General features: G+C 45.2%; 2 long non-coding RNA genes across 3 annotated transcripts; one reads left to right on the forward strand and one right to left on the reverse strand.

Moving 5' to 3' along the window:
- Positions 1-48676: 48676 nt before the first annotated feature.
- On the reverse strand, positions 48677-49208 carry LOC107983713 (uncharacterized). The gene is made up of 2 exons (XR_001731026.2): positions 49149-49208; positions 48677-49014 (listed from the first exon to the last, which is right to left on the reverse strand). It is a non-coding gene; the product is annotated as an uncharacterized LOC107983713 (long non-coding RNA).
- An 802-nt stretch (positions 49209-50010) lies between these two features.
- LOC134299723 (uncharacterized) lies at positions 50011-54189 on the forward strand. Of its 2 annotated transcripts, XR_010006970.1 has the most exons (3): positions 50011-50098; positions 50906-51796; positions 51931-54189. It is a non-coding gene; the product is annotated as an uncharacterized LOC134299723 (long non-coding RNA). The 2 variants fall into 2 exon arrangements; XR_010006969.1 differs by lacking the exon at positions 50011-50098 and having other exon boundaries at positions 50248-51796.
- Positions 54190-72089: the final 17900 nt, after the last annotated feature.

The raw sequence follows: 72089 nt of genomic DNA on the forward strand, positions 1-72089 counted from the left end.
TCTCTGCCAAAGAGTGCCGGTGCCTCACCAAACCGCAACTCCGAGGATTGCTTAGCATGGAACCGTGACGGTTCGAGTGAGGTCAAACTGCATCACTCCGTTGCCCCAAATGAAGAGAGATCTGCCTGTCCTTTCAGGCCTCCCTAGATGTGCTCTGTCCTCCTCCTCCTCCTCCTCCAAGTGCAAACGCAGTGGGAGGACACTGGACCCGTCATGCGCAGAGCCTCATGCTCCGCAAGCGTCATGTCAAAATGTGACCCAGATTAGACCCGAACAACGGCACTGGATGTGTCGCCAGTCCCTTCCGGTGGATGATGCCTCCCTCTGACCTTCAGCGGAGAACGAGGACAGGGCGCCAGGATGCCATGGGGCAGGAGCCTCCCCGAACCGTCCAGAGGAGGAATATCTCTGGACAAGGGCAGCCCCCTCCTCCCATCTGGGGTGAGCATCACGTCACCCTCCATGTGGCCTCCCTGAGAAGAAGGCACCGGTGAAGGACAAATGCATTCACAAACACAGCAAGACCAAAGGGAAGTCTTTCAAAACCTGGGACTTTGCCTTGCCATGAAAGACGGAAGAGCATTTCGTGGGGAGGGGGCTCGGAAATAGGGGCCGCCTCTCAGGAATCCTTGCCGCCTATGGAAGGTGCATTCCAAGGTAGACACTATTATATCTTGTTTTCCTCTATTTAGAGACCCCGGTGGTGCAGTGGATTAAACTGCTGAGCTGCTGAACTTGCTGACTGAAAGGTTGGCAGTTTGAATCCAGAGAGTGGGGTGAGCTCCTGCTGTTAGCCCCAACTTCTGCCAACCTAGCAGTTCAAAAACATGCAAATGTGAGTAGATCAACAGGTATTGCTCTGGCAGGAAGGCAGCAGCACTCCATGCAGTTATGCCCATGGCCACATGACCTTGGAGGTGTCTATGGACAATGCCGGCTCTTCGGCTTAGAAATGGAGATGAGCACCAACCCCCAGAGTTGGACACGACTAGACTTCATGTCAGGGGAAAACCTTTACCTTTAACCTTCCTCTCTTCAAAGGAGATTCTTCATGAAAAATCAGCCTAGACTCAAACAGGCCACTTGGAGACATCATCATCATCATCATCATCATCATCAACAACAACAACAACAACAACAACAATAATGTTCCCATCACCAGCTGTGTTTTCTTTTCCCCCCAGTCCTGACCTCTCCAGATCTCCCTTTTTCAGGCAGATTAAATGGGAACATTGACATTTCCAAAGTTCTCCACAAGCAGTGATTTGTGCTAGAAAACGCTTGCTGGGCCTTTCCCTCTATTTATTTAACTTTAGAACGAGAGAGCAGAAAAAGTTCCAGTTCCAGCCCATTCTCTCTCCTTGGGTGGAGGGAAACCTGTGTTCCTCTGCCAACACAAAAAACATGGTCCTCGAAAGTCACCCTTTCCTATATAAGTAGCTCCATATCTAATACGGGGTCAGGCTCGTCCTCTTTCCAGTTTCTCTGGATGGTTGTGAGAGCCAAGCCTGGAGAAAGCTTGATGGAAGGGGAACCAGCCAAGGCAGAATTCTACAGAGACCGTAGACTTCCAAAAAAACAAATGAATGAGGGCGAGAGCAAGACCAGCCTTAGAAGTCAGACTGAGCCCGACTGGGGCTACTTTGGCCACACCGTGAGACCCTTTCAGAAGAAAAAGAGGAGACCACATTGCAAAGAGACAGACTCCATCTGGAGAAGCACTTTGAGGAAGCCCGGTTGAGGGTTTTTTTTTTCATGTCAGGAGCGACTTGATGCTTTCTGCATTTGCCAAATTGCTGCCATTAGCTGCCCGTTTCTCATGACAGCCCCAAAAGAGGTCCACCTCCAAACTTGTCCTTCTCTGGAGTAAATCTACACCCGTGGCTCCAGGGCAGCCACACTCCATGGCTCTTTTACTCAATACCCATCCAGCCTGACTCTTGCCAATGTCCCTCCGCACTTGTGCATGAGGAATCATGCACAGAAGGCACTGAGGAAGAATGATGCCTGATCCAAGAAGGTGCAACTACAAGCAGAGTAAACCCACCAAACCGACCACTGAATCATGGGTCAATATGCAAGGAAATTCCCTGCATCCCGTGGCCCTTGCTAAGGGAACTAATAATAGGGCTGAAGCCCATTGTGGGACTCCACTTATACAACCAGGAATCTCGTCTGTCCATTGCAGTAAAATGCAACTGCATGTGCAAGGGAAGTTACATTGGTGCAGGACATGGCACGCATTCTGGCCATTGCATGATACAGGCATCTCAGCCGGAGGACACCAGAGCACAAACAGCCAAAACAAGCCCAATCTGCTGACCAATCTGCAGCCAGGAGCCCAGATTAAATGGGAAAGGGGCATTGCATTCCAGATGTCAATGGCCAAGGAACACCAAGATCAGAGCCAAGCCCCTCACCCATCTGCCTCTATTATGACTGGACCAAGCCTTGCTCTATGGGACATTGTCCAAAGTAATGGCCAGGTCCTGATCCAGCACTACATTTATTCTACAGTGTAGATCAGATATGGATCAAATTCGTCAATCTGGGTGTTTTGGACTTCAATTCCCACAATTCCTAACAATTGTGGAAGTTGAAGTCCAAAACACCAGGAAGGCCAAAGTTGGCCCATGCTTGGACTAAAACAGTGGTTCCCAACCTTTGATCCTCCCGTGGTTTTGGGCTTCAACTCCCAGAAATCCCAGCTGTTGGACGTTGTGGGAGCTGAAGTCCAAGACACCTGGAGGACTGGTCTAAAGCTTTGACTGTCCAAGGCGTTGGCACCTATTCTGTGAAAGGGAAAGCAATGTCCAGCACCTTGGACAGAGCGGCTGCAAAGTCAGGATCATCTTGTTCACTCAAGTGAAAGCCCGTCCTGAGGGAAGGTGAGGCCTGAGCATGAGGGGAAAGGGAGCCCATCCTTGCACGGCCTCCCTCCTTCGCCATGGGAAGCGGGTGGTCTTGGCAAAATGAATGCTAGCAAGGACAAATGTAAGATACTCCACTTGGGCAGAAATAAATGAAATGCAAAGATACAGAAAGGGTGACGCCTGGCTTGACAGTTCATGTGAGAAAGATCTTGGAGTCTTGGTGGAGAACAAGCTGAACCAAAACAATGCCAATGGGATTTTGGGCTGCATCAAAAGGAGTCTAGTGTCTAGATTGAGGGAAGAAGTCCTGGCGCCTTTGTACTCTTCTTTGGTCAGACCTCTTCACCTGGAATCACACTGTGTCCAATTCTGGGCAACACGGTTCAAAAGAGAGATTGGCTCCATGAAGGAAGAGGGAGACTCAAATGATCCAAGGTCTGGAGACCATGAAAGATCCCTCTGAGGAGCTTCTTAAAGAGCTGGGCATGTTTAGCCTCAGAAGAGAAGGTGGAGAGAAGGAGGCATGAGAGCCTGGATAAATATGTGGAGGGTGTCATGAGGAAGAGGGAGACTGGGACTCAATGCAGCCATGGGTTCAGATGGCAGGAGAGGAGATTCCACCTGAACATTAGGAAGAACTTCCTGACCGTAAGAGCTGTTAAACAGTGGAATTCTATCTTCAGTGGATGCTTCTTCCTTTGAAGCTTTTATACAGAGGCTGGATGGCCATCTGTCAGGGATACTTTGATTGTGCCTTTTCTGCATGGCAGAATGGGGTTGGACAAGGTGGCCCATGTGGTCTCTTCCAACTCTATTATTATTCTCTCGATCTATGATTGATGGACCATTCAAGTATTGGAGAGGGAGGATCTTAGCTGGGAAGGGAATCCCATTGTACACTGCCCTGAGACCCCCTGGTGCGGAATCATGGAGTTGGAAGGGCTCCCAAAGGCCATCCAATCCAACCCCCTTCACCATCCAAGCCCCTGTTTAAAAACCTCCAGAGAGGAGACCCCACTGGGCTCCCAGGCAGAAGCATGTCTGTCCCACAGATGGACAACGCTGACTCTCAGAAAGAGCTTTCGAATACATTGAGGTGGAATCCCTTTTGTAGCAGGTTGAACCCATTGCTCCATTGTGTCCTAGGAGAGCAACCGGAAAAAAGAGGTCATTCCATCTTCAATGGGACCTCCTTTCAGATATTCAAGCGTGGTTCTCCCGTCTCCTTCTCTCTGCCTTCTTTTCTCCAAGCTAAACACACAACAACAACAACAACAACAACAACAACAACAACAACAACATGATGTGCCCCCAGATGGTTTTCCCCCAGCCCTGATGTCTCCAGACCCTGTCCTCCTTCCAAGTAGATTGCCTTTCCTTAACTTCTTGTCTCCTCATAGGGCTCGTCTTTCAAACTTTTGACCCTTTGGGTGGACCTTCTCTGGACCCTCTTGTCCATCTCTTCATTCAGTTGTTCTTCCCAGAACTGGGCACAGGGCTATTATTCCAGGTGAGATCTCACCAAAGGAGAAGACGGGGCACCATGACTTCCATTGATCTAGACCAGGCATGGGCCAACTTAGTCCCTCCAGGTGTTTTGGACTGCAACTCCCACCATTCCTCACAGCTTCAGGCCCTTTCCTTTTCCCCCTTGGACCCGACCAAGAACTCATGAAGTCATCCCTATGACACCTGGGCAAACTGTGGCCCTCCTGCCAGGTGTTTTGGACTGCAACTCCCACCATTCCTCACAGCCTCGGCCTCAACCAAGAACTCATGAAGTCATCCCTATGACACCTGGGCAAACTGTGGCCCTCCTGCCAGGTGTTTTGGACTGCAACTCCCACCATTCCTCACAGCCTCGGCCCCAACCAAGAACTCCTGAAGTCATCCCTATGACACCTGGGCAAACTGTGGCCCTCCTGCCAGGTGTTTTGGACTGCAACTCCCACCATTCCTCACAGCCTCGGCCTCAACCAAGAACTCATGAAGTCATCCCTATGACACCTGGGCAAACTGTGGACCTCCTGCCAGGTATTTTGGACTGCAACTCCCACCATTCCTCACAGCCTCAGGTCCTTTCCTTTTCGCTTAAGCGGCTGAGGGGGAAAAGGAAAGGGCCTGAGGCTGTGAGGAATGGTGGGAGTTGCAGTTCAAAACACCTGGAGGGACTAAGTTTGCCCATGCCTGGTATAGCCTGCGACAAGAAGGGTATTTTGCTCAATGATGCACCTGGAAGTAGGCGTTTTGGGGGCTCCTTCTCTTCCTCGGACCCCCGTTTGCCCACTTGAGACCACAACGCTCTCCATGCCACCTAAATCAGGTATTTCGTGGCACAAACCGTGGGAGCATTGTGGTGTGTCATTTCCCACGTCTCCAGCCATGTGCAGCCCCTCGCTTGCCACAGGTCACCGAAGAGGCCAAAGCGGGTGACCGAGTGCTCACTGGCCGGTCCATCCCAGCCGCTGGAGCATGGAAGAGGGACGGGGCCCTGGACACACCGCATCGCACAGCATCACTCATCCACACATGGAAGGAGAAGGGACGGGCCCGCTTTGGGAAGCAAAAGCTCAATGAGATTCTCTGTCAAGAGGGCGTGGATGGTGCTTTGCTGCCTGCCAGAAAGAACAGGGAGGACTGGATGGCCTCCGGGGGTCCCAATTCTAGGACTCTGGGGTGGATTTGGGGTCTGGGGTCTGCCATTTGGGGAAGGGGCTCAAGCCTATCCCAAAGTAGAGAGAACAGGGGGAAGGGGTCTTCCTGCTCTTGGGGTCTGGGCAGAAGAAGGGGCAGAGCGGAAGCCCCCTCCCCAAGGCCACCCCTCCCATACCCCCTCACTCAATGGAGTGAAAAAAATGGGATATATAGGTTATATATATATATATATATATATATATATATATATATATATATATCTCATGATATAGGTATTATCACCATCATCATTCACCCTACATCTATACAATAATAATAGTAGTAGTAGTAGTAGTAATAATATATGAAATATATGAGCCCTGGTGGTGAAGTGTGCTGCTGAATTTGCAGACCGAAAGGTCCCAGGTTCAAATTCCGCGAGCGGAGTGAGCACCCGCTGTTAGCTCCAGCTCCTGCCAACCTAGCAGTTCAAAAACATGCAAATGTGAGTAGATCAATAGGTACCACTCCAGCAGGAAGGTAACAGCGCTCCATGCAGTCATGCCTATGGCCACATGACTTTGGAGGTGTCTACGGACAACGCCGGCTCTTCGGCTTAGAAATGGAGATGAGCACCAACCCCCAGAATCAGACATGACTGGACTTAACGTCAGGGGAAAACCTTTACCTTTTATAGGTATTATATACCTATTATATACCCATGATATAGGTATTATCACCATCATCATTCACCCTACATCTATACAATAATAATAATAATAATAATAATAATAATAATAATACATCTCATATAGACCATCATTTATGAGGATCAGCATTATTACCATCATCACCATCCATCATATGTATGTATGAATGTATGTGTATGTATTATTTATTTATTACAATATTTATATCCTGCCCTTCTCACCCAATAGGGGACTCAGGCCATCTTATATATATATATATATATATATATATATATATATATATATATGTATGTATGTATGTATGTATATGAATTTATGTGTATGTATTATTTATTTATTATTTATTACAATATTTATATCCTGCCCTTCTCACCCAATAGGGGACTCAGGCCATCATATATACATACATACATATATATATATATATATATATATATGATGGATGGTGATAATGATAATGGTGATCCTCACATATGATGACATATATATGAGATGCATATACATCTCATATATATACACACACACAATATATATATATATATCTTGTCATAATTGTCATCATTCAGGGAACTTATGGGGGGGATAATAACTTACCTTTTGGGGGTTCTTCTCTTTCTGCTTCCACTTCGAGGAGAGACCCCCATGCTGCCCCTCCCACAAATGCACGCCCCCCATTCCCTGTCGCGGGGGGTGGGCTTCCTTCTCTCCTTCTCTCCTTCTTTCCTTCCTTCCTTCTTTCTTTCCTTCGGAAGACGGAGGCGCCTCCTCGGCATCGGCGGCATCGGCGGCGGCTGACCTGCATTGACGTCATTGCGTCACTAGGTTTCCCCTGGAAACACGGAGGGGCTAAAAATAGAACACGCGAGACCCCTCCCCCCCCCCAAGTTCAGGAGGGGGAGGGGGAGGGCATCCCGGAGGGGGACGGGGGGCAGCGAGGGACACGTCGAGGGAAGAGAAGGGAAGAGCATCCCGACACGCGCCGGGAATACAAGTAACACGCGTGTCCGTGTTCTGGGCGGGGGGGGGGGGAGGAGAGAGGGGCGCGAAGGGTGAGGGTGGGTCAGTCCTGCGGAGAATATGGGGGGGGGGGTTGCTGTTGGATGTGGGCAAAGTGGGAAGGGCGGGCTGCGGGGCTTGGTGTATTTGAATAGGTTCCTTGCATGGCTTCAGTGCAGGCCTGGGCCAACTTGGGTGTTTTGGACTCCAACTCCCACCATTCCTGCCCTCAGGCCCTTTCCTTTCCCCCCTCAGGCGCTTATGCGGTTGGACTAGATGACATTTGGAGTCCCCCAAAGTAGAATATGGTGGAACATAGACCACCTCCAAAGGCAATGGCCTCTCCATCTTTGGGGGTCTTCAAGCAGAGGCTGAGAGGTCATTGACTGGAAGTGCTTTAGTCCTGTATGGCAGAATCGGGTTGGACTACTTGACCATGGAGTTCTCCAAAGCGGAATATGGATCGCCTCCAAAGGCAATGGCCTCTCCATCTTTGGAGGTCTTCAAACAAACGTCATGGATCGGAAGTGCTTTAGTCCTGTATGGCAAAATGGGGTTGGGCTAGATAGCCTTTGCGGGGGGGCCCTTGCAACACTTGTGGAATGTGGACTGCCCTCAAAGGCAATGGCCTCTCATTGCTGAGGCTAGGTGACCCATGAAACCCCTAGTACAGTAGTCTCACTTATCCAAGACTCGCTTATCCAAGGTTCTGGATTATCCAATGCATTTTTGTAGTCAATGTTTTCAATATATCATATTTTGGTGCTAAATTCATAAATACAGTAATTACATCATAACATTACTATGTATTGAACTACTTTTTCTGTCAAATTTGTTGTATAACTTGATGTTTTGGTGCTTAATTTGTAAAATCATAACCTAATTTGATGTTTACTAGGCTTTTCCTTAATCCCTCCATATTATCCAAGATATTCGCTTATCCAAGGTTCTGCCGGCCCGTTTAGCTTGGATAAGTGAGACTCTACTGTATCTCTATTCCAATCAGACACTAGAGACGAGGAGATTCAATCCACAGCTTTAATTTGCAGAGCAAAGCCATCGGGTGAGCGAAAGAAATGTGCCACACGGCTGAGATGTGTAGTTTGGTTTTATAGTCAGAACTTTTTCAGCATGTGCAGCAGCGTCCAGTCCTTTGTCCTCTCTCCTCAGCGGCTTGTGCCTGCTTGCGTCCCCTCCACCCATTCCTGCTGAGCCCTCCGTCTTGTCTTCAGCGGTTGTGTTTCCAAGGGCTCTTCCTCCCTCTCTCTTTGGCCTCCTCCTTCCTCTCCTTGCAGGCCATAGATTCCTCCTCTGAACCTTTTCACCTACTTGCATCTCCCTCCGTTGCTTTCCTCAGGATCCCACTGTGCTGCTGTTTAGACCCTCAGGCTTCACAGTCAGATTTCTTTTCAACTCCTTCCATTTTCCCCCTCCCTTTTCCCCCCAATTTTTTTAAAACTTCACTTTCATTCTCTGTGGTTCTCAACCTGTGGGTCCCCAGGTGTTTTGTCCTACAACTCCCAGAAACCCCGGCCAGTTTAACAGCTGTTAGGAATCCTGGGAGCTGAAGGCCAAAAACATCTGGAGACACAGGTTGAGAACCTCTGCTCTAGATCCAACAGCATCTTTGGAGGTCTTCAAACAGAGGGTTGTTGTATGTCTTTCCGGCTGTGTGGCCATGTTCCAGAAGTATTTTCTCCTGACGTTTCGCCCACACCTATGGCAGGCATCCTCAGAGGTTGTGAGGCATGGATAAGCTAAGTAAGGAAAGGAAAGAATATATATCTGTGGAGAGTTCAGGGTGTGGCAAGAGTCCTTTGTCACTGGGAAGCCAGCCTTAATGTTTCAGTTAATCACCCTAATTAGCATTGGAAAGGTTTGTCTCTTGCCTGGGGGGCATCCTTTGTTCAGTCATTAGCCATCCTTGGGGCTCCTCTGCCCTCAGAGTGTTGCTTCCCATCTACTGTTTTGATTTTAGAGTTTTTTAATACCGGTAGCCAGATTTTGTTCATTTTCATGGTTTCTTCCTTTCTGTTGAAGTTGTCCACATGCTTGTGGATTTCAATGGCTTCTCTGTGTAGTCTGACATGATATTTGTTGGAGTGGTCAAGCATTTCTGTGTTCTCAAATAATATACTGTGTCCAGGTTGGTTCAAACAGAGGCTGCATGGTCCTGTTTGGGGAGGGCTTGACCAGTGGAATTCTTGCATGGCCGAAAGGGTTGGATCTTGGGATGGAAGTCCATTGAGAAGGAGGAAGGGTCCAGATTCCTTTCTGCTGCTCTGGAGACTGGGACACATTGGAGCAGTACTTTGAAATGGTGGGAAAGGAGAATCCACCTAAAGATTATGGCAGGCCTGCACTATTTGGCAGTAGTAAGGGGCCAGATTAAATGGGCTAAATTAAAACCTCTTTAGCGCCTCGCTCCAGGTTTGTGAGAGGGTGCCTTTCCCTAAGAGCAAGCAGTGAAGTGGTTTTTTGGACTGGCTTTGATGCTTGAATTGAGTATTCCTTATCTGAAGTGCTTGGGACCAGACGTGTTTTGGATTTTGGGGATTTTGGCATACTCGTATTTGTGATACGTAACTTAATAATGTATCTTCGAGATGAGTCCCATGCCTAAATTTATTTGTTTGAGATGGCGTTACACACATTTTGCAGAACATCGATTGAAGGTAAATTTATATGATACTAGCTGTGCCCAGCCACGCGTTGCTGTGGCGAAGTATGGTGGTATGGGAAATAAAGTATTGAGGAATTGGTGGTAGTTAAGATAAAAGGTCCCCTGGGCTGAGTGGGTTGCTAGGAGACCAAGTGAGTGGAGCTTAGCCTTCTAACTGGCAGCAATTGGATAAAAACAATTATTCCTCTCCCTCTAATTAGGACTTTATTTTTCTTTTCTTTTTGTTGTATCAACCTAGAGGCATGGATGAGGGGTTGTGATGTCAATTTTCGAGGTTGTGGGGTGTTTACTTTTGTTGTTTTGTCTGCTGCCGTGATGCCATCACTCTTTTATATATATAGATTTATATTTTGTGTATGAAACAAAGATTGTGTACATTGAACCATTGGGAAGCAAAGGTGTCACTATCTCAACCAGCCACGTGTAAAATATTGGATTTTGGAATGTTTTGTATTTCAGAATTCTTAGCAAAGGATGCTCAGGCTTTACTAAACTCCCAGCCATCTGTCGGGAGGGCTTAGATGGTCTCTTCCTGAATGACGGAAAGGGAATGGCCCTTGGGATTCTCTTCCAAGTCTAGAATTCTCTCATTCTATGCAAGTTTTACACTCGTTTCTTCTATTGTTCCCCTACGCATTCCCTTTGACCTGGGCCCATTTAAGAAGCGGACTTGGGTGGTGCCTTCCTTTATGGCCGGAGGGGGTGAGACTAGATGACCTTTGGGGTCCCTTCCAACTCTAGGCCCCTTACTCCACTGTTCTTCCTTAGTCCCTCCTTCGGCTCCTTTCCAGACAACGGGCTCCTCTCCCGCCTTTTGGGATTCCTTTGCAGACTTCTACTTCCTTTCGCCTTTTCCTTAAGGAGATGACCTGGGTATCGAGACACATGCGCACCTTCCCCAGGTGTTCCCCTCTTGAGGTTTCCCTTTGAATGTACTGACCACGGTTTGTTTGGCTGGACTTCAAGGTGATTTCCCACTTATCTTTTTTTCCTTCTCTTTTTGCATCTTGAGCATATTCTCTTCTGGGAATTTGCAGATGAAATCAAAGCAAAGAAGAAGAAAAAAAGACTGGAAGGACTTCCTTCTTTCCTGGGTGAGTCTTAATGTCAATATTGTTCTTTGCTTCCTTTCATGCGCCCACTCAAGGGCCTTTTCGACTCTTCTTCTAACAGTTGGCTTCGCCGTCAATATTAACTCATTGATGTAAGGAATGCCTGTCAATCTGAGGACCTAAAGCAGGCCTGGGCAAACATCAGCCCTCCAGGTGTTTTGGACTGCAACTCCCACAATTCCTAACAGCTGGTAGGAATGCTGTGGAATCATGGGATTTGTAGTTTTGCCTTAACCTTCTCTGCCAACGAGGGAGAGTCACCAAACTACAAGTCCCAGGATTCCATGGCATTGAGACACTGCAGTTCAAGTTGGGTCAAACTCTATTCCTTTTGCAGTGGAGATGCAGACTATGCACCTCACCAACTACAACTCCCAGGATTCCATACCATCAACCCATGACTGGAATGGACCAAGATATATTCATCCTACAGCGTAGATGACCCTGAGGCAGGGGCTCACACACTTTTAAAGCCCTGGAGCTCTTTTTGAAGGAAACGTTTCTTGTGGAGCCCCAAGAAACTTTTGGATGGACATAGGGGCCATCAAAGCACCCTCAACAGTTGGCCAGAGCCTCTGGTGGATGATGATGAGGAAGATGAGGAAGATGATGATCACCATCAACAACAACAACAACCCCAGGGGCCATCTAGACCAACTCCCTTCTGCCATGCAGGAAAAGCACAATCAAAATACTCCCAACAGATGGCCATCCAGCCTCTGCTCAATGATGATGGTGATGATGGTGGTGATGATGATGATGATGATGATGACGACAATAAGCAAACCCTGAGGCCATCTAGACCAACTCCGTTCTGCCATGCAGAAAAAGTGCAGTCAAAGCACCCCCAACAGATGGCCACCCAGCCTCTGCTTCATAATAATAATAATAATAATAACAACAACAACAACTTTATTTATATTTATCATCATCATCATCATCAATAACCTCAGGGACCAGATCAACTCCATTCTTCCATACAGGAAAATCACAGTCAAAGCACTCCCAACAGAGGGCCATTTAGCCTTTGCTTCTTAATAATAATAATAATAATAATAATAATAATAATAATAATAATAATAATAATAATAATATACTTTATTTATATTTATAATCATCATCATCTTCAACCCCAGGGGCCATCCAGAACACAACCCTTCTGCCATGCAGGAAAAGCACAGTCAAAGCACTCCCAACAAATGGCCATCCAACCTCTGCTCAAAGATGATAGTGATGATAATGATAATAATAATAGCAACAACAATGAGCAAACCCATAGGCCATCCAAACCAACTCCATTTTGCCATGCAGTTAAAGCACAGTCAAAGCACTCCTAAGAGATGGCCATCCAGTCTCTGCTTAATGATGGGGACCCTTGGCTGTGCTTTGTGGGGCCCTAAAGACGGTGTGAGAACTGCTGCCCTCAGATCTCTTGATCCAGAATTCCTACAGTATTTAGTAAGGATCCAGTTTCCGGTGTTGGTTTTCCTCAAATCTTTACAAGCTCTCCCTAGAATAAATGTTTTATAAATGATATATTTTCCCAGCGTGCTTTGATGTTACACATCCCTGATTTGTAATATCCTTTAATATTTGTGGAAACTATATCATTGCAACTTCTACTAAAAGGGGCAATAAGGGATCACCCTAAAAAATTCACACGTAGCATTAATGCAGCCACTTTGGGTCTCTTTTTGAAGAGAAAAAGTGGGATCTAAATATGATGATGATTATTATAATGAGGATACCACCATATTCTTCTCCTTTGATGCCTAAAATGGCATGCAATGACTGTTTGCCTAAATATATGTGGATTCGCTGCTCTGAGTCCCCTGTGAGGTGAGAAGAGCGGGATAGAAATGAAGTAACTAAATAAATAAATGCCATTATTTCACAGAAACTGCTGGGAAAATTTTCAGCGTTTTTTTCTAATTCCTCACATTTCAAAATATCTTTGATCTGTGTTTTGTAAAAAGAAATAAAATGCCTATTTTTGCAACACATGTTATATGCAAACTTCACCTTTTACAGTTCTTTAAAAATATGATTTCATGAATTAGTAATTTGAAACAGAATGGTAACTTCAGCTCTTACCTTTCTGCTTCTTCAAATACAGGGATTTTATACATCTGTGTTTTTTTAGCAATGTATCATTATTAGGGTTGTGTGCAGAATTAGTTTCTCCCGTATTCTTCGTTTCTTTAGTTTCTTTCTAGTTTGGATGGGAGAGCTGAGACACTGGGGGAGGATAATGAGTTCAACAGGAAGACAACGACAACTCACCAGAGGAGGGAATGAGAATATTTGCCAAGAAGCAGGCGTTTGCTTTTAAAGCAATCTAATGAGCAATTTTCTCATAGGAGAAAGACCTTGGATTCCCCTTAAAATGGTTTGCTTTCCTTGCAACAGCCAGAGGTGGTAATATTGCTTATTCAAGAAAGAAGGATCTTTGCACCGTGTTCCTGTGCATTCCTGCAGCCGTGTATCTTGCTTCAAGTTCCAGCCTTGCCTAGGCCTGTGATTCCTGTTGGATATTCCAGTGAGTTCGCTGTTTGGTTTTTATTCCAGCCAAAACCCCTGCCTTGTGTTTCACCATTGACTTCATACCTTGAACTATCTTGGAGTTAATCCTGCACTCTAGTCTAGGAGCGCCAGTGGCAAAGTGTGTTAAAGCACTGAGCTGCTGAACTTGCAGACCGAAAGGTCCCAGGTTCAAATCCCGGGAGCAGAGTGAGCAGCTGCTGTTAGCTCCAGCTCCTGCCAACCTAGCAGTTCGAAAACATGCCAATGTGAGTAGATCAATAGGTACTGCTCCATCGGGAAGGTAACGGCGCTCCATGCAGTCATGCCTATGGCCACATGACCTTGGAGTTGTCAACGGACAACGCTGGCTCTTTGGCTTAGAAATGGAGATGAGCACCAACCCCCAGAATCAGACATGACTGGACTTAACATCAGGGGAAACCTTTATCTTTTTACCTAGTCTTGTTTTCTTGTGGTTATCCTTTGACTCATGCCTTGGAATTAATCCTGTTTGGACTTTTTTGGGACTTTGATATCCAGTTTTGGACTATGCTTTTTGAGTGGCTTTTATAGACTCTTGCTTCATGAATTTTCAATTACCTTGCTCTTATGGATTTAAACCTATTTTATTGACTCTGAACTTTATTTTGCTTTTGCTTGCATATAATCTTTAATAAACAGCTTGCTTGCTTATATTCTGGGGCTCCAGTGTGGTTTTGAGGTGCCTACATAGCCTAGGGGCGCAATAGTCATCGCTCTTCCTTACTTGGAAGTGGGAAGTCTCCTTAAAATGCCTTGGAATGGAAAGGGTTGTGGCTGGCTTCTATGATGTAGCCTGGGAGAGAAAGCGCACACACCAGCAACCAAGTGCCTCCCAGGACTTGTCTCCTTGCCTTGGAAAGAGAGTCCGTGAATGGCATGCAGGCCCAGAATGTGTGCACCTGTCACTGAGCACCTCCTCTAGAGTAAGAAATTTTTTACTCTAGAGGAGGGAGGCACTCAGCTGCAGATTCTGGCAGGCATGTGCGCTTTCTGGGCCTGCGTGCCACACATGCACTCTCTTTCCAAGGGGAGTGTGTGTGTGGCGTGCAGGACAAGAATGCATGCCCCTTCCACCATGTGCCTCCTCTAGAGTAAGGGATTCTTGCTCTAGAGGAAGGAGGCACTCAGCTGTAGACACTGGCAGATGTGTGTGCTTTCTGGGCCTGCATGCCACACATGCACTCTCTTTCCAAGGGGAGTGTGTGTGTGGCGTGCAGGACAAGAATGCATGCCCCTTCCACCATGTGCCTCCTCTAGAGTAAGGGATTCTTGCTCTAGAGGAAGGAGGCACTCAGCTGTAGACACTGGCAGGTGTCTGTGCTTTCTGGGCCTGCATGCCACACATGCACTTCCTTTCCAAGGGGAGTGTGTGTGTGGCATACAGGCCCAGAAAGCGTGTGCGCCTGCCAGTGCCTGCAGCCAAGCGCCTCCTCTAGAGTAGAAAGAAACTGCAGGTAAGAAGAAGCCTCCTTAAAGCGCGTGGGAGGAGGAGCCTGGGAAGCCTCCCCCCACTCCCATAATGGGCCAATAGGAAATGGATCTTTCGGCACCTCAGATCTGCCCTCCCAATTTCAGGAGGCTCCCAAAAAACAGATCACAGCCCGCACCGAAAGCTGGGACACGAAGTGAGTCATGGTTTACTCCAGATGCACAACCCTAATCATTATACCATTTGCAAGTCAGTAATGTTTGCAATACAAGACTTATTTCACTTCGTACGCCCATTGAAACCAATCTCCCCCGCCCTCCCACTGGAAACAATAATCTTAAAATTAAAGACGGGAATATTAAAATGGACGTCCCACCTTAAAGAGACATGAGGAAAATATGACTGCCACCCCACTACCTTCTTAGTTTAAACCCCTTCGATATTCTCCATGGCTATCTCAATGTTTGATTGACCCTTCAGAACCCGCAAACCTTTTCGCGTTTTGTTTCTCCTTTAGACACAGTCCCCATCCTGGCTCTCCTTCCTCCAACCAGACGGCTTCTCCGTTTCTGCCAATTCTAGAACTTTTATAATCCAGTTTTCTTTTGAGGGCAGTTCCTTATTTCCCTCATTTTTGCACATGAAGCAGCCCTGCTGCGGTAACCGTATAATGTCATAATTTGAAATTCATGTTTTTTGTTTGTTCGACACTTTCCATCCTTCCCGTCCGTCCTTCATCTCCTGGCACCTTTTTTACATTTTAGCAAGTTTCAACTCCAGACAGGTTTTCCACATGGCTTTTCCTGGCTCACCAACCTGGAGTCATAGAATCCTAGAATTGGGAGGGATCCCTAAAGGCCATCCAGTCTGACCCTCTTCTGCCACGAAGGGAAGCACAAACCAAGCCCTCTCGACAGGTGGCCATTCAGCCTCTGCTCAAAAACACCCAGAGAAAGCAAGACTCATCTCGACTCCCAGGCAGAGAACGTTCATATCCCACTGTTAAATCGTGCTGACCATCAGGAGGTTTAAGAGGAATCTCTTTTCCTGGCATCTGGCTCCATGGCTCCATGGTGCCCTTGTTTCTGGAGGAGCAGAAGACAGCCCTGTCCTCCACGGGACATCCTTCCAGATGTGGATCATGGCTCCCTTCCCTCCTCCCAGGTTTCTCTCCTCCAAGTCCATGACTGTTCTCTCTCCCTTTGTCTGTGCTAAGCCTCCTACCATACATTGCGCCCTGTTGACATCCATTGTGGCCCAGCTCTATCAGTTGTTGAGGTCCTACAGCAGGCATGGGCAAACTCTGGCCCTCTCTCCAGGTGTTTTGGACTTCAACTCTCACAGTTGAAGTCCCTCTTCCTTGTGGCACCCTTTCACATATTCATCTGTGGCTCTCATGTCTCCTTCTCTCAGACTTCTCTTCCGAGGCCAAACAGTTCTTCAAGATGCTCCTCATAGGACTTATTCATGGTCTCCAGAGCTTTAGTCACCCTCTTCTTCTGGATGCCTTCCAGCTTAAAGTCAATGTCCCTCTTGAACTGCTTTGCCCAGAATGGGACACAGTGTGGCCCCACATAAAAAGGTCTGAGCCAAGCCAAAGAAGAGGTCCATGACTTCCCTCGATCTGGACGCTAGACTCCTTTGGATGCAGCCCAAAATCTCATTGGCTTTTTGAGCTGCTGCGTCCCACTCCTTTTGGATCCGGACCCCGTCCTCCGGGGCATCAGCCCTCCCTCCCAATTTGGACCTGTCTACAGGCTGGCTCTTGCAGCCTTGGCTGTGGACGTTTTCCCTTTCGTATTGGTGGCACACAAAGGCCGTTTTGCAATGGGCGGCACCTCTGTTGCTGGACCCATAGGATCCTTCCTTCAGCCTTTGGGTCCCCTTTCAGCCCCAAAGGGGCTCCTTCAGGACCCCCAAACGGACCCCCAAAGCGATGAGAAGGCTCCCCAATCCTCCTCCTGTTTGCACAATAGCACTTCCATTAGTTCTAAATGCATAGACCAACTTGCATGGTTCCATCGACACATTGTGCAAATGCTATTTTCAATGAATCCTTCTTTCCTAAAGAAAAACTCACCAACTCTCTTGACATGCCATGGAACGCTTTCCTTTTAATATCTTGGCCAGATTCCAGTCTGTGCCTTGCATTTTGGGTTGGAAGCAGAAAGTCGGCTTTCAGTTCATGGCTGTGACAATGAGAGTTGTGATTGCAGTGCTGCCGCGAATGCACTTGAGAGGTGCGGGAGTTGTGCGCTGGCCATTGTGCGACGCTGCCATTCAACTCAAGGCTGTGGAGCACAATCGGTGTGTTAGTACTTTAGGAACCATGGTTTCAGGCTCCTGTGCACAATGGGGAGACATGGCTGAAAAGAAAGCTAAATAGAGATGGAAGGGGCCCCCAAAGGCCATCTAGTCCAACCCCATGCTTCCAGGTGGGAAGGCAAATTTGTAACATAGTACGGTACTAATAGGTATGTATTTGCTTTAATGTTCACATAGGGAAGAATACAAATAAGGTATTATTATTATTATGAATATTAAAGCATATATATATATATATATATATATATATATATATATATATATATATATATATATATATGATTACAGTACTATCAGTACAGTACTTTATATATGTATAATGGGAGTTAGAGTATATGGGGAAACTTCTTATTAGAAAATAATTGCTTAATAGAGGAATGAGGCAATGTTTTAATAATGATGACGATGATTTTTTTTTTCGTGTTAGGAGCGTTTTGAGAAACTACTAGTTGCTTCTGGTGTGAGAGAATTGGCCATCTGCAAGGATGTTGCCCAAGGAATGCCCGGATTTTTTGATGTTTTTACCATCTTTGTGGGAGGCTCCTGTCATGTCCCCACATGGGGAGCTGGAGCTGACAGAGGGAGCTCACCTGTGCTCTCCCCAAATTCAAACCAGCAACCTTCAGATGAGCAATCCAATCTTCAAGTCAGCAGTCCTGCCAGCACAAGGGTTTAACTCATTGCACCACTGGGGGGCTCCCAATGATGATGATGATGATAGTGGTGGTGGTGGTGGTGATGATTAAAAAAAATTAGGAATCATTATATCAGAGCCATGTTATACAAAATTTGGGACCCCAGCAGACTCCAGCAATACATGGAGCGAGAGTTGCCAGATGTCCAAGCTGGGTTCAGAAAAGGCAGAGGATAATGGAGGAAGCCAGGGAGTTTCAGAAAAACATCTACTTCTGCTTTATTGACTACTCTAAAGCCTTCGACTGTGTGGATCATAATAAACTGTGGCCTGTTCTTGGTGGTCTGGGGAGACCAAGTCCCCTTGTCTGTCTCCTGAGAAATCTGTATAAAGACCAAGTGGCCACAGTCAGAACAGACCACGGAACAGGAGACGGGTTCAAGACTGGGAAAGGAGTGCGGACATCAGGGTGGGTCCTCTCACCCTCCCGATTCAACTTGTACGCAGGACACATCATGCGACATGCGGGGCTTGAGGAATCCAAGGCCGGAGTTAAAATTGCTGGAAGAAACATGAACAACCTTATATGCAGATGATCCCACTCTGATGGCCGAAAGCGAGGAGGAGCTGAGGAGCCTTATCACCAAGGGGAAAGAAAGAAGAAAGTGCAAAAGCTGGGTTGCAGTTAAACGTCAAGAAAACCAAGATCATGGCAATCAGACCGATTGACAACTGGCAAATAGAGGGAGAAAACGTGGAGGCAGAGACAGACTTTGTATTTCTAGGTGCGAAGATCACTGCAGATGCAGACTGCAGCCAGGAAATCAGGAGACGTTTCCTTCTTGGGAGGAGAGCCATGGCCAACCTGGACAAAAGAGTGAAGAGCAGAGACATCACACTGGCCACAAAGGTCCGCAGAGTCAAAGCAATGGTCTTCCCCATAGTGACCTATGGATGCGAGAGAGAGCTGGGCCATAAGGAAGGCTGAGCGAAGGAAGAGAGATGTTTTTGAAGGAAAATCCTGAGCGTGCCTTGGACCTTGGCAAGAAGATCCACCCAGTCCATCCTCCAGGAAATAATGCCCAATGGCTGCTCACTGGAGGGAAGGATATTGGAGGCAAAGCTGAAGTATTTTGGCCACATCCTGAGGAGACAGGAAAGCTTGGAGAAGATCACGATGCTGGGGAAAATGGAAGGAAAAAGGAAGAGAGGCCGACCAAGGGCGAGATGGATGGACGGGATCCTTGAAGGGACTGGCTCGACCTTGAAGGAACTGGGGGCAGCCACGGCCGACAGGGAGCTCTGGCATAGACTGGTCCAGGAGGTCATGAAGAGTCGAAAACGACTGAACGAGTGAGACGACGACGATGTTGCTGTTGTGTGCCTTCAAGTTGTTTCTGAAGTTTTCTGCGGCTGAGAGTATGCCAACCAATGGATCTTCATGGCCTGTCAGGGAATTGACGCCGGATCTTTAGGGTCATAATTTAACACTCAAACCACTACACCATATTGGCGAGATGGATGGACGGGATCCTTGAAGGGACTGGCTCGACCTTGAAGGAACTGGGGGCAGCCACGGCCGACAGGGAGCTCTGGCCTGGACTGGTCCATGAGGTCACCAAGAGTCGGAGACGACTATGCGATTGACAGAGAGAGACCCACCCCAGCCCCCCTATTTCCCCCTTCCCCTCCCCCATCCCCCCATCCCAACCCCCATCTAGCCCAGCCTAATTACTAATTTTATTTGTAGTGTGATAGAAAAACATTAATAAAAGTCATTTAAAAATAATTTTCTGTCACCCGCCCCTCCTCACGGCTTTAAATACGTAGATAAAAACAAAGGACCAAGAAAAACATGTATTTAAAACGTCCTACTCTGCAATAAGCAAAAGAATTCAGTGATAATTTTAAACCCAGTTTGGGAGAAGAGGAAGGAGAAGGCGCTGGTGGTGGGACCGATCAAGAAGAGAAGCCGGATGACTCATCTCGAGATTGGAGCCGCGGAACGGAGGAAAGAGAACAATCTGCTGACAGAGAGGAAGGAGCAAAGCGGAGAAGAAGGGAGCAGATCAAAGGCAAGGAGGGAGGAAGATGATGCCGCTACAGATAACACCACATCAGAGTGTCAGGACAAGTCGGACCAGGAAAACATGAAGGCCGTTTCCTAGAATGTAAGGGGTCCGAATTCACCAATTAAAAGAGGAAAGATATTTAAATTTATGAAGAAAATAAACCCCTATTTGTCCTGTTTGCAAGAAACCAGGATTTAAAAAGAAGACCAAAATGTATTGAAGAACAAAAGGTTAGCACAAGTATTTGTCTCTTCAAATAAAAGGGAAATTGACAGAGTGGCCTGGTATAGGGCAGAATATTTGAAACTAGCACAAAAATACCAGGAGATGAAGAAGGTAAAAATTGATGGCGGTGATACACATTGAAATCCAGCATCAAAAGATTGCAGTGTTAGGACTTTATGGACCACGACAAAATAAGAACGATTATTATTATTATTATTATTATTATTATTATTATTATTATTATTATTATTACTATTATTATTATTATTTTATTATGACACAGCAAACAAGATAGATATGCTGGATTTCGTATCACAAAATCACAAGTTGAACAAGTGTCTAGGACTGTGTGATGTATTTTCAGATGATGCGCGCAGATCCCAGTAGGGTGGCCTTTTGCAGTTGGCAGGTTGTAATTTTGTCAATGCCTATTGTTTCCAAATACCGGCTGAGTTCCAGAACTTTGTCAGTCTGGATTCGGAAGTCCCACAGTATTTTTGCGTGCTCATTTTCCAATACTTTTGCAGGTTTGTGATCCCACCAGTTCTTTGCTGCTGGGAGGTGGGACTTGAGGCATAAGTTCCAGTGAATCCTTTGGGCCACATAGTTGTGCCTCTGTTTGTAGTCTGTCTGTGCGATTTTCTTACAGCAGCTGAGGATATGATCCATGGTTTCGTTGGTTTCCTTCCACAGTCTGCATTTTGGGTCATCAGCTGATTTTTCGATCTTGGCCTGAATTGCCTTTGTCCTGATGGCTTGCTCCTGGGCTGCAAGGATCAGGCCTTCTGTCTCCTTCTTCAGGGTCCCATTCGTGAGCCAGAGCCAGGTCTTCTATTATTATTATTATTATTATTATTATTATTATTATTATTATTATTATTAATTGCCTTTGTTCTGATGTCTTGCTCCTGGGCTGCAAGGATCAGGCCTTCTGTCTCCTTCTTCAGGGTCCCATTCGTGAGCCAGAGCCAGGTCTTCTATTATTATTATTATTATTATTATTATTATTATTATTATTAATTGCCTTTGTTCTGATGTCTTGCTCCTGGGCTGCAAGGATCAGGCCTTCTGTCTCCTTCTTCAGGGTCCCATTCGTGAGCCAGAGCCAGGTCTTCTATTATTATTATTATTATTATTATTATTAATTGCCTTTGTCCTGATGTCTTGCTCCTGGGCTGCAAGGATCAGGCCTTCTGTCTCCTTCTTCAGGGTCCCATTCGTGAGCCAGAGCCAGGTCTTCTATTATTATTATTATTATTATTATTATTATTATTATTATTATTATTAATTGCCTTTGTTCTGATGTCTTGCTCCTGGGCTGCAAGGATCAGGCCTTCTGTCTCCTTCTTCAGGGTCCCATTCGTGAGCCAGAGCCAGGTCTTCTATTATTATTATTATTATTATTATTATTATTATTAATGGCCTTTGTTCTGATGTCTTGCTCCTGGGCTGCAAGGATCAGGCCTTCTGTCTCCTTCTTCAGGGTCCCATTCGTGAGCCAAGGCCAGGTCTTCTATTATTATTATTATTATTATTATTAATGGCCTTTGTCCTGATGTCTTGCTCCTGGGCTGCAAGGATCAGGCCTTCTGTCTCCTTCTTCAGGGTCCCATTCGTGAGCCAGAGCCAGGTCTTCTATTATTATTATTATTATTATTATTATTATTATTATTATTATTATTATTAATTGCCTTTGTTCTGATGTCTTGCTCCTGGGCTGCAAGGATCAGGCCTTCTGTCTCCTTCTTCAGGGTCCCATTCGTGAGCCAGAGCCAGGTCTTCTATTATTATTATTATTATTATTTTTATTATTTGTCCTGATGTCTTGCTCCTGGGCTGCAAGGATCAGGCCTTCTGTCTCCTTCTTCAGGGTCCCATTCGTGAGCCAGAGCCAGGTCTTCTATTATTATTATTATTATTATTATTATTAATTGCCTTTGTCCTGATGTCTTGCTCCTGGGCTGCAAGGATCAGGCCTTCTGTCTCCTTCTTCAGGGTCCCATTCGTGAGCCAGAGCCAGGTCTTCTCCTTATCAGCTTTTCCTTCAATTTTGTCAAGGAACTTTCCATGCAATGTTTTGTTGTGCCAGCTGTCAGCTCCAGTTTGTAGTGCAGTTTTCTTGTACTGATTCTTTGTCTGCTGTGCTTTGAGGAGTTTCTGATTTTTGACTTCAATCAAAGCAGGTTCTTCACTTTGCTTGACATATTCTGCCAGGGCATGTTCTTCTTCTTTGACTGCTTGTTTTACTTGCAAGAGTCCTCTGCCCCCTGATCTTCTAGGCAGATACAGCCGGTCAGCATCACTGCGAGGGTGCAGGGAATGATGAATGGTCATGAGTTTTCTTGTTTTTCTGTCCAAATTGTCCAGTTCCATCTGTGTCCAGTTTATAATGCCAGCAGTATATCTTATGACAGGTATGGCCCAGGTGTTTATGGCCTTGATGGTTTTGCCTCCATTGAGCTTGCTTTTGAGAATTTTTCTGACCCTTTGTGTGTATTCTTTACAGTTTTCACATGTTCATGCTTGATGTTGTCCAGCTGTAGTATGCCCAGATATTTATAGGCCTCTGTCTGGTGACACTTTATTGTTTGGCCATTAGGCATATTTATGCCCTCACTTTCAATGATTTTTCCCTTCTTCAATGCCACTGTCGAACATTTGTCCAAACCAAACTCCATGCTGATATCGGTGCTAAAAATATCTAATGTTGCCATCCCAGGTGACAGTCGCATTGACGAAAAACAAGAGGAAAAACTCAGCCGCTATCAGGACCTCAAGATTGAACTTCAAAGACTCTGGCAGAAACCAGTGCAGGTGGTCCCGGTGGTGATCGGCACACTGGGTGCCGTGCCAAAAGATCTCAGCCGGCATTTGGAAACAATAGACATTGACAAAATTACGATCTGTCAACTGCAAAAGGCCACCCTACTGGGATCTGCGTGCATCATCTGAAAATACATCACAGAGTCCTAGACACTTGGGAAGTGTTCGACTTGTGATTTTGTGAAATGAAATCCAGCATATCTATCTTGTTTGCTTTGTCATACAATAATAATAATAATAATAATAATAATAATAATAATAATAATAATAATAATAATACAAGTGCAAAACAAAACATAGGCAATAAATCAACATAACATCATAAAATCACAGTACCCCCTGGTAACAAACAATAAAATACAGAAATTGCTGTAGATAAAACAGCAATATTCGGCCTCAGAATTGTAAAGTACTAAGAAAGAGTCCATGAACAGTTGTTGAGGGAGTTATCACCTTTATTTTTTCATGCAGGATTGGGATTAAATTCTTTCCTTGTATCACAATCGTAAATCTATCAAGCAAATAAAAGCAGATCAAGGCATACTTCCAAAAGCTGGATTTGAGATGTTTGAATTATTTGATTGATGCTTGGCGGCTTAAGAAAGGTTCAGAGACAGAATTTACCTTTTATTCCCATTCTCATAACTCATTTGCAAGATTGGATATGTTTTTGGTTACAAAATCATTAACAGTATTGGTTTCGGAGATAGAAGTTAGCCCTTGAGTTTTGTCAGATCATAATCCAATAGTGATGACCCTTTATAATGGGAACACATCTGCAACATGGAGGCTAAATGAGATATTGTTGCAAGACGGAAAAAATAGAGAATTCATACAACAAAAAATTAAGGACTATTTCAAAATAATCAGAGATAAAGAAACAGATCTCCAAATCATATGGGATGCTTTCAAAGCTTATATCAGGTGATACATTTGAGAAATTAATGAAAGACTTAAAGGCTCAAAACAAAATGATGTTGCAAAAGCCAATTGATATAAAATGTAAAGCACTGCCACACAGTCCTAATTTACTCTTGTTCCAGTTTCCCTGCAATTTTTCCCACTCCTGATCCTATTATCCTGCGTTTTGCACAAGCCCTGCCCTTCCCTTGCAATTAAATAGACCCACTTCTGTTCTGTGGTGGTAATGTCTTCTGGTGTATTTTAAGAGGATCATGTTTTGGTTTTTGGTTAACTATATTGTTCTGTTATGTGTTTTAATTTTGTATTTTGTTTTAATTTTTGTATGTCGAATTTCTTGTTCTCTGGGCTTTGTCTCCATGTAAGCCACCCAGAATCTCTCCAGGGAGACGGAGGCCGGTTATAAGAATAAAATTGTTGTTGTTATTATTAGTATCCACAATACAAAATCAAATTGCGGCTTTGATGACAGACGAAGGTGCAAAGCAAATGAAACGGATGGAAATTCACAACTTTGAATCTGTCAATAAAGTGGGCAGATGGTTGGCACATTAATTAAGGAAGGATGTTGTCAAGAAAACTATAACAAAGTTTAAAGAAAACTCGAGAGAAATAACATCAAATTGTCAACAAGCACAAGCGTTTTCAATATACTTTGCAAAATGGTGCAAAAGTAAGAAGACAAATAAAACAGGTTGTGAAAAACGTGAAACAGGTTAGAACAGGCATGGGCAAACTATGGCCATCCAGGTGTTTTAAACTTCAACTCCCACAATTCTTAATAGCCAGAGTAGAAGTCCAAGATACCCGGAGGGCCAAAGTTTGCCCATGCCTGGGTTAAATCAATTGAATCGAATAAAAAACAATGGGAAATTTTGAACACAGAGATATCAATAATGGCAATATGGAAAGCCATTGAAAAGTTGAAAGTGAGGGAATCTCCAGGCCCAGATGGGCTGACTACAAGTTTAAAGAGGAATTGGCCCCTGAACTATGGCAACTTTTTCAGAAACTACATAAACACAAACTTTACCAAATACTTGGCAGGAAGCTATCATAACATTGATTCCTAAAGAAGGAAAAGATGAAACCAATATGGCAAACTACAGACCAATTTCCCTTTTAAATACAGATTACAAAATATACACAGCTGTTTTAGCAGAAAAATTGAGAAAGTTTTAATGGAAGTAATTCAAAAAGAAGTTATTTGAAAGGAATGGATTTCTCCCAGGAAGACAAATTAAATACAGCATCTGAGTAGCAATTAATGCCCTGGAATATTGGAAGAAACATCATGCACTAATATACGTGGATGCAGAGAAAGCATTCGATAATAATCAGCTGGGGATTCTTAACGGCAGTGTTGGAAAAAATGCAAAGAGGGTCAAACTTCAAGGGATGGATAACTCCAATTTATAAACGACAAGTAGCAAAGGTAAAGGTAAATGGAGAATTTTGAGATACCTAAAAGAGTTAAGACAAGGCTGCCTTTTCTCACCACTTCTCTTCGTAACAGTAATGGGGAATGCTATTAAATCAAATATGAGAAGAATCTAATATAAGGGGTTTAAAAGTCGGAAAGTGATCAAAAATATCTGCATATGCCAACAACTTAATGCTGCTGGTGGAAAACCCAGCAGAATCAATAGTTGCAGAAAACCAGTGGTTAGCAGATTATGGCACAACATCAGGACTTAAGGTCAACAGAGACGAAACCAGGATCAACATTAAAAAATTGCAACAGAAAGATGGACAAAAACTGACGGAAGTCTCAGGATTCAAATAGACAGGAATTGAAATACTTGGGAATCCAGCTAATAGACAAGGCATTGATGAAATCAAGCAATTTTAACGGGTCATGGATAGTGAGATCCAGACCACGGATAGCAGAAACCTGAAGCCCGAATACCGAGGTCTGTTAGGTGGATGGTCGGTACCAGCAGCGGCTTGCTTGTGGGTCCATGCCTGGCGAGACCAAGAAGCTGTAAACCCAGTTTTCCCCATTCAAAAGATCCCACCAGTTTAGGAAGAAAGCCACTGAGGTATTTTATTTTGCTCCAACTGGAATGACAGTTTTGTACGGAGAAATCTTTTCCCGCTCGTGCCCCAGCTGCAGCCAGCTTCACGCTGATTGGTGGAGCTGGCCATGACGTCATGGCCAGTGGGAGGATTCCCTTGGAGAGGCGGGACTGCAGCACCCACCAGCCAATCAGAGACCATTTCCCACTTCCAAAGCAGATTTCTGCTCTCCAAGGGCTCACCGATGGTCCAGGAGACAAAGGAGCAAACAGTGCTGTGAATGAATCACCTGGTCCCTCTTTCAAGACAAACTATGCGGGGCCATCAGAACTGACTTATGAATAAAGCACAAGGTTTTTGGACAAACGGATCTGCGTATACGTATTTTTAAAATTTATATATTGTAATTTTGGGAGGACAGGGGCCCAAGCCAGGCCTCGTCCCCCATTCTGTATCTTTGATTTCCATTTTTTCTAGCGAAGTGAAGCATCTTGCATTTGTCCCTGTTGAACTTCATTTTGTGAGTTTCGGCCAATCATCTCTCTAGTCTGTCAAGATCGTTTTGGATTCTGCTCCTGTCTTCTGGAGTGTTGGCTCTCCCTCCCAGTTTGGTCCCGTCTGCAAACTTGATGATCGTGCCTTCTAACCCTTCGTCTAAGTCGTTAATAAAGATATTGAACAGAACCGGGCCCAGGACGGAGCCCTGCTGATGGCACTCCACTTGTCACTTCTTTCCAAGATGAAGACGACACATTGGTGAGAATCACCCTTTGGGTTCGTTCGCTTAGCCAATTGCAGATCCACCTAACCGTAGTTTTGTCTAGCCCACATTTTACTAGTTTGTTTGCCAGAAGGTCATGGGGGACTTTGTCGAAGGCCTTACTGAAATCCAGGTAGGCTACATCCACAGCATTCCCTGTATTGACCCAACTTGTAATTCTATCGAAAAAAGATATCAGATTAGTCTGGCATTTCCTTTCCTTTGGAAGGAAACAAAAGGAACTTAATTTTTTCCTGACAGAAGGGGCTCCCAGAGGCCATCTAGCCCAAGCCCATTCTGCCAGACAGGGAGAGGTGCCTGCAGTTCAGTCCCAGGAAGGAGGCTCCTCCGTCTCCAGAGGGATCGGGAGGCCACCCATCTGGAGACGAGGCTTCCTCTGCCACCTCCTCGGCACCCGCTGCCATCTCCCAGGCTCCGTGGAGAAGCAAGAAGAGTGGAGATGGGCTGGAGGAGTCTTGGCATCCTGCCTGAGTCGTCCTGGATCTGCGAAGGAGCCAGACTGCGGAGGCTTCGCGCGATAACATGTTTGCTTGGCACCCGGCGGCCTCCTCCTCCTCTTCCTCCTCCTCTTCCTTCTCCTCTTCCTCTGGAGATCTCTCCTGGCCCAGAGCAAGGAGGAGGAGGAGGAGGAGGAGGAGGAGGAGGAGGAGGAAGGCTCCAGGCAGGAGAAAGGAAGCTCCACCTGAGCGTGAGGAAGAACTTCCTGAGGGTGAGAGATGTTCTGGTGGTGGAGCCTCCTTCCTTCTCTGGAGCTCTTGAAGGAAAGAAAGGCCTTTCAGAAGACACCCCACAGCTAGATCCGCTGTCAGAATGTAAGACACAACCTGAGGCCCATCTCTTCCGGCAGAAGGCCTCCGCAGTCAATTTTAACTTGTGAATTACCTATGTGTATTTGTTACGTGTGTTTTAATAATGCTCTGTTTTACCTCACTGTTTTAACAATGTTGCACCCCACCCCAAGCCACAAGGAGAGGCAGGTGATACATACATTATCATTATCATTGTTGTTGTTGAATTATTATTATTATTATTGACACAACGACGTTGTATGACACAGCAAACAAGATAGATATGCTGGATTTCGTTTCACAAAATCACAAGTCGAACACTTCCCAAGTGTCTAGGACTCTGTGATGTATTTTCGGATGATGCGTGCAGATCCCAGCAGGGTGGCCTTTTGCAGTTGGCAGATCGTGATTTTGTCAATGTCTATTGTTTCCAAATGCCGGCTGAGATCTTTTGGCACGGCACCCAGTGTGCCCATCACCACCGGGACCACCTGCACTGGTTTCTGCCAGAGTCTTTGAAGTTCAATCTTGAGGTCCTGATAGCGGCTGAGTTTATTATTATTATTATTATTATTATTATTATTATTATTATTATGAAATGCCCATCTGTCAGCAAGGCTTGGATGATGTCTCTGTGTGGCAGAACCAGAGGGTGGGCTAGATGAGCTTTGGAAGTCCCTTCCAACTCTAAGAGTCTACGTTTTATTATTATTTTGGGGAGATGGTGGCGGGGTATAAATAAAGTTTTATTATTATTATTATTATTATTATTATTATTATTATTATTATTATTATTATTATTATTATTATACGTGTCCCTCTTTGCCTTCCAATTCTAAAAGTCCATTGGACTTTCATCCCATGAATGAATGAGGTTTTGAAGCAGAGGCTGGGTGGGGGCTTGGATGGTGCCTTCCCACATGGCAGAATGGGGTTCAACTAGATGGTCTTTGATGGTCTCTTCCAATACAAGGGTTGTATGATGCTGTGATTCGGTTTTGACATCCGCATCCTGCAAGACCCACGTCTTAAGGCCTGCAAAATGGTGGGCATTGAATACAGATTCAGCTTGAACTCCTGTCCAGCAACTGAGAAAACAGCCCAGCCAACCTGGGCATGCCAGTCAGATGTAATTTGTAGATATGAGGGTTGAATGAAAAGTAATGCCTCCATCTTCGTAACTCCTCAACAGATGCCAGTCCTGGTCTGCGGCAGGTCCTGGCTTGTTCAGTAGATTCTCCTCTACAGTTCCATTTGGAGGGAAGCCTTAGCATTGAATGGTTGTGTTGTTAAAGTGCAAAGTATGGAACCCTGTGCAGATGGTTGATCAATGCGACTTAAGCAACGTGCAGTCACTGAATTCTTGAGAGCAGAAGGTGTCACCCCAAAGGAGATTCTTCAGAGAATGCAAGCTGTTTATGGTGATGGTGTTGACCTGAGTCCTGTGCGCCGTTGGGCGAGTAAGTTTAAAGATGTTGAGATGGGAACATCTGACTTGTGTGACAAACAAAGAGTTGTATGTCCCGTGACAGCAACCACAGAGTTTCATAAGCAAAAGGTTGACAGAATTCAGAACAATCGTCGTACCACTCGGAGAGAAATTTCAAGCATCATCGGCATTTCACAAGAACGTGTGGGTCGCATGATTGCTTTGCTTGTCTATCGGAAGATCTGTGCACGATGTGTACTGTGAGACGCCGGTTGCGGAAACAGAGTGTCGACTTCTTCTGTGACGGTTTCAGAAAATGTGTTCATTGTTGGCAGAAATGTATCCAATTGTCTGGTGATGATGTGGAAAAGTGAATAGTGGTCGTTAAAGAGCACATTCTAAGGATTATTTCTGCATTTGATTTATTAAAATACTCCCATCCAAACCCAAGTAACGAAGGTGGAGGCATTACTTTTCATTCAGCCCTGTATAAACATGAAGGGAATCCCTTTAGATTGGGGGGAGGGACGCATTCAGCCCCTCAGAGGTTGTTGGACTACGATTCCCAGCCGGGCAGTGGTGAGGAGCGCGAGGGTTTGAGACCAGCGACATCTCTGGAGGCCTTGGTGCTCACGGCCCATTTCCAAATGGAAACTGTGAGCATCCCCATAAGTCTGGCGATGGAGAGAAAACACGGGGAGCCTCCTTGCAGAGGAATTCTGGAAACCTTGGAAACCCGTTTTACAAAGAATGCCTGCGGTAACCAGGGGAACATTAGCGAAGACTCAAAAGGTGTCACGGCCAGTCAGAGAAGAGCTCTGTTCATGGGAACCTGCGTGATTCTTGCTTTAGCTGCACAAAGCCAGGAATCAGGCAACAAACACCCCAAAATGGAGAGGAATCCCCACAAGTCCTGTCTTTGCAGAAACAAAGACGTCAAACGAGGCACAAAATCCTTATCGCTTGACATCCCTGCTCTCAACGAGGGCGCGAAGCAAACTGCCCGGTAATGAAGTCTCTGGAATTACACGCCGCAATAATCCATTATCTCCATCGCGCAGGCTCGCGCAGGCCGCAAAGGCCATCAAGCGGCGTTGCCTATCAGCCAGCAGACTCTCTTAAATATCAAATATTGAAAGCAAATGCCATTGGATGCCAAGCCTTGGAGTGAGTGGAGGCAGAGGGAACGTGGGAGGAATGCAGAGCCAGCGAGGAGAGCCGGACCGTCCTCTCCGCCTGCACCCTCTCCGTTTGCACAGGATGATGGGCTTTGGGGTGGGGCGGGGGCGCCTTGGGGTCATTGCAGAAAGGGGCTCCCAAGGGCCATCTAGTCCACCCCTTCCATGCAGGAGCCCACCACTTTACTTTATTTTATTTTGTGTCAAAAGCATTCCATAATAAATAAATTTAAAAGTGATGAAATAAAAGAAATCACAAGCAGCTAAATAGTTTTAGACCAAAAGCAGGCAACAGCGAGCACATTGTCTGTAGCTTTAAACAACTCCTCCTCCGTGCATGAGGCAGGACATTGTGGGTAAGCAGACAAATGCGGAGTTGTTTGTTCTGCTCCACAGTCACACAAGGTGGAGGATTCCTCCAGGTAGTGCCACCTTGCCAAGTGGTCTTTTGATCTGCCCACTCCGCTTCTGAGTCTGTTCAGGGACTTCCAAGTTGCCCATTCTTGGTTTGACCCTGGAGGAAGACCCTCTTGGGGGGCCATCCGGTTAGAATTGCCAGGTTTAGCTGCCCAGAGGGACACCCTTGCTGCTGCTGGAGGAACATCAAGAGGAGTGAGTGGTGGTTCTCATGAAGCCTTTCCTTGATTTGAGTCTGGTGGGAGGAGGGTGATAGCCATGCAGTGGGTGGCTTTCACAATGTTCAACCTTTTTTCTCTCACCGTTAGCAGCAACTTCCCGTCGCACGTCAGGAGGGGCAATGCCAGCGAACTTGTAGAGTTTATCAACAGGTGTAGGTTTAAGGCATCCCGTGATGATTCTGCATGTTTCCTTCAGTGCTATGTCCACCTGCTTTGCATGGGCAGACTTGTTCCAGACAGGACAGGCGTACTCAGCAGTTGAGAAAGACAAGGCCAGGGCTGATGTTCTTACTACTTGTGGGTCTGCTCCCCATGCGCTGCCAGTCAGTTTCCGCAGGATGTTATTGCGTGCAGCTACTTTGTGCTTGGTGTTCATGCCGTGTTTCCTATATGTTAGTGTTCGGTCTGAGGTGACACCAAGGTATTTAGGATGGAAACAGTGTTCGAGCTCTTGGCCTTCCCAAGTCACTTTCAGTTTCCTGTTGGCTTCGCGGTTACGTAGGTGGAAAGCACACACTTGTGTCTTGGAAGGGTCAGGCTTCAGGTGGTTCTCTTTGTAGTAGCTGGAGAGATCTTTCAAGGCATTGGTGAGTTGCTTTTCAACTGTTTCAAAATCTTTTGCTTGTGTTGTAAGGCCAAGGTCATCAGCATATATAAAGCTCTTTGTGAGTGGTGGTAGTGGCTGATCGTTCGTGAAGATGTTAAATAAGGTTGGTGCAAGAACGCTGCCTTGGGGTAAACCATTATTTTGCCTCCTCCATGTAGTGGTTTGCCCACCACTGAAGCGCCACTGAAGGAATGGAAGCAGCTGCTTCAAGGTGCCTCTGAGCCCATTGGTTTGTTGGTTTGCATGCATCTACTTTGATATCACTGCCAATTTCATATTCCGATATGCAGATCGACATAATAAAGGTAAAATCAGGTGAGAATGCCTTGTGCTTCTTGTGATAATAATGTTATGTTTTCACAAATACAGTCAGTCCTCTATATCTACAGATTCTGTGTTTAAATCCCCAAGGTAAAGGTCAAGGTTTCCCCTGACGTTAAGTCCAGTCATGTCTGACTCTGGGGGTTGGTGCTCATCTCCATTTCTAAGCTGAAGAGCCGGCGTTGTCCATAGACACCTCCAAAGTCATGTGGCCACTGGCATGACTGCATGGAGCACCCTTACCTTCCCGACGGAGCAGTACCTATTGATCTACTCACATTTGCATGTTTTCAAACTGCTAGGTTGGCAGAAGCTGGGGCTAACAGTGGGTGCTCATTCTGTTTCCGGGATTTGAACCTGGCACCCAAAGCATGCCTTTATTTTGCCATTTTGTATGAGGGACAGCATTTTAGAATGCCAGTGTGTGTCATGGGGCTTGAGTGTGCATAGATTTGGGGATCTGAGGGGGGTCCTGGCAGATACGGAGGGCCCGCTGCGATCTCTCTCTTTGCAAGGCTCAAAGGCAGAGAGGGCATCTGTGGATCCGTGCCTCCTTCTTATCTCCGAGACGCCTTAGATCCTCGCCAAGGGCTGGCCGAGGCGCTTGGTCCCCTCTGGGCAAATCCTGGCTTTCAGGCAAAGCGGCGTCTCCATGAGGATCCCTCTTAAGCCCCGTCCCTGGTTTGAAGTGGCTCATTAGAGGCGCCGCAGATTTTATCAATGGGCGAGGAGGCATGAAACAGATTGATGGAGATGATATTCACGTTAATTTGGATGTTAATGTTCTCCAGAGAACGAAGCACCCGTCTTTTCTGGGGATAATTGGGAGGAGAGGAAGAAACACCCAGCCACTGGCCAAACCATCTGCCACCGGCCGTGACTCAGGTGGGCACAGACTCTTCTCTCTTCCGGAGAAGAAGCCCCTCTCGTCGTGGCTCACAGGAGGAAGAACAGCCACGTCCCTGTGCCTGGAGATGGCTGCTGGGCTTGCAATGCAGGGCTGGAGGGGGGGGCTCCCTCCTGAAACACAAGGGTTTCCGCACAGTTCAGTAAACCAGCCTCGGTCAAGGGATGCTGGACTCCAAGAGGCAATCCTTGAAGCCCAGAGCTGGAGGGGGCACACAGAGGCCATTGCAACAGCCTAGCATAGTCATTTATATCAATCAGATCACATAGAAGAGTCTCAGGTCAGGCATGTAGGTTGGGGGGGGGGGGGCTTGAGAGGCTTCAGCCCTCCCCCCCAAAAATTCTCAGAGTGGTCTGCGAGAAGGCCTTACTGGTACGTGGCACTGTGGCGTCCTTGTCCACGCCTGGACACTGTCTTTCCTTTTCGGTGCCCCTGGTTCCAGCCTTCGGTGCTGAAAGAGGAAGAGGAGCGCACCGCCGCAACACAGACCGTTCAGAGGCCACAATAGACCTTTGCGCCCATGCACTCGGCAGGCCTTTGCACCCATGCATTGAAGTCTCGCCACACTCGTGGCTGAGAGTGGAGTGAGTCGAACCCGTCGGCTGCCTTCTGGGACTCTCTGGATCCAGGTAAACAACAACTACCATTTGAAAAGGGCAATCCTTCCCCAATCCCTGCCTGTATGCACAGTTGGGCACATTGGCTCTATGTACCAGGTTTAGTCCAGATCCAGCGTTGGCTTGGTTCAATGCCCTCTGGATAAGGGCACACTGCAACTCCCAGGCCCAACGTCAATCACCCCCAATCCCCACCTGTCCTGTATGCACAGTTGGCCGTGTTTGGTCCAGATATGATGCTGGCTGCCTTCAGTGCTTTCTGGATCCAGGTAAACAACAACTACCATTTGAAAAGGGCAATCCTTCCGCAATCCCTGCCTGTATGCACAGTTGGGCACATTGGCTCCATGTGCCAAGTTTGGTCCAGATCTGGCGTTGGCTTGGTTCAATGCCCTGTTTTATTGTGATTTTATTGTATGACACAGCAAACAAGATAGACATGCTGGATTTCAAATCACAAAATCACAAGTTGAACACTTTCCAAGCGTTTAGGACTGTGTGATGTATTTTCAGATGATGCACGCAGATCCCAGCCGGGTGGCCTGTTATTGTTATTATTATTATTGTTGTTATTATTGTTGTTATTAAACAGTTCTTCTACTTTAAAATGAAGTTAGTTATGCTACTAATATGCTGCCTCCAAAGGCAGAATATGTAATTTAGAGCCTGTATCTTTAAGAGTAGGGGAGGGGTAAGGAGCCCTAGCTTTAGAACTCTGGGAATGACAATTAGAATGACAGTTGGTTGGGGATTTCTGTTCAGTTTAAGTTTAAGATTGACAAAATGGCCGGGGAGGAGAAAAGAAGACTGCTGCTGTAAAGTAAAAAATAAGTCAAAAAGTATTCTAAGCATTTTGTTAATGAAAGTAAATAAATAACATTTATTATTTAAACTGTTATGTGTATTCATACCATGATCTGATCACCATAGTCAATCTATCCCATATGCATGGGGTCATTGGGATAACGATACAAAAGGTTTGCTAGTGTAAATCCTCTCTCAGACTCAGTACTAACTGGATATCCCCTCCAAAAAACCTTTCTGGATCACCAATGGCTGGGAATACTCACAAAGTGGGAGTAGCTTTATATGTCAAAAACAGCTTTATATGTCAAAAACAGTTACGTTGCAGAAGAAATGCAAGACTGTAATCCGGGAAACCAGCTTGAAAGCATCTGGATAAGAATCAAGGGAACCGGGACTCAAAAAGATCTTGTCGTGGGTGTCTACTACAGACCTCCGAGTCAGGATGAAGGACTTGATGAAGCCTTCTGTCAACAGCTGACCAAACAGGCACAAAGAAGAGATATAGTAGTCATGGGCGATTTCAATTATCCCGATATCTGCTGGAAAACAAACTCAGCCAAGAGTACAAAGTCCAACAAATTCCTCACTTGCCTTGCAGATAATTTTATGGTCCAGAAGGTAGAAGAGGCAACAAGGGGATCAGCAACTCTTGATCTAATCTTAACAAATGTGGAAGACCTGATCAATACAGTTGAAGTGGTTGGCTCCTTAGGGGCAAGTGACCATGTGCTCCTGCAGTTTGCAATACAAAGGAATGCTGAAACTAAGACAAGTCAAACACGCATTCTGGACTTTAAGAGAGCTGACTTCCAAAAAATGAAGGAATTACTGAGCGGCATTCCATGGACGCCGATATTAAAAAACAAGGGAGTTAAGGATGGATGGGAGTTTTTCAAAAGTGAAATACTCAAGGCGCAAATGCAAACAGTGCCAACAAAGAAGAAAAATAAGACAAGTGCAAAGAAGCCAGAATGGATGTCCAAAGAACTTCTAACTGAGCTAAAGCTCAAAAGTGACATGCACAAGAAGTGGAAAAGGGGAGAAATCACCAAAGAAGAATTCAAACGTATAGCCAACACCTGTAGGGAAAAGGTTCGCAAGGCTAAAGCGCAAAATGAGCTCAGGCTTGCCAGGGACATAAAAAACAACAAAAAAGGCTTTTTTGCTTACGTTGGTAGAAAAAGGAAGAAAAAGGAGGCGATAGGGCCATTGCAAGGAGAAGATGGGGTGATGGCGACAGGGGACAGGGAAAAGGCAGAACTACTTAATGCCTTCTTTGCCTCGGTCTTCTCAGAAAAAGAAAGCCATCTTCAACCTCAGCAACACGGAATGGACGAAGGATTGGGGGAAATCCAACCCCAAATAGGGAAACAAGTTGTCCAGGAACACTTGGCCTCTCTAAACGAATTCAAGTCCCCAGGGCCAGATCAGCTACACCCAAGAGTATTGAAGGAACTAGCGGAAGTTATTTCAGAACCACTGGCAATTATCTTCGAGAGTTCTTGGAGAACGGGAGAAGTCCCAGCAGATTGGAGGAGGGCGAATGTGGTCCCTATCTTCAAGAAGGGAAAAAAGAACGACCCAAACAATTACCGTCCGGTCAGCCTCACATCAATACCAGGCAAAATTCTGGAAAAGATCATTAAGGAAGTGGTCTGCGAACACTTAGAAACAAATGCGGTCATTGCTCATAGTCAACACGGATTTACCAAAAACAAGTCATGCCAGACTAATCTGATCTCTTTTTTCGATAGAGTTACGAGTTGGGTCGATACAGGGAATGCCGTGGATGTAGCGTTCCTGGATTTCAGTAAGGCCTTCGACAAAGTCCCCCACGACCTTCTGGCAAATAAACTAGTAAAATGTGGGCTAGACAAAACTACGGTGAGGTGGATCTGTAATTGGCTAAGCGAACGAACCCAAAGGGTGCTCACCAATGCGTCGTCTTCATCATGGAAAGAAGTGACAAGTGGAGTGCCACAAGCAGGGCTCCGTCCTGGGCCCGGTTCTGTTCAACATCTTTATTAACGACTTAGACGAAGGGTCAGAAGGCACGATCATCAAGTTTGCAGACGACACAAAACTGGGAGGGATAGCTAACACTCCAGAAGACAGGAGCAGAATTCAAAACGATCTTGACAGACTAGAGAGATGGGCCAAAACTAACAAAATGAAGTTCAGCAGGGACAAATGCAAGATACTTCACTTCGGCAGAAAAAATGGAAATCAAAGATACAGAATGGGGGACGATGCCTGGCTTGACAGCAGTGTGTGCGAAAAAGACCTTGGAGTCCTCGTGGACAACAAGTTAAACATGAGCCAACAATGTGATGCGGCTGCTAAAAAAGCCAACGGGATTCTGTCCTGCATCAAGAGGGGAATAGCGTCTAGATCCAGGGAAGTCCTGCTCCCCCTTATTCTATTCTGCCTTGGTCAGACCACACCTGGAATCACACTGTCTCCAATTCTGGGCACCACAGTTGAAGGGAGATGTTGACAAGCTGGAAAGCGTCCAGAGGAGGGAGACTAAAATGATTAAGGGTCTGGAGAACAAGCCCTATGAGGAGCGGCTTAAAGAGCTGGGCATGTTTAGCCTGCAGAAGAGAAGGCTGAGAGGAGACATGATAGCCATGTACAAATACGTGAAGGGAAGTCATAGGGAGGAGGGAGCAAGCTTGTTTTCTGCTGCCCTGCAGACTAGGACGCGGAACAATGGCTTCAAACTACAGGAAAGGAAGGAGATTCCACCTGAACATCAGGAAGAACTTCCTCACAGTGAGAAGGGCTGTTCGGCAGTGGAACTCTCTGCTGCAGAGTGTGGTGGAGGCTCCTTCCTTGGAGGCTTTTAAGCAGAGGCTGGATGGCCATCTGTCGGGGGTGCTTTGAATGTGATTTCCTGCTTCTTAGCAGGGGGTTGGACTAGATGGCCCATGTGGTCTCTTCCAACTCTACTATTCTATGATTCTATGATTCTATGATTCTAAGTGTGTATTTCTTTCATTGCTACTCTCCATTTCATCCTAATGGCCCTTCCCCATCTCCTCCGAGTGTCTGTTTATGTTCACAGTCACCAAAGGAGAAATGCTTTGAAGTTGAGGAGAGGAGGAACATCCTCGTTGTCTTAAGATGGCCAGGGCAGGCGGCTTCTTTGTTCCTTGTTGTTCCGTTGCTTCTGGTGTTGAGTGTCCTGTTTTCTCGCCATGGGGTGAGCGGGGCCCTTTTCGCTCTCCTTTGTTTCACCACGAGAGAGAGAAAGGCTTTGACTCCCAATTTTGTCAGGATCAATATTTCCTACCTGGCCTTAATCTATCTTTCCAGCCTGATATGGAATTTAGACCACAATAAATTGAGAGGGAAGGGCCTGGCGAGCATTATGCCAACCAAAGTTCCAGATTAAAAGTTCAACAGTGAAGCAAAGACATACCCTGTTTCCCCTAAAAAAAGACATCCTCAGAAAATAAGACCTAGTAGAGGTTTTGCTGAATTGCTAAATATAAGGCCTCCCCCAAAAGTAAGACCTAGCAAAGTTCTTGTTTGGAAGCATGCCCGCCGAACACAACATGCAGTACTGGTAAATGTACGTACCATAGAGTGTTTGTTGTACATGGAAATAATGGTAGTAACAAGACATTCTTGATAGGATTCACAGTTTGTCTGGTTATGTTGGTTTGTGATGACAACTACTGTACAGTATATAATAAATGTTCATTTTTTGTACAACAATAAATGTGAATTCTTCTTCATGGAAAAATAAGACATCCCCTGAAAATAAGACCTAGCGCATTTTTGGAAGCAAAAATTAATATAAGACACTGTCTTATTTTCGGGGAAACACGGTAGGACAGAGGTGTTTATTTACATCTTGGCCAAGAAGCGATGCTTGCAAACACCTGCTCCAAAATTGCAAGCATAAGAGAACATGTGCTATGCAGATTAATTTTATACAATCAGGCCCCATCATTATTACAGTTTGTGACAGAATTGTCCTTCTGTCTCTGGTTGGCTGAGCTCCGATGACATGGCTGGAAATCCCTTCCCAGTCAGGAGGGGAAAGCTCTGTGGGCGGAGATGAATCTCCAGGAAGTGCTGGCGTTCCAGGTCAGAAGGGGTCCAGGGTGGGATTGTGGGATTGATGAGATTGTGAAACCCACACCCTTGAAGACAATGGAAGCTGCTCTGTGTAGTCTTAGTTTAGGCCAGATAAACAAAGATGCATGTTGGGATGACTGTAGGTGGGCCGTTGGGAGCTATTGCCTATCCCTTGTTATATTCTTTGCCTGAGGCTGAGAAGCAGTCTTGGGGAATATCTCTGTGGCCTCAGCCAGGCAGTTTACAAACAAAGAAACCGATATTTTACATTTGAGAAAAATGCAATCTATATATTTCATACTCGGGACATAGATACATTATATAACAGGATAAAAATTATACAGCAAGAAATGGATACAAGTTTTGGCTCTGGATGTCAGGCCAGGCTGTGGCGCAGGCTGCAATAAATCACTCTGCAATAAATCACTCCGACCAAGAGGTCATGAGTTCGAGGCCAGCCCGTGTCGGGGTGAGCATCCGACAATTAAAATAAAAAAATAGCCCCTGCTCGTTGTTGACCTAAGCAAACTGAAAGATCATAGAATCATAGAATAGTAGAGTTGGAAGAGACCTCATGGGCCATCCAGTCCAACCCCCTGCCAAGAAGCAGGAAATAGTTGCATCTATCAAGTAGGATATCTAGGTACCACTTATATGTGGGGAGGCTAATTTACAACACCATAAAAATCATCCAGCCACCGTTGGAATGAGGAAGTTGCCGTTGCAGTGGATTAAGGATGTTGCAGTTACCCAAAGTCTCTTTTTGTGTCTAAACCACACCCAAGGCTGTTTCTCAAGGTGAAACAATAGTTGGATAATTTGCTCCCTTACCTAGGTCAGGTAGAAGTCAATGCTTCCTTTCCCAGAAGTAAAAAAGACCATGGTTAATAGATTTATAGGAATAGTGGAATAAAATATAGTTTATAGAAGGGAGTGAGAGATCTGGGGGTGGTGGGGAGGCCTGGGAGTTCTATGCAAAAGAGAGGGTGCCGCTTTATTGCATTTTGGCTTGTTGTCCTTGGGAAACTATCAATCCTTTTTATTACGGGTGGCAGTAGTGGTGCTCGATAACAATCCTACCTAAGGAAGTTTGAGCCCGTGTGGTGTTTTTTGCGCAGGATTGTCAGTAAAAATACTTTGAGATCTTGCAACTTTGTTTGATGCTTATATTTGTCTTAATTTGGAAAGTGGATTTTAAAGCTCCCTCTAAACTTCTCTCACACAGCTTGCGACTCCCACTACGCTGCTGCTTCATAGAGAGGGACCAAACCGTCTCGTATATTTTAAGGGTGTTTTAATTCGAATGGATTAAAGCAATCTGTTCTACGGGCCAGATATTCCCAGCGCATGGAGTGCCACAGAGGTGAGCTCTCCCTGCCTTCGGCTGGACGTGGTCCTTGTGCGCCGGACTGTGCACCTGTGGAAGGAACTGTGTCATCCATGAAAGATACAACTCTCTGTTCACCCCTCATGGAAAAGACTCTCTGACCAGCCATCAAAGGGCAAGGCCACCCACAAAAGCATCCGTCGTCTCCATGGCTCTTCTAACCCTGGGACTAACAGGAGGATATTTATCTGTCTAGAATGGGGAGACACCAATCAACTTTAAATCCTGACATTTCTCCATATTCCTTCAGGATGTAGGCAGTGGATCGTCTAGAACAGGGGTCCCCAAACTTTTTTAACAGGGGGCTAGTTCACGGTCCCTCAGACCATTGGAGGGCCGGACTATAGTTTTTAAAAAATCTATGAACAAATTCCCATGCACACTGCACATATCTCATTTTGAAATAAAAAAACAAAAAAACCAAAATTGGAACAAATACAGCCTCAATGTTAATAATAATCATAATAAAAATAATAAAGAGGGTTGGAAGAGACCCCTTGAGCCATTTCGTCCAACCCGCTTCTGCCTTTGTGCACCAAAAGCACAAGCAAAGCACCCTGACAGATGGCCACCCAGCCTCAATGTTGTTAATAATAATAATAATAAATCACACAGTCCTAAATGCTTGGGAAGTGTGATTTTGTAATACAGTAGACTCTCACTTATCCAACACTCGCTTATCCAACATTCTGGATTATCCAACGCATTTTTGTAGTCAATGTTTTCAAGACATCGTGATATTTTGGTGCTAAATTCGTAAATACAGTAATTACTATGTAGCATTACTGTGTATTGAACTACCTTTTCTGTCAAATTTGTTGTATAACATGATGTTTTGGTGCTTAATTTGTAAAATCATAACCTAATTTAATGTTTAATAGGCTTTTCCTTAATCTCTCCTTATTATCCAACATATTCGCTTATCCAACGTTCTGCTGGCCCGTTTACGTTGGATAAGCAAGACTCTACTGTATCTCATTTTGAAGTAAAAAACAAAACAAAATGGGAACAAATACAGCCTCAATGTTAACAATAATCATAATAAAAATAATAGAGGGTTGGAAGAGACCCCTTGAGCCATTTAGTCCAATCTCCTTCTGCCTTTGTGCACTAAAAGCACAAGCAAAGCACCCCTGACAGATGGCCACCCAGCCTCAATGTTGTTAATAATAATAATAATAATAATAATAAATCACACAGTCCTAAATGCTTGGGAAGTGTGATTTTGTGTTATGAAATCCAGCATATATATCTCATTTGCTGTGTTATACTGTGTCCTTCTGTCAATAATAATAATAATAATAAAGAGGGTTGGAAGAGACCCCTTGAGCCATTTAGTCCAACCCCCTTCTGCCTTTGTGCACCAAAAGCACAAGCAAAGTACCCCGACAGATGGCCACCCAGCCTCAATGTTGTTAATAATAATAATAATAATAATAATAAATCACACAGTCCTAAATGCTTGGGAAGTGTGTTTTTGTAATACGAAATCCAGCATATAAATCTCATTTGCTGTGTTATACTGTGTCCTTCTGTCAATAATAATAATAATAATAAAGATGGTTGGAAGAGACCCCTTGGGCCTTTTAGTCCAACCCCTTTCTGCCTCTGCACCAAAAACACTAGCAAAGCACCCCTTAATAATTAATAATTAATAAAATAATAATTAAAATACCATTATAAACAAGCAAAGCTTTGGAAGGCGCGCACCAGGTGAGGGAGGAGGTGGGAAAGGTGCACGCATTTCCCTCCTCCCTTGCATTGCATGCGCCTTCCTCGGTGGATAAATGGCTTTGATGGGCCGCATGTGGCCCCCGGACCTTAGTTTGGGGACCTCTGATCTAGACGGTCTCATAGGACCATAAGTAAGGAAAATGACCTCCAAAAGCTATCTAGATGGTCTCATAAGGCCGTAGCTAAGCAAAGAGACCTTCAAAGACCATATAGACCAGGGGTCCTCAAACTTTTAAAGCAGAGAGCCGGTCCACAATCCTTCGGACTGTTGAGGGACCAAATTATTCTTTTGGGGGGGGGGGGGGAACCGAACAAATTCCTATGCACACTGCACATATCTTATTTATAGTGCAAAACAATAACAATGAAAGAACAATACAATATTTTAAAATGAAAATAATTTTAACCAACATAAACCTATCAGGATTTCAATAGGAAGTGTGGGCCTGCTTCTGGCCAATGAGATAGTCAGGTTAATTAGGATTGTTGTTGTTGTTGTGTGTCTTCAAGTCATTTCAGACTTTGGGCGAGCCTAAGTCCAGAATTATTTATTTAAGTCCAAAATCATTTACTACATTTTATTTACTACATTTATATCCCACCCTTCTCACCCCGAAGGGAACTCAGAGCAGCTGTATGTACATACAATATATTATATTATTAGCATAGCACAATATTAGCATTATACTATATTGAACTATACCACTATACCGTAATATTATATGTAATATATAACATATAATTAATATTATTATATGATATTATTGTTAGTATTGTATTGTATAAAATGATAATATTATCAATATTATATGTATATACAATATATTATATTATTAAAACTGATATAAAAATATTATATTATAAATGAGGGTGAGGGCCAGGTAAATTACCTTGGAGGGCCGCATCCGGCCCCCGGGCCTTAGTTTGGGGACCCCTGGTCTAGAAATATCACCAATCTGCAAATACTTCTAATTTATAACTTTGGGCTCTTTCATTGACCCCTTTGCTATCTTTTCCATCTCTCGTTGCTCTACCTAATACCTCTCTCAACAAGAAAAGAAGTCATCCTTGTCTCGTCCCTTCCTGTATTTGACATGGTTTTGTCACTTCTCCATTTATCAAAAATTGGGCCATTCAGTTATCATAGAGCTGTTTGATCCATTCTTGAAAATGTGGTCCAATGCCATCTTGTCTGTGACAGTCCACAAAGGTGTCCAAGATGCATTGTCAAAGGCTTTTTCAGCATCTAAAAATATCAGAGGAACCTGCTTTTCATCATGGGCCTCGTTGGATTCTAAAACATTGTTGAATCAGTGGCTCTGTGTTAAAACCCCTGTTGGCCTTCATGTATTAAGGTTTGTAAAGTTATTTCTTTCAGTCTCTATGCTAGAATTGCAGTAAAAATTGTATAATCATGATTTAACAAGGATACAGGCCTATGATGTGTTGGCTCCTTTTCTGGGAGTCCACATTTGCAGCCAAGAACCAAATGTCTGATCGAGAATTTAGACCACAACAAAAATGAGAGGAAACTGCCTGGCAAGCGTTGCTAACCATAATTAATAACCAAAGTTCCAGATTAAAGTCTCACCATGAAGCAAAGACATGGACAGAGGCGTTTTATGGCATTCTTGGCCACGAAGCAATTCCTGTGGGCTCCTGTCCCAAAATTACAAGCGCAAGAGAACATGTGCTGTGCAAAACAGTTTTATACAACCTCGTAACCACTTTGAATCTCCCAGGATTCATGCTGGGACTGGTCCAAAGTGGAGGCTGCAGAGATGCCCCCATGGGAGGGCACAGCCTGGAAATATAGCCTAATTCAGTTATATATTAAACCAAGGCAGGGTTTTAGAAAACAACAAAAGAGGTACATTCCAGGCCCCTTGCTCCCGGAAGCAAACAAACAGGTTTTTCCAGGCAAAGAAAGGAGGGTCTTCAGGAAGTCTATTGTTGTCCAGTTTTGTCCTTCAAGAACAGCCTTAACACACTTTGGTAAGTAAATGAAAACTGCTTTACTTCAGCAAACATAAAGTATAGCACATTCAATGAAATAATGCAAAAAGAAACAAGGAAGTCATAGGGCAAACTCCCAATTCAATCAGTAGTCTTACTTCAGACAAAGAAACAGCAATAAATCCAGATGCAGACTTGAAGCAGGCACAAGGAGCATGAAGTGAAGGCATTAGAGTCAGTTTGTTACCAGCAAGAGCTGACTGCACCTACTTTATAGCTCTGAGTCCCTTCCCAGCTGCTAGGGCAGTTCCTAATCACTCATCTGCATTTCTGGCAGCTAATCTAGCTGAACGACGTCTCTGCTCTGATTCCTTTCGCCTCTCCTGGAATGAGGGTACTTGCAAAGTTTCCCCCTCCGATTCCAACTCACCCTCAGATTCATGAACACTTTCCTGCTCTCCTTCCCCTTCTGAAGAAGAGGAATCCCTAACAATTGTCTGGGGTTGAGAATGCCTTCCTGGATAATGGCCCTTGAGCCAGACAGTTTAGGCAGTTTCTTATATCTAGTAATAGAAGCACAGTTTATACATTTCAGAACTTGTGAAATTGATACATTATATAAAAGGATAAACGTTATACAGAAAGGAATAGATACAAATGTGGTGGCTGCTTGATCCTAGTTTTGTAGTTTTGTTTTTGAGTGTCTAAGCATGAAGATGATGGGATTGTGCAAATGTCCTTTCCCAGGCCGGACAAATAAAGGGTGGCGAAATGGCCAAAGTCTCCTTTGTTTCTGATCCACACCCGGGGCCGTTTTCCAGCATGAAACAATACCTGGATAGCTTGCCTCTTGACCTAGGTCAGGTAGAGGTCAATGTTTCTTGTCTCAGAAAATAGAATATATTTAATAGATTTATAGGAATAAAGTGGAGTGACATATATGTTATGGTTAGGAGGAGAGAGGAGAGAGGCAAGGGTCTAAAGGTGGAGGGGCCTGGGAGGCTTGATGCAAAGAGAGGACATTGCTTGTCTAATTCTGGCTTGTTGCCCTTGGAAAACTATAAATAAATCCTTAACTATAAATCCCTTTTTGTTAGGGGTGGGGGTTGCGGTGTCTCTTCTGCACAGGGATCAGAACAGATGCGGGATCCCTTTGCCCTTTGGGCCCCTTTTGCCCCCAGGATCCAGGGCAGGAGCTTTCAGAGGCGCCTTTGAGGCCAATCGCAGAGAAGAGAAGACGTTCCTGGCGCAGAGTTTCCTTCCCAGAGAACTTTGGGAAGCACAGGAGGCAGATTTCTGCACAGCCGATGCATTTTCTGCAAAGGTTTTATTAACGTTTATTTATGTGAAGCACTTATTCATCACCTCTCTGCCCGCCGGGGCCCCCGAGGCAATGTACAGCGGATGAAAGCATCGTTCAAAAACAGACTAAAGCAATCCCCTAAAAATAGTTTTAAAACCACAGAGAGTTAAAACAGCCGGAGCAGCCGCCCCGGATTTCCAAGACAAAGGCTCTGCAAAACAAGGGGGGGGGGGGGAGAGAGAGAGAGAGAGAGAGAGAGAGAGAGAGAAAGAAAGAGAGAGAGAGAGATGCAGCAGAGATGGAACCCAAAAGGGAGGGGGCGGCCTGGCTTCTTTGGGGAGGGGGCTCCACGGGAAAGAGGCAGGGGAGGCCTTCCTTGGCATCAAAGCTTCCCTGTATTTCTGTTCAGAGGGATGCCTGCCCAGAGGGAAGGGCACAAGGAAAGGCAGGAGGAGCCCTGCAAAAAAAAAAAAAAAAGGGGGGGGGGGGTCTTCATGTCTTTCAAAATGCAACTCATGGGGACATAGGCAAACTGATGAAGAAGCACAACCTACAAACCATCTACAGACCCACAAAGGAAATCCAACAAATGCTACGGTCAGCGAAGGACAAGAGGGATCCTCTCTCCTCTGCAGGACTCTACCGGATGCCATGCAGCTGTGGACAAGTCTACATAGGGACCACCAAACGCAGCATTGCCCAAACACGAGCCAAAGAACATGAAAGGCACTGCAGACTCACTCAACCAGAGAAATCAGCCACAGCAGAGCCCTTGATGAACCAGCCTGGACACAGGATATTATTTAAGAAGACAGAAATGCTGGACCACTCCAACAACTATCATGTCAGACTACACAGAGAAGCCATTGAAATCCACAAGCATGTGGACAACTTCAACAGAAAGGAGGAAACCATGAAAATGAACAAAATCTGGCTACCAGTATTAAAAAACTCCAAAATCAGAACAGTAGATGGGAAATAACACTCTGAGGGCAGAGGAGCCCCAAGGATGGCTATTGATTGAACAAAGGCTGCCCCCCAGGCAAGAGACAAACCTTTCCAATGCTAATTAGGGTGATTAACTGAAACATTAGCGCTGGCTTCCAACTGACAAAGGACTCTTGTGACACCCTGGACTCTCCACAGCTATATATTTACCTTCCTTGCCTAGTCACTCCATGCCTCACAGCCTCTGAGGATGCCTGCCATAGATGTGGGTGAAACATCAGGAGAGAATACTTCTGGAACATGGCCACACAGCCCGAAAGACATGCAACAACCCCATGAGGACATAGAATCCTAGAAGTATTGAGTGGGAAGGGACCACCCGAGGCCATCCAGTCCAGCATTCTTCTGCCAGGCACAAAGTCATCCTACAAGCCATCCTGACAGATGGCCATCCAGCCTCTATGTAAACGCCTCCAAAAAAAAGGGGGGGGGGGGAACCCAAAGGCTATCTGGTCCAAGCCCCTCCTATGCAGAAATGCTCAATCCAAACACTCCTGACTGATAGCCATCCAGCTTATGTTGAAAAACTTCTAGAGAAGGAGATTCCACCATGCTCCGAGGTAGTCTACATTCCACGGTCAAAGAGCTATCACCACTAGGAAGTTCCTCCAAATATTTCAGTGGAATCTGTTTTCCTGAAGTTCGGGTTCATTGGTGTGTCCTAGTCTCTGGAGCAGCAGGAAACAATGGGGCGTGGAGGGTATTTAAGCCTGGCTCTCCTGCTCCCTTCTCTCAGCCTTCTCTTCTCCAAGCTAAACATCTCCAGCTTCCTCGGCTGCTCCTCGTAGGGCTTGGTTTCCAAACATTTGACCCTTTTGGTGGCTCTTCTTTGGACACCTTAGAGTTTGTCAAGATTGCTCTTGAATAGCTTTGCCCACAACTGGACACAGGGTTATTCCAGGTGTGTCCGATTCTGGGCACCGCAGTTGAAGGGAGATGTTGACAAGCTGGAATGTGTCTAGAGGAGGGCAACTAAAATGATCAAGGGTCTGGAGAACAAACCCTATGAGGAGCAGCTTAAAGAACTGGGCATGTTTAGCCTGCAGAAGAGAAGGCTGAGAGGAGACATGATAGCCATGTACAAATACGTGAAGGGAAGTCATAGGGAGGAGGGAGCAAGCTTGTTTTCTTCTGCCCTGCAGACTAGGACGCAAGGGAACAAGGGCTTCAAACTATAGGAAAGGAAGGAGATTCCACCTGAACATCAGGAAGAACTTCCTCACGGTGAGAAGGGCTGTTCGGCAGTGGAACTCTCTCTCTGCCCCGGACTGTGGTGGAGGCTCCTTCTTTGGAGGGTTTTCAGCAGAGGCTGGATGGCCATCTGTCGGGGGTGTTTTGAATGCGATTTCCTGCTTCTTGGCAGGGGGTTGGACTGGATGACCCATGAGGTCTCTTCCAACTCTACTATTCTAGGATTCTATGATCAGTGAGGTTTGACCAAAACAGAACAGGGTGGGACTATGATTTTATCTTCTCCTCTTGATGCATCCTAGGATTGCATTGGCCTCTTTAGCTGCCACATCACACTGCTGACTCATGAAAGGAGAAAGAAAGAGGACAGCAGGGCCGGGAGTGCACACATTCCTGTATTTACACACACCGGTGGTGCACGGTTGTGGCACATCCACCGAAAAGGCCCCGCTGCTGAAGCCACCAAACAACGCATGGTTCAGTTGTGGGAAAGGGAAGAAGCAGGACTTGGAGCAAGGCAGGTGGGCTTGGTGGGCATTTTCTGCTCAGGTGGGGCCCTTCCAGCCAGGACAGGTGTGCTACCTGTAATTGTATTTGTCTCGCTCGCCGCTGCTCTGCAAGGAAGGCCGGGGAATTTTTCCGTGTCTCCTGGGGCATCCTGAAACCCCGCGGAGGGACCTCAGAGTTATTTTTTGCCTCTTTACTGTAATGGGGAAGTTGTCCCCTCCTATAAACTGGGCACAGCCCAGTGCGCTTTATGGACTATAAGGGGAAGCGTTGGAGGGGGATTTATCGCCCTCAAAGGCAAAAGAGCAGCCGGCAGCAGGTAATGGCCATTAACGGAGCTGCTGGGAGTTTAATGGAGATTCAGATGAAGGAAGCAGAGAGATCAAAACCAAGCATATTAGAGTTAAATTTCCGCAGACGCCCGTCTCGGGTGAGCTCCTGGACTAATGGGGAAGGCTGGGGGTCTTGGAAAGGAGCCTCTCGTTTACAGAAAGAGACCCTGAGTGTTGCTCCCCAGCACTGGAGCATCCCTGCACCCAGCACCACGCCAGAGCCCAGTGAGCCAGGAATAAAATGTTTACTGAAGAAAGAATAGAAAAAGGGGGAAAGGGAAAATCTAAAAGAGACAGTCAGGATATAAAATGCAATACATAAAAGAACCCAGAGTCCTGTAGCAGGAATCCAAAAATGCCAGGTTAAACACCAGAACCAAGGGATCTAGAATCACAGGATTAATCCAAAGTTAAATCCATGAACATGAAAACAAGGTAAATTCTCCAAAGCTACATAGGCATAAACAGGAACATGAAACAGGAATCTTGACAATACATGAACCATGAACTTGGCATCTCTGACACCTGTCCATGCACTTTATCAAAAGCCCTTGAAATTGTGTATTCTCTTATATTCAACCCTGTTTATCCATAAGTAATTGATGTTTTTATCATTACCTCATCTTGTTTGGTCATTTTATGTTTTATTATATGTTATGTTTTTAAGTCGATTATTTTACTTTATCGTTGTACCATTGTTTTTAGTTATTGTTATGTGTTTTAAATTGTTATACAGTAGAGTCTCGCTTATCCAACGTAAACAGGCCGGCAGAACGTTGGATAAGCGAATATCTTGGATAATAAGGAGAGATTAAGGAAAAGCCTATTAAACATCAAACCACTTAATTTAAGCCCATCCAGGCACCCATGAAATCATGCTATAAGAATGGTATATATATATATATATTAGAAAAACAACAACTTAAATGTATATACTCTCGTGTAGGTTTTTGCGTGTGTATTGTGGTATGCTAGTATATAGAGTATTTTCTTTACAGTCCCAACCGGGTACTAACTTATTGTGAAACATATAAAGTAAAACACACATAAACCTCCAACTGAAAACAGTCCACAATTATGGTATATATACAATTATACAACCTTATTGAGTAACATATAAAGTAAAGCATACATCAAACTCAACGGAAAACAGTCCACAGCTGTTGTGTGTATGTAGAACAAAACTATGCAACAACAAGTAATCCCGGGTACACTGCCTCGTTTCGGGAAGTCCTTCTTCAGGTTGTTGTTATTTATGTAAGGTCTTAAATAGTCTTTTGATGTATGGTATTTTTCTTCTTACTGAGATTCTCAGGATCTTCTGCGGTATGTTGTGGATTTATTGCTGTCTCTTTAATCTTAATTACTTGCTTGGTCCTGCTTCAGTTCAAGGCTTTTCAATGTAGTCAATTTCTGAACATAAACATAGGTACATACTAATAGTAACTATGATGGTTATACCAAAATAGATATGTATAAACACCCCATATGTTTTCCAATTCCTAATCTAGTACATAAAAGAGTTTACAAAAATACAATTGACTTACACGTCGTTACTCTTGCAGGGCTCTGTGTTTTTTCTCAAGTTGCAAGTGCCCTATGGCTTGCATGGTGAACTGAAATACTCAATTCACTAAAGATAACAGGTGAAATCAATCCTATCATTCAGTCCTTTGGGGAATACAGAGTTTAATTTAAAGGTCCAGAAAGACTCCCTTTGTAGAAGAAGTCTTTTATTGTCTCCAATGGGTTTTACCTTCTCTATCACAAAGAACTTAAAACTCTCATCAGAATGAGCTTTTTCTTGAAAATGTGTGTATAGAGTAGAGTCTGTGCATCCATTCCTGATTCTGGATTTGTGTTCTTGTATCCGTGTTCTCAATGCCCTAGAGGTCATCCCTACATATAACAATTTACATGGACATATAATCAAATATATGACATTTTCAGATGCACATGTAGTAAAGTGTCTTAATGTGATGTGAAGATGGAGTATGGGGTATATATCATCTTGAATTCTTAGGGATTGCTTACAACAGTTACAATGGCCACATGGATAATGTCCTTTTTTGTTTAGGCTTACTGTAGTAGTGGGAGTAATGAGATCTGCATGTACTAGAAAGTTTCTGAAATTTCTAGATCTTTTGTGGGCTACCATAGGTGGTTTCTCACAGCCGTGGATCTCGTGTATTAGATGCCAATGTCTATTGACAATATTCTTAATTTTGGATGATAGTGGTGTGAGTGTAAGTGGCCAGATGATACGATCCTTACTAGGCTTAGTTTGTTCTTGTAGTAGGACACTTCTATTGACCCTTTGAGCTCTTTTGACTGCTGAGTCTACAATTCTTTCAGGGTATCCCCTCATCTTCAGTGCCTGTTTGAAGGGGTCTATGATAGATTCGAAGTCTTCCTGTAGGCTGGTGTTGCGTTTTAATCTTAATAGTTGATTGTATGGTAAGTTAGATTTCAAAGAGTGATGGTGGAAACTATTAAAGTGTAATAAGGAGTTTCTATCAGTAGGTTTGGTGTAGTTTTTGACGTAAAGTCTATTTGATTTCCTGAATACACACACATCTAAAAAATTGATCTTATTACGGTCACATGTATCTGTAAATTTAATGTGGTCATGTATGGTATTAATCCATGTTCTAAAATGTGATGCTGCAGTATCAGACCGGAAAATTGAAATGTCTTGTATCTTTAATATATGATTTGGTCTGGGTAACAAAAGGTTGTAAAAAATGATCTACGTATTTGGCTATGGGTTCTAGAATGGATCCTATTCCAGATACAATGGGTCTTCCAGGAGGAGGATGGATGCCCTTATGTATTTTGGGAAGCATGTAAAAGAGTGGTGTCCTGGGAAATTGTTTTATGAGAAATTCATATTAAAGATACAAGACATTTCATCAACACAGTGGAATCCCTCCATATACCTGAAGGTGCTATACTCATGACTTTAGACATCACAGCATTATATACCAGCATTCCTTTAGAGGAAGCTAGGCAGGTTATTAAGGATGTATTGGACACTAGAGCATCATTGTCACCCCCAACACATTTTCTGATGGATCTATTAGACATTGTTCTAGAAAACAATTATTTTAAATTTGGCACACAATTTTATTTACAAGTATGTGGAGTCGCCATGGGGAGTTCTCTGGCTCCTGCTATTGCCAACCTATTTGTTGCCTACCTTGAGACAAAATTCATTTACAACAGCACATACAATCTAGATCTCCCCGACATGATCTATTATGGACGATACATTGATGACCATACCATACAATCAACTATTAAGATTAAAACGCAACACCAGCCTACAGGAAGACTTCGAATCTATCATAGACCCCTTCAAACAGGCACTGAAGATGAGGGGATACCCTGAAAGAATTGTAGACTCAGCAGTCAAAAGAGCTCAAAGGGTCAATAGAAGTGTCCTACTACAAGAACAAACTAAGCCTAGTAAGGATCGTATCATCTGGCCACTTACACTCACACCACTATCATCCAAAATTAAGAATATTGTCAATAGACATTGGCATCTAATACACGAGATCCACGGCTGTGAGAAACCACCTATGGTAGCCCACAAAAGATCTAGAAATTTCAGAAACTTTCTAGTACATGCAGATCTCATTACTCCCACTACTACAGTAAGCCTAAACAAAAAAGGACATTATCCATGTGGCCATTGTAACTGTTGTAAGCAATCCCTAAGAATTCAAGATGATATATACCCCATACTCCATCTTCACATCACATTAAGACACTTTACTACATGTGCATCTGAAAATGTCATATATTTGATTATATGTCCATGTAAATTGTTATATGTAGGGATGACCTCTAGGGCATTGAGAACACGGATACAAGAACACAAATCCAGAATCAGGAATGGATGCACAGACTCTACTCTATACACACATTTTCAAGAAAAAGCTCATTCTGATGAGAGTTTTAAGTTCTTTGTGATAGAGAAGGTAAAACCCATTGGAGACAATAAAAGACTTCTTCTACAAAGGGAGTCTTTCTGGACCTTTAAATTAAACTCTGTATTCCCCAAAGGACTGAATGATAGGATTGATTTCACCTGTTATCTTTAGTGAATTGAGTATTTCAGTTCACCATGCAAGCCATAGGGCACTTGCAACTTGAGAAAAAACACAGAGCCCTGCAAGAGTAACGACGTGTAAGTCAATTGTATTTTTGTAAACTCTTTTATGTACTAGATTAGGAATTGGAAAACATATGGGGTGTTTATACATATCTATTTTGGTATAACCATCATAGTTACTATTAGTATGTACCTATGTTTATGTTCAGAAATTGACTACATTGAAAAGCCTTGAACTGAAGCAGGACCAAGCAAGTAATTAAGATTAAAGAGACAGCAATAAATCCACAACATACCGCAGAAGATCCTGAGAATCTCAGTAAGAAGAAAAATACCATACATCAAAAGACTATTTAAGACCTTACATAAATAACAACAACCTGAAGAAGGACTTCCCGAAACGAGGCAGTGTACCCGGGATTACTTGTTGTTGCATAGTTTTGTTCTACATACACACAACAGCTGTGGACTGTTTTCCGTTGAGTTTGATGTATGCTTTACTTTATATGTTACTCAATAAGGTTGTATAATTGTATATATACCATAATTGTGGACTGTTTTCAGTTGGAGGTTTATGTGTGTTTTACTTTATATGTTTCACAATAAGTTAGTACCCGGTTGGGACTGTAAAGAAAATACTCTATATACTAGCATACCACAATACACACGCAAAAACCTACACGAGAGTATATACATTTAAGTTGTTGTTTTTCTAATATATATATATATATATATATACCATTCTTATAGCATTTTATATAGATATCTGTGCCCTATCGACCCATGAAATCATGCCTAACACATCTGGACTTCAGGGTCTTATCTCGAATTCTGTGGGAATATCTAGTTTGCCTGCTCTTCACGCCCTGCATTCTCAGGTCTAATCTACACTCCCTTAAAACCTCCTCATCTTCCCAAGGCCTTTTCTCAAGGGAACTGGTATTATCATTTTCCCCTGTTGCCTGGGAACGATCTGAAGACTTCAAAACATCAGCCTCATCTGCCTGCAATTCCCCCCGAACATTCAGATACCTCGTTTTTGGAACCTATCATCCCCTTCATCCTCTGAACATTCAGAAAAATCCTCTGACGCTTGCCAGGGGGTCATCCAGTCAAACCCCATTCTGCCCGGGAGAAGGACTGATTTTCCACCTTCATTGGCTTTTACTGTTAGAATTCTTCCTTGTATTGAGGTCTTTTCCTAACATTTGACTCCATGACTCTATTGTGTCCTTGTCTCCAGAGCAGCAGAAAATAGCTTGACCCTTCCTCGATATGGCATCCTTTCTGCTATTTAAACATGACTCTCATGTTCCCTTCTCTCTACCTTCTTTTCTCCAGGCTAAACACATTTAGCTGCTTAAGCCACTCCACAGAGGCATTCATAGATCTGTTGTCAAAAAAAATCAACCAACCTTCCTAAAAGATTAATTAAATGCAAGATTTTCATGAAATACTGTATATATTTTGTATTAATCCATACAAGTTCCATAGTTGCAGAACTCTCGCAATCCAATCTTTTGAAAAAGTTCATTCCCCTGCAGCCGCCCAGAGCTTGAACATTGCAAGAATCCATCATTCCTTTACCTGGCCCAAAGCCACAAATGGGGCGGGGGTTCGGGGGGTGGGATGTGCCTAAATGACGGTTTGGTCTCAAATCCCTTCACAAAGGAGTTTCATCTAAAGCCTCAGAACCATGTACCCCGGTTTTCCCTTCAGATTTTATTTATGAGTTATGGTGTACAGATGATTGATGTATGCTTTACATTAAAAGAAACTAGGATGTGCTGAAATGGATATGTGCAGATACGGCCCAGCGTACCTCGAGAAATCTTAAAATACAATAGTACGTATGTGCTCATGGAACTCTTTCAACATCCTGCTGTGAGGTGAGCTCGCTCAGGCAGACAAAGCAAGCAGGAAAGACCTCATCCAGATACACAAGGGTGGATTAATCTCATGAGGGGATCCAGGTGGAGGCAAATGCCAGACACAACCAACACCTTGATGAAATCTGTATAAATCTCTATGCCTTCCATTGAAAGGTGTATGTTTGCACAACCTCTTCATTGTCTCAATGGCTCAACCCCTTATGTAAACTGGACCTCACCTATAATCCCATCTCGGACTGTTTGCATATTGCCTCAAACCATTTAGCCAGCCCAGCCTGAGCAGACTCTCTGAACAGCTCCAGCTTCAAATGGATAAATGACAGCACTTGGTTTTTCCCACCTCAAGGGAGATTCCATCCGTATCTGACAACAGCGGGATTCCCTGCTCAACAGGGACATGGATCCTAATTTGACCACTTTTCAGCTAATCAGGGGAGGGTTTTGAATGGTTGCCAAGGAGATAAAATGTCTTTCACTGTACTGCATTGTTATGCCCAATTCCTTTCGAGCGCAGAATCTGTATCAGACATCCTTTCAGACCTGAAAGCTAATAAACCTCAGTTTGTTGCCTTCAAACCTGGTCTACATTTTTTCTGGCCGTCAAGATAGCTCAAAAGGCCAGGTGATGAATCTACACCACTCCTTAGCAACTAACTAAATTTCAGCTTCAGTTTCTATATCTTGAGACCATTTTGGTGGCCTTTCTCTGTGTTGTGGTAATCTCTGAGCGGTTAGACTCAATTGAACCCTCTCTGGGGGAGATTCCACCAAAATCAGCAGAGTAGCAAAAGCAAAGCTTTCAAATGCAACAGTTACTTACACGGGGCGAGCAAGAGAAGCCTTTGTCTATTTAGGATTGCAATGGACTGCAGAGTCTCAATAAAAGTTCAAAAAGTATTTATTCAGGTAGAAAGAATTCCATTGTAGATAGAAAGGCTTGGGAGCTGTCTAGTCTACTCTAGACTGGTTTCTAAGGGAAAATAAGAAAGGAAAAATAATAAACATCTAAATAGTTACATCTTGCCAGGAGAGACAGCAAGATGCTGCTTGTTAGCTAGAAGATCAAAGGGAGAAGAAGAGAGAACCAAAATGGTTCCAACCTCATGGTCCAGTTTATTGGGGCCATAAAAGACATTCTGACCAATGAGAAGTTAGTGTCCCTAAAGATTCACATTTCTACTAACTTCAAAGTAAAGGATATGACGTATACAGGATAGAGTAAAAACACAGTAAAGCCTGTCTAGGCATGCTTTGGAAACGGGGAAAGGATTCCCTCAATCTAACTCTATCATCTACCTGACTACATCTAGACTTGAGTAGTCCAGGATGATTCCCAACACTCTGGACCTCTTTCTGCTTGTCCATCTCTATTTTGAATGGTCTTGTCCAAAACTGGACACAGAGTTACTATTCCAGATGAGGTGTGACCAAAGCAGAACTGAGTGGGACTGGGAATTCCCTCGATCTGGACACTAGACTCCTCTTGATGCTGCCTAGAATCACATTGGCCTTTTTAGCTGCTCCATCACACTGTTGATGCATGTTCTTTTTGCGGTCTGCTATGACCCCTAAATCCCTTTCACATGAACTGTTTCAAAGCCAAGTGTCTCTCATTCTATATCTATGAATTTCGTTTTTGTTGCCAAAGTGTAGTACTGTGCATTTCTCCCTGTTGAAGTTCATTGGGTTAGTTTTGGCCCATCAGCTCTCTAATCTGTGAAGGTCATCTTGGACCTGAGCCCTGTCCTCTGGGGCATGAGCTCTCCCTCCTGCTCGGTCAGGCTCTGACCCGGGTCCCCTTGGCCTCCTAGTCTGCTGACTCCGCATAGAGCTGAAAGGGGCTCCCAGAGGCCATCTAGTCCAGGGGCCCTGTCCCACTTTCTCCTTGTTCTATCTGGAGCCTTGTTCTTCCTGGCAATGAGTGCCTGCATTTCCCGGGCCTCTTTCCTCCCTGACCTTTCCTCCCACCCGCAGCCAGCCGGCAAGTGACGGGGCATCCCTCCCAAGCACCTCTCTCTGCCAACCACATCTCCTCACCGTCACCGTCACCGGCCTCTCCTCGCAAGGAAAGCAAAGCGTGGCACCTCTGCCGCCTGCCTCCCCGGCTGCTCCTTTTCCGCCTGCCACGACCGGCCGGAGAGAGATGTTAACGCAATGCCAGGCATGTTCTGGTGCGCGGCATTGTGTCAGTTATGTCTCTGCCTTACGCTGCGGCGGCGCTGTTATGTGATGTGATGTCAGATGCGTTCTCTCATGGGCATTTATGCCAAACCCGGTGAGCTGAAAGCCCTTCCATTGCCAATGTTCATTTGGGGGGAAAGTGGGGAGGCTGCAAAGAGGAGAGGGACGCAAATGGTCTCCGCTGCAAACGGCATTTTGCAAACACAAGCCCTGGGTGCATCTACACGGGGGAATAAATGCAGTCGGACACTGCTTTCACTGCTATGGGATCCTGGGAGCTGTATCTCTACAAGGGCAGAGACCTTGTAACACTACAGATCCCATGATTCTGCAGCAGTGAGGCCTGGCAAATAAAGCGGAGTCAACCTGCATTCATTCTGAGATGTAGATGCAACCCTGCTCTCCAAACAAACACCCAGCCCTGGCTTTTGGAGAGAACCTTTGCAATTTGGTGATCGAGTCACCTGATCCTCACCTCTGTTTTAATATCTTTGCAAGCAAAGTGAGAGCAAAAAAACATCCCTGCAATTCCAGATAAGTAATAATTTTAGCCGTTTTCACCCTAAACTTGGATTTGATTTCTAGGAATTTTTCCTCTCTGTGATTCAGATATTTTCTGGGGGCAGCAGGATAATAAAAATTGCGAACGCACTGAAGTGTGTGCATATATTTCCCATCCTGTACTGACTTCCTCCTGTCAAGAAGACATACTTTCAGCAAAACCCGAGTGTCCTGATTGTAGGCGGCCGAGAAGGTTCCACTCGGGAACGTTTTGGGCAGATGCCGGGAAACCCGGGCACGATCCCTTTGCAAAGGCCCTGCTGCAGCCCCCCAGGAAGACCCCCTTGAGTTGAAACCCATTGTGGTTTTGGAGTCTGCTACTCATAGAAAAGAAAGAAGAACAATTATTATATAGGAAGAGGAGTCAATTTGTGGATTTGGCGTCTACTACTTCCCAGTAAAGAACAATTATTGTTCACGAGAAGAGGAGTCAATTCACCTTTTGAGAGAAAAATACTCTTTTTACTGCAACCGTCCTTTACTGTATAGCAATGCTTTTTTTGTTTTTATATTCCTACTAGCTGTGCCCGGCCACGTGTTGCTGTGGCGTAGTCTGGTGGTATAGAAAATAAAGTAATGAGAAGCAGCCAGGCTTTGACACTGCAGGGCTATTCATTCCTGTTTATTTGTTTAGGTTTTTTTGAGTGGAGGTCATACCTTGGATGCGCTGGTATATTGTAGCCAAATTTGGTGGCATTTGCTCCAGTGGTTTTTTTTGTTAACTCAGTCCTACAAACTGACAGTACATTTTTATATATATAGATTGATGCATTGAACTCAAAATAGGTTTAATGACATTCAAAAAAATGTATGTATTACTATGACTATGGATACTTGTCTTTGTAGTTCCAGGGAACCCGTTTTCTTTCATTGCAGCCCCACGAACCCCACTTCCCCCCAGAGGCCAGACCAGCTCCTTCTTCCTCCCTCGACTGAGCCGAAAGCACCGCAGAACGGCCCCAAACGGCCCTCCCGAAAGGAGACACTTCTGCACATCGCCTTCATCGACGCACATGCAAATCAAGAGCTGAATCCCAGCCTTCTGTCTCAATATCTCACACCGTTGAGAAAGACGGGGCCTGGAATCAATCTATCAGTCAATCACTCAATCAGTCTATCTTGGGTCCGTTCGGTATGCTCTGCTATCTTGCGTAATGTTCCTTTGTGCTGTTTTTAGCTGAATGGCCCTGCCTTGGAACATGCACAGAGTCCTGCACCAAAACACAGTGGTGTTTTCTGCCACTGTTTCCTCATTGCTTCTCCAAAGAGAAAAGAGGATGGGGGGCAGGAACCTCCAGATCGCCACTGTTAACCCCCCCCCCCTATAATATTCAGCACATGGGATAGAAGGGAGCTCTGAAGGCCATCCAGACCAACCCCCTTCTTCTAGGCAGGCACAGTCCAAGCCCTCCTGACAGATGGCCATCCAGCCTCTGCTGAAAGACCTCCGGGGGAGGATGGAGACTCCACCGAATTCCCATGGAGCTGCTTATGAAAGAAAGAATGAATTCTCATCAGATTTGGAAGGGATCTCAGGGGACATCCAGCACAACCCACTTCTGCCATTGGAAGAAGGAACCATCCAAGCCCTCCTGACAGATGGTCATCCAGCCTCTGCTGAAAGACCTCCGGTGGAGGATGGAGACTCTGTTGGATTCCCAGGGAAAGGAAAGAATGAATTCTCATCAGATTTGGAAGGGATCTCAGGGGACATCCAGCACAACCCACTTCTGCCATGGAAGAAGGAACCATCCAAGCCCTCCTGACAGATGGTCATCCAGCCTCTGCTGAAAGACCTCCGGTGGAGGATGGAGACTCTGTTGGATTCCCAGGGAAAGGAAAGAATGAATTCTCATCAGATTTGGAAGGGATCTCAGGGGACATCCAGCACAACCCACTTCTGCCATGGAAGAAGGAACCATCCAAGCCCTCCTGACAGATGGCCACCTCCACAGAAGGAGACTCCACCTGACTCCCAGGAAGTCTATAATTCCACAAGTGTTGGAAGGGCACCCAAAGGCCATCCAGACCATTCTTCCAAAACACAGTCCGATCCCTCCTGGCAGTTGGCCATCCAGCTTCTGCTTAGAAGCCTCCAGAGAAGGCGACTCCACAACACATCATCCCCAGTCAAACAGCTCTGAAGGTCAGGAAGTTCTTCCTAATGTTGAAAGGAATCTCTTTTCCTGCAGTCTGAATCCAGTCTCCGAAGCGGCAGAAACCAAGCTTGCCCCTTCCTCCTCAATGGGGTCTCCTTCCCCGCATTTAAGCCTGGCTCTCGTTGGATAAAGGAGGCCTGTGTGCGAACCCCTCCCCGGGCCCCCTCCCCAATTGCAGCTTGTGGCACGAAGCCTCACGAAAGGGACCCAGACGACCTCCTCTTTGACCGGCTGCCCGGCTGCCTCTCAGCAATTACAGGAATTGCTCGGCGGAGACCCCACAGCAATTACTGGCCAACCTCTGCTCCGACCCGGACAACACTCAACTCTCCGGCTGCCCTCTCTGCTCCGCCGTCGTGGAGGATACGCAGGGGCGGCACTCTCGTTATCCAGACATGGGCTGGAGCTGCCATTCCTAGGCTTTGGGGGTGGGCTTCTCCAGCCACCCCTTGATATTGAGATGGGCAGGGGTCTTCCCAGAGGGAGAGGGGACAGTGGTGGCTCTGGGGAAGCCGTCCTGGGCTTCAGTTTGAATTTAGTGGGAGATATCTCAAACTTTGGGCCCTGTCTGGTGTTAGATAGAAATGGGACAGCATTTCTAACCACCTAAAAATACTTTTTGATGAACATGTGGTTGATTGATTGATTGCACCTGGGTGTGCCTGTGAATGTCATGATGCAATATCTAATGAGACGTGGCAATGGCAGAGTCATAACCATGTGACGGCTATTGTAAATGGACTGCATCAGCCAGTGTCCCTTATTGATGTCCTATCAGCAGGTGGTTCTATAAGGAGGGTGAAAGGATCCATCTTCCTCTCTCCTGCGTGACTCAGTGGGAGGATCTATATTTTATGTGACTATCTGATGACTCTGATTGTTTGCGAGTACAAGGATCTGCAGATCCTGATTCTTTATATCTGTGTATTGCAACGGAGAAGATTAAAGCCTCCAGATATTTTGGATGGAAACATGAATCCGTGAGTTTACTTAAACAGTGTGTAGATAAAATCAGATGCTGGCAGTTGGACTCTGCTGATAGATGGGGCTGAAGCACAAGTGTTTGCTGTATTTTTGCTTGCTTCTGGGACGCTTGCTATCTTGCTTGCAGTGGTTCAGGGAGGTCATGATTTTGAAACTATAAATCACTTCAGATATCATCAAACCTGGTCCATATCTACACTGAAACTTGCTCTGCTTACTTTTTAGTTTGATTCCTGTTCAGATTTATCTTCCCTACCTGCTGTATCTTTTTGATGTATGTCCTATTTGTAATAGACACTCCCTAAATCAGTTTTGATTATCGCCCAGATATTGGACCTTTAATGCCTGGATGATTGTTTAACATTTTAACTGTCGATTTTAACTATGACTTGTTTAAATTGTTTTTAAATTGTGATGTCTGACATCTAAATTGTTATTTTATGATTTTATGTGATTATATTGGGCTTGTTCCCCGTATGAGCCGCCCCGAGTCCCCAGCTGGGAGATGGAGGCGGCATACAAAAATACATTTTTTATTATTATTATTATTATTATTATTATTATTATTATTATTATTATTATTATTATTTTATTGTATGACACAGCAAACAAGATAGATATACTGGATTTCATATCACAAAATCACAAGTCGAACACTTCCCAAGTGTCTAGGACTGTGTGATGTATTTTCAGATGATGCGTGCAGATCCCAGTAGGGTGGCCTTTTGCAGTTGGCAGATCGTAATTTTGTCAATGTCTATTGTTTCCAAATGCCAGCTGAGATCTTATTATTATTATTATTATTATTATTATTATTATTATTATTATCATCATCATCATCATCATCATCATCATCACGATATCTGGAACCAGGGTTCAGAAGGGAGAAGACTGTCTCACAGAGCTGCAAGAACTGCTACTTACGATGATGAGCAGCTGACCCAAGTATTCATTTATTGATTGATTGATTGACTTATTTTGGATCCCCTCTTTCTCCCAATGAAGGGAATCAAGGTGGCTTGTGCTCTGTGCCACTTGATGTGGATGATGTTCAGGTTCCCGAATCTTCTCTTCCATCTGCTTCTCTCTTGTGAAATCAGACATGGACTGAGAGCTTTTCCTTCCTTCAAAACATGGAGAGAGTGTTCAAAGGGCACTCAGCACATGCTCAGAGATGCTCCTTTCCAGAAAAAGCTGCAGAAGGAGAAAACAGGAGATCATTCCCAAAAGAGACATCCCCACAAATCCAACAAGATTTAGAGAGTCCCAGAGTTGGAAGGAAACCCCCAAACAATCAACTCCTTCCAAGCCATTTTTGGCCTCCCAAGAAGGCACAATCCAAGCCCTCCTGACAGATGGCCATCCAGGCTCTGCTTAAAACCTCCAGCGAAAGGGACCCCACCAGACCCCTGGGCAGAAGCATATTCCACTGCCAAACAGCTCTGGCCACCAGCAAGTTCTTCTCATGTTTAGGTGGCACCTCTTTCCTTTTATGTCATTTGCATAGATGGGTAGATAAATGCCAGCCAATGGGCACAGACTTGCCAACTCCCCATCCTTGGGCTGGAACAGCACACAGATCGAGGCCGAAGTCCTGGTGTGTGCGAGTGTGTGCAAGCTCCATGTGACTCCAGGAGTGTGGATTTGCACAATGCATGGACAATGGAAAGCACTGGGGTCCTGGCAGCATGAAGCAAGGATGGATGGATGGATGGATGGATGGATGGATGGAAGCTATTTCGGGACCCCGCTGCTGCTTGCAATGCTTTGCTGGGCTGGGGTCCCCTTGTTGTTCTGAAAAGGCCCATCGCCTGCTCCCGCTCCCCATTGCGATGACCCCCTTCTGCGCCCCCTCCGCCCACCCATCGGGCAATGCGCCCCCCCCGAGAGGCCCAGGGACCCATCAGGCACCAGAAGAACCCCGGGGGCCTACTATCTTTGCCCTAAACTGACACAGATTAGATAGAGACTCTGCCGGTCCGGGAGATGATTGAGTTGGAGCCCCGTCAAAGCAGAGGCGGCAGGGATGGCACCTGAAGCCTTGATCAAGGCCGTCTCCGCACAATCGGATAAACAAGAGGGATCTCTGCCCGCAGCAGGAGACAGAGGAGAGGTCAGGCCGGGGTCGGCTGCTTCTGCAAAGACTGAACGAGATGATACGAGGCAGAAATGCGAGAGAAGGCATCTGAGCCTGGCTGCAGAAAGATATTTGTGTATAAAGGAGGAGGAAGGAGTGCGCTCAGCACAGCGCTTGGTTTGAGCCCAGTTCCACCTCTGGACCGGTTCAGCTCAGGCCCAATCACCTGAATCTGATTTTGGACCTTCATGCCTCCATTTGCATATCAATCAAGAGATAAAAACATCATGATGATGATGATGATGATTGTAATCGTTGTTGTTATTATTCTGCTTAACTAGGACCGCAGTTAAATAGGATCCGTGCCTGGTGAGCCAAATTCTAAAAGCCAGATAGACCAGGACAGAGAAACAAACCAAATTAAAGCCAAGCCACAGAGATTTGTTTCAATTCGGCCAAAAGGGATGCAAGTAAAGGGAAAAATCATATATGTATTTCTTAGCCCTTGGGAAACTATAAATCTTGTTGGGGGATGGTTCAATAACATCATCATCATGGAACAGCAATAAATCTATTCCTATGTGGGCAAAAAAGTCCATTGTGTCTTCATCTCTGGACAACAGGAAACATGCTTCCCCCACCCTTCCAATACTGGAACACGGCTGTCGCATCCGTTCTCTCAGCCTTCTATTCTCCATGCCAAATGTACTCAGCCACTCCTCCAAGGGATTCATCATTTCCAGACCTTTGGCCCTTCTCTGGGCACCTTCCCCTTTGTCCCTATCCCTTTGCGTTGTTTTGCCCAGAACTGGACACAGGGCTATTTATTATTCCAGGTGAGCCCTGGCCAAAGCGGAAGAGAGGGGCACCATTACTTCCCTTGATCTCATCACTAGACTCCCAGAATCACATCGGCCTTTGTAGCTGCCGCATGACACTCTTGACTCATCTGCAGCTTGTGGTCCACTAAGAGTCCTCGATCCCTTTCCCATGGGTTGTTTCCAAGTCAGGCGTCACCCTTCCTGTGTCTGTGCATTTCGCTTTTGTTTCCTAAGTAAAGCACCTTGCTTTTCTCTCTGTTGAAGGCCATTGGGTTAGCTTTGGCCCAAAGCTATTTCTTACTAAAAGTCTGGATCTAAATATACGTCTCCAGAACTGAATGTCTCCTAAAGTCAGCAAACAGCAATAATTCTGCTTCTTCATTCATCAGAAATGGACAAAGAGCTTTCCAGGATGTAGTGATTTCGGATAGGACTGCTGTTAAGAGGTCTGTGCCCGGTGAGCTTCTGCTAAACCAGATCAGCCGGGACAGAGAAAGAAGCTCCCTGGGTTAAAGGCAAAGCCGCAGAGATTTATTACAATTTGGCCAAAAAAGCCCATTAGGAAACAACGGTGTAAGTATGCTGATGAGTATCTGGCAAACTCAAATGTCCTGTTTGTGTGAGACAAAGGGTGCAAGACCCAAAAGACAAAGGTGATGATTCCAGGGACAGTTGAGGTATTCAATTGCAAACAAAGGCTGGAGGGCCCTTCATCCCGTTGGGGTCAGTGAGGCCCCTCTGCCCTTTCCTGAACAGAATTCAAACCCAGGTCTCCAGGAGTCCTCTCTCTCAACTCATTTCCAACTTGAAAGCATCCCTCAGGAGGGCCTTCCATCTGTCCTTGCCTTCCTCTGGGGCTGAGAGAGTGTGACTTGTCCACTGGGAGGGGATTCGAACCCAGGCCCGCAAGAGTCCTGCCCCTTTGTTGCCTACCTTGGAGGGGCTTTACCTCTGTTGGGGGCTCTCTGTCTTCCTGAAGGAGGGGGCCGAGAGCAGGGGACCCCCAAAGGACACTCCACCCCCCCCCCCCCGCGCTGCTCTGGGTTCTGCCTCGTTCTTGGATCCCCTTCATTCGACATGTCTTTAATCACATCAAGAGCTGGAACAGACGGCGAGCCTAAATGATATAGCATTAATGAAAGGCGTTAATTACCAGACACTGATTCCTTTGTATGTAATTTGAGCGCCATGCAATAATTCAGTCCCGAAAGTTGCCAATTTAATGTAATTTATTTCCATTTAGTTTTTAATTCAACTTAATCTACGCCGCAGTTCCTCTCCTTCCCCCAAGTTCCTCCTCCCACTTATCTCCATTGCGCTCCCATTAGAGGGACAGATGGCCTCGGGGGGGGGGGGGGCTTCGGGCAGGGTCTGCTGTGGCTGTTATTGAGCACAGGACACCCCCCCCCCCAAAAAAGATTTATAGTTTCCTAAAGGACATCAGGCCAGAATGAGATAAAGCGGCATCCTTCCCTTTTATATGATGCCTTTTGCCAAAACAGAACAGCAAAGGCAGGGCCCCCTCCTCTTTTTATATATGTATCTTTGATTAAGGTTTTATGTATGCACCCGTACCTTGGGAAGCCAGGCTTGGCCACGGTGGCCCATGCTCTTGTTACATCCCCGTTACACCAGCTCCACTGGCTGCCAGTCTGCTACCGAGCACAATTCCAAGTGCCGGCTTCAGCCTAGAAAGCCCTGAATAGTTCTGGCCCAGCTTACCTGTCCGGATGGATCTCCCCCTTTGAACTGTCGCACCTCAGGCTAGCTTCACCTTGCTAAAGACACCAAGCCACACACAGAAAGTAGTCTTTTGTAGTTTATTAAGAAAACAGGCAAAAAATAAAAGTTCAGTTCCAAAAGGTAGATACAAAGCAAGGCTGTAGCAATACGTCCATAGAAACATAGAGCATGAAACAAGGTCCTTTTCATAGATGCCAAAAGTCCCAGCAAACAGAATATATCCACACGATAATACAGGAAAGCAAACTTGGTACAGGAAAGCAGACTTGCTTCTTGATCAAGCGATGAAGTTGCATTGACAGAGATCTCTCTTCCAGCAGACTGTTTTAAAAGCATGGCATAAAGGCATTCCTTTGCCCTTTGACCTCCCGTTTATTAGCTACGCAACCCTCTAAATTCCAGTCTCGTAGCCCAATCGAGATCCTCAGAGTCAAGGCCACTGAGCTCATTACTGTTATCAGGCAGAGGCAAAGAGCTACCCTCCCTTTCTGCTTCCTGCACCTGAAATTCATCATTAGAAACAACATCATGATTTCTTCCCATGGGAACAACTCCCTGCTCTTCATTTCCCACAGCAGGAACGCTCCTATAATTCCCAGCATCAGAGTCATCTTCAAGTTCATCCTGAATCCCATCATTATGCACATATAACCCAGAATCCTCATCAGAGTCACACAAAGGCAAAGGCTGAGTCAGAACATGAACCACCTTGGAGGTTAAGATATTCTGGGGATGCCCTGCTCTCAGTCCCACCTCCTTTGCAGATTGGTGGGACTGAGAGCAGTGCATCCACAGAATATCTTGGGGATATTCTGGGGACAAGAGACAAAGCCTTCTCAGTGGTGGTCCCTCCGCTGTGAAACCCCCTCCCCAATGAAAGTAGATCAGCTCCCTCCCTCCTGACCTTCAGAAAGAAGCTGAAAACTTGGCAATGGGACCAAGCCTTTGGAGAACAGTCAGTGCAATAGGTGACAGTGAAGTAAGCACTGACATGATTGGAACGGCTCCTGAACTATGGCTTCGGATTTGTATGCTTTTAATAGCTGATTTAATGTATCAATGTAATGTATTCATATGCTATGATTTTTTACATTTTTAATAATTTTAATATTTGTGTATATTGTATCTCTTTGTTGTTTGTATGGCATTGACTATTGCCAACTTGGAAGTTGCTCTGAGTCCCTTTCGGTGTGAGAAGAGTGGGGTAAAAATATAGTAAATAAATAAAATAAAACATGTTAAAGAATATAATTTCTGCCAAAGTCATCAGGGCCATTGACCTTCCATTGACCCCACAGAAGAATTTCCTGAACTCTCCGATGTGTGTTCAAGTGCAGTAGGAGACCTTGGCCATTTCAGCCTTTGGCTGGCCTGAGAAAAGGCCATCACCCATTGTCCCCTGGACACCCTGGACTCTCCATTGACATAATGCCATCATGGCCATGCCCAGGCCGCCAAAGCTTGACTAAAAAAACTAAGATCAGAAACAGCCATATTATTTGTATGTATTACTTTCTGTATAACGTGTATCCTTTTATCTACTATACGTATTTCCCAAATCTAAACTATATGGACTGTTTCATCAGATGTCTCAAGGCAACCAACTCTACAAGGCTTATTGTTTTTATCCGGGCTTGGCCCATGTAAGCCGCCCCGAGTTCCTTTCGGGGGAGATGGAGGTGGGGTATAAATAAAGTTGTTGTTGTTATTATTATTATTATTATTGTTGTTGTTGTTGTTGTTGTTGTTGTTGTTGTTGTTGTTGTTGTTATGCACCTGAGGCTGCTAGGAATTGTGGGAGATGAAGTCCAAACACCTGGAGGGCCGAAGTTTGCCCATGCCTGCTTCTCCCTTGCTTACCAATCCCAGCGTGGATCCTAGCCGGCCTCTTTTCTGGCCAAATAGAGATGAGAGGGACAAATCAAACTGGGACAATGTTCACTTGATTGTATAAAGACTGGTGCGCAGCACAAATTCTTCATGCTTGTACCTTTGGGCAGGAGCCCTCGTGCATCCCTTCCTGGCCAGAATGCATTACAGGTCTCTCTCTTTTGTCCTCACTTCCTGGTGAGTCTTTAATTTGGAACTCTGGTTGTGAGCACAATGCTTGCCAGGCAGTTCCCTCATATAATGAGAGTCTAAATTCCCTATCATGGCCTCAGAGATCCCGGCAGACTGGCCATCAAGGCTGCACCCAAACTCCCCCTGAGACCCCTCACTGCCTCCGTTCTGGCTGCTGCCCACCAAGACATCTCTCTGGCATTTTGGTGCATTTTGTGTGCGGCCCTGTGGCCCATGCCAGGTGGGTTTGCGGAGACAGATGGAGAAAGAGCAGGTTTTCTGGAACCAAGAGGAAAGCCTGGCAGGAGAAGGCAGCAAATGAAGGGCTTTGGAAAGAAAGCGCTATTGTAATATTTATATCCATTCCCTCTTTTCCCCGTGCCTAGGCCTCAAAGCTGCTTCCAGAAATATAGTGCAGACCTAGGAATTATGTCTGCGTCAGTGGAAAGCTGTCATCAACAAAACATGCAAAAAGTCAAAATATGATTAGTAATGGAATACATACATATATTATATATATATACATACATATTATATATATATATACACACACACACACACACACACATATATAAAATACATATATACAATGAAAGTAATTGAAGAGATAGCCGTTCAAAAGGAAGAAATGAGGTCAGGGAAGCATGCTGTGACCCCAAGGCCTTGGCCAGCAAGAGGTCACTTCCCAAAGGCCTCTTCAAAGACAAAGTCTCCACCCAAAACACCAGGAAGGCGGCCTGCTGAGGTCCACTTTGATGACCTTTTAACTTTCCCTTTTAAAAAATATACCTCGTGTCTTGGTGTTATATCAGGACTGTGTTGTCGAACACAGACCCCCCTCCCCCCAAGGTAAAAATATATTAAATTGTATCACTGGGGCCGTGGTGGGGATGAGCCGTGACCAGCGAGGACCCTTTATTTGTCTATTTCCCCTTCTGCAGACAATCAAAGGTCTGAGGAGCTCGGCAGTAGCAGCTACCCTTCGCCCGGGATGCCTTTTTGAAACCATCTTTCCTTTTTCAGTTATATTGTTCCCTCACCCTAATAATAATCATCATCTCAATCATAAAGGATTCAATCACCCATCAGCTTCGGGCCAGTCCATCTCTCCTGGCCCCATAGACTCCCCATAGACGGCTTCCTTAGGTGGCTTACTGCGAGCTGGCATCCATTTCAGCTGGCTTGAATAAATTACCTCGGTGGCTTCTTCTTCAACTTGGTGAGATTTCTCGATTTGGGAACATTGGGTTAGCTTCTTCATCTCGCCAAGAGCACGGATCCACAGGCGGCCTGTGGTTTGTGCCGGTATCTGCTTATCGGGACTCAGTATCCGCGCTGCAGGTTTTGCTTTCCTCTGCCCAGATCTCACTATCCACAGTGGCTTTAAATTGCTCGATTTCATTGGTGTGATATCAGGACTGTGTTGTATATATAACAACACTGCTCCCCCGCCTTCACTGTGTTGATGCCATTGCACGGCTGGCACTCTCGCATTCATTCGCACAAACAAACAGAGAGAGAGAGAGAGAGAGAGAGAGAAGGAGGGGAAGAGGCAGCAGAGCACAGCTGGCGGCAGAGGCGCTCCTTGAAGGTCTCCTCTCCCAAACAGCCGCCATCTGCTCCCCAGAAAGAGAGACGCAAGCTGGGGGGGGGGGGAGGACCCTCTCAGGAAAAGGCCAAGGGAGGGGGGGGGGCAAAAGGGCCTGGGGCTCCTGAGAATTGGGGGGTGGGTCTGGGGGGAGGAGTGCAAAGGGGGACACCCCACACAAGGCCTCCATGGTCTCCTCTAGAGGTTAGTTAGAGGCTATAAGCGACTCATAGAAGGATCACTGGAAGGGGCACCCAAAGGTCATCCAGTCCAACCCAGTGGCTAGGGGGAGGAGTGCAAAGGGGGACACCCCACACAAGGCCTCCATGCTCTCCTCTGGAGGTTTATTTATTTATTTATTTATTTATTTATTTATTTACAGTATTTATATTCCACCCTTCTCACCCTGAAGGGGACTCAGGGCGGATCACATTGTACACATATAAGGCAAACATTCAATGCCATATAACAGAGACAGAGACAGACACAGAGGCAATTTAAACTTCTCCAGCTTCCAGCTTCCTGAGGGTCTGCTTGATTCCGGCCACAGGGGGAGCAGCTGCTTCATCATCTACTGTGACGGCACTTCCTCATTCCAATGGCAGCTGGATGATTTTTATGGTGTCATAAATTAGCCTCCCCACATATAAGTGGTGCCTAAATTTCCTACTTGATAGATGCAAGTATCTTTCGGGTTGCTTAGGTCAGCAACAGCAGGGGCTATATTTTAATTGTCAGGTGCTCACCCCGGACACCAGCTGGTCTGGAACTCATGACCTCTTGGTCAGAGTGATTTATTGCAGCTGGCTGCTAACCAGCCTGTGCCACAGCCCAGAGCGACTCATAGAAGGATCATTGGAAGGGGCTCCCAGAGGCCATTGAGTCCAGCCATGAAGAAAGGCACAGTCCAAGCCCTCCCGACAGGTGGCCATCCTGTTCAAAAACCTCCAGAGAAGGAGGCAGAAGCGAATGCCATAGTCAAGCAGCTCTGACTGTCAAGATGATCTTCGTAATATTTGCATGGATTCTGTGTTCCTGCCATTTGAATCCATCGCTTTGTTGCGTCCAATTCTCTGGAGCAGCATAAAGAAGCCTTGCTCCTTTCTCCTCAGTGTGACCTCCTTCCAGATATTTGCACATGGCTCTCGTGTCCTCTCCTCTCAGCCGCCTCTTCTCCAAGCTAAACCTCCCCAGTTCCTTTACCCTCCTCTTCAGAGGGATCCATGGCTTCCGGGCCTTTTGTTGCCCCCCCCCCCCCACTGGACCCCTTCTGGCTTGTCCATCTCCTTCTGAATGACAGGACCCAGGGTCACGATTCCAGGGGAGCCCTGGACAAAGCAGAACCGGTGGGACCAGGACTTCCCTCGATCTCAACACTATTTTCACCTTGGCTTTTTTAGCTGCTCCATCACACCATTGGCTCACGCTCAGAAGGGTTCAGGGCAGTGATTCTCAACCTTCCTAATCCCGCGACCCCTTGATACAGTTCCTTGTGTTGTGGTGACCCCCAACTACAACATTATTTTCGCTGTGACTTCATAACTGTCATTTTGCTGCTGTTATGAATTGTAATGTAACTCATTAATGTAATGTACATTACATTAAGGAGCCTCCGGTGGCCTAGGGGATAAAAGCCTCGTGACTTGAAGGTTGGGTTGCTGACCTGAAGGCTGCCAGGTTCGAATCCCACCCGGGGAGAGCGCGGATGAGCTCCCTCTATCAGCTCCAGCTCCATGCAGGGACATCATCATCATCATCATCATCATCATCATCATTTAATTACTTATTAATCACCCTCCATCCAAGATGCTCTAGGCGATTTACAAGCTAAATTGTAAAGGATAAAAATACATACATACAAATATTGATAAAATTAACATAGATCCAAAGCTCTAGTAAAAAGCCAGGTCTTAAGTGCTAGGGTAAAAGGCCCTAATTCACATGAGAGAAGCCTCCCACAAGGATGGTAAAACATCAAAACATTCAGGCGTCCCCTGGGCAACGTCCTTGCAGACAGCCAATTCTCTCACTCCAGAAGTAACTCCTGTCAGGTTGCTCCTGACACGAAAAAAAAAGTAACTATTAAAAAAGTTGCCTATTAAGCAGTAGACCCTCTGGATTGTTTTTAGGATTCATTCAGCACTTTAAGTATTACACCTGCTGTATAATTATCCCTCCCTGATAACTTGATATTGCTTTGCAGCTTGGCCTGGATCTTTTGACCCAAATCGGGATTTTAATATTATTGTGTATATTGACTTTTATGACTGTTTTTAATCATGTTGAAGTTTTACTGCTCGGTTTAATGTTTTATCTGATTTGTGCTGTCGTGTCTGGGCATGGCCCCATGTAAGCCGCCCCGAGTCCCTCCGGGGAGATGGGGCGGGATATAAGAATAAAATTATTATTATTATTATTATTATTATTATTATTATTATTATTATTATTATTATCTGATATGCAGGTTGCGTTTTCATTCACTGGACCAAATTTGGCACGAATACCCAATATGCCCAAATTTGAATACTGGTGGGGTTAGTGGGGATTGAATTTGTCATTTGGGAGTTGTAGTTGCTGGGATTTATAGTTCACCTACAATCAAAGAGCCCCTTGAACCTCACCAATAATTAAATTGGACCAAACTTGGCACATAGAACTCCCAACAGAAAATACTGGAAGGGTTTGGTGGGCATGGACTTTGAGTTTTGGAGTTGTAGTTCACCTACATCCAGAGAGCAGTGTGGACTCAAACAATGATGGACCTGGACCAAACTTGGTACCAATACTCAATACGACCTAATGTGAACACTGATGGAGTTTGGGGATAACAGACCTTGACATTAGGGAATTGTAGTTGCTGGGATATATAGTTCGCCTACAATCAAAGAGCATTATGAACTCCACCAACGATGGGATTGAACCAAACTTGGCACACAGAATCCCCATAACCAACAAAAAATACTGGAGGGATTTGGGTTCCTAAGACCATCAGAAATATATGTTTCACCACACCACAATACAGCTACCAAGCTGGGGCCGAACTGCATGGGCAAACTTCGGCCCTCCAGATGTTTTGGACTGCAACTCCCACCATTCCTAACAGCCTCAGGCCCCTTCCTTTCCCCCCTCAGCCGCTTAAGCGGCTGAGGGGGGAAAGGAAGGGGCCTGAGGCTGTTAGGAATGGTGGGAGTTGCAGTCCAAAACACCTGGAGGGAAGACCCAAGTTGGCCCATGCAAATGTATGCAAATGTATGCAAACGAGGCGCCCAGCTGGGAGACAGAGGAAGAGCCCCCCCTCCAAAAAAGCCTGCATGTGGGGTCAGCCCTTTGCGCATGGGGAGAGAGACCTGCATTAATATTAGTCCTGCCAATGAGTGGCTGTTCCTTGGAGCTCTCCAAAGTGCTGAACTTAATTCCGGAAATAAGTCCCGGCTCCGGACAGCTCCCTTGGCGCCTCTCTCAACGCGGCTCCATAAATAGAATGTCAAGGCGGTTATTGCATTTTAGCAGTCACCTCTGGCCTGTTTTTACCTGAGCGGACGTTTATGTGCTTTTATGGGCACGGGCTTTGGGTTTTGCAAGCCTCCTTCAGTCCTCTTTTCGGGGGGGTGGGGGTGAAAGAGAGGTGGGATATAAAGGAACAAATGACTGGATGATGGAATGGATGTACAGTAGAGTCTCACTTATCCAACATAAACCGGCTGGCAGAATATTGGATAAGCGAATATGTTGGATAACGAGGAGGGATTAAGAAAAAGCCTATTAAACATCAAATTAGGTTATGATTTTACACATTAAGCACCAAAACATCATGTTATACAACAAATTTGGCAGAAAAAGTTGTTCAATATGCAGTAATGCTACGTAGTAATTACTGTATTTACGAATTTAGCACCAAAATACCATGATGTATTGAAAACATTGACTACAAAAATACGTTGGATAATCCAGAATGTTGGATAAGCGAATGTTGGATAAGTGAGACTCTACTGTACCACTAATAATAAAGCCCAATGTGGGCCACTTGCCTGCGGAGACATAGGTTTCGCAAACCCAAGAGAGTTCCTACAAGCTCAATTGTAATATTACATGTTACATGACTTTAATGCATTTTAATCTTTGCTCTGTGTCTTTGAATACATGTGTTCGAATAGCCTTGTGTTTCATCTATGTCAGAGCCTCCAGTGGTGCAGCGGGTGAAACCGCTGAGCTGCTGAACTTGCTGACTGAAAGGTCAGCAGTTCAAATCTGGGAAGCAGAGTGAGCTTCTGCTGTTAGCCCCAGCTTCTGCCAAACTAGCA

Source organism: Anolis carolinensis, chromosome 5 (assembly GCF_035594765.1).
Source record: "Anolis carolinensis isolate JA03-04 chromosome 5, rAnoCar3.1.pri, whole genome shotgun sequence".
NCBI classification, from domain to species: domain Eukaryota; kingdom Metazoa; phylum Chordata; class Lepidosauria; order Squamata; family Dactyloidae; genus Anolis; species Anolis carolinensis.